The 71703-nt window shown below is 45.6% G+C and overlaps 1 protein-coding gene across 1 annotated transcript; it reads left to right on the top strand.

Moving 5' to 3' along the window:
* The first annotated feature begins 29052 nt into the window (after positions 1-29052).
* Positions 29053-57735, top strand: CTCFL (CCCTC-binding factor like). The gene is made up of 11 exons (XM_064382907.1): positions 29053-29586; positions 30274-30499; positions 37608-37778; positions 38089-38222; positions 41111-41231; positions 42181-42330; positions 44152-44312; positions 48066-48248; positions 52473-52593; positions 56840-56848; positions 57197-57735. The coding sequence occupies exons 1-11, from the start codon at positions 29053-29055 to the stop codon at positions 57343-57345; spliced, it is 1959 nt and encodes a 652-aa protein (XP_064238977.1). The 3' UTR covers positions 57346-57735.
* The last annotated feature ends 13968 nt before the right edge of the window (positions 57736-71703 follow it).

Genomic DNA, 71703 nt, shown 5'->3' with positions numbered 1-71703 from the left:
GGGATAATAGAATCGCAAGCCAACGCAGAGAGAGAGGACTTCTCAACACGTTGGTGTTTCAAACAGAAACCTGGGAAGCAGGGGTCAGGGGTACCTGCACGTTCTCATATATGGTAAGATCTGTAATTCTTAAACTTTCAATTCGATGGAATTCCATCCTCCAATTTTTTGCCAAATGCTGGCCCAGAAAACTTTTATACAAGTTTTCTTTACCTGGCTTGGCCCAAGGAAGTGATGATGCAGGAGGCCTCTTTCCAAATCCCTCGCTGGTTGGGAGCTGACTGGCAGGGCCAGCAGGGTGAGGACGTGGCTATCTGTTGCAAGGGCTGGCCTCAGCTCCCAAACATTTGGGGCTCTCTCTGTAAGTACCAGAGTCAAGTGCTCATATGTTGGAAGGCAATGGGGTCCCTGGGCTTTTATTCACTAACTTCTGTACAGTCTAATCAACCTCACTGAGCAGTCGATCCCACTTGGCCAGTGACAGCATCAGAAGTAAGGACTGGGCCAAGTGCAGTGCTTCATGCCTGTAATGCCAACACTTTGATAGGCTGAACTGGGAGGGTCGCTTGAGTCTAGGAGTTCAAGACTAGCCTGGGCAACAGAGCGAGATCCCATCTCTACATTTAAAAGAAAGTTTTTTTTAAGAAGGACAGATTAGCTAGATATTTTTCATCTGTAGGGCCCATGGGGTGGTTTGGGGAGGCAGTGTCCTGTAGAGGCCAGCAGTGTGGGTTCTGGAGGCAGGCCTTTCCTTTTAAATCGTGACCGTGTAGCCCAAGGCCAAGGCCTACCCTCTCTATGCTTCCTCAGTTTCCTCATCTGCAAAATGAGGATGATTATCGTACCTGTTTTATAGGGCAGTTACTTACAAGGATTAGATCTGGGAACCCAAATAAACACACTTAACATAGTACCAGGCACATCTGAGCAGACACTCCCAAATTCTAGAAGGGGGTAATAAAAACCACAGTTCTTTTGGGGTGCAAATTTTTTTATTTATTTGACAATTGGCTCTTATGGAGTGCTAAGCATGGAGGTGACAAGATCATCCAAGCAGAGTCGTCAACTCCTAGGAGTCTGTGTTCTCATTCCTCTTAGCATCCCCATTGCCCCAAACCATACCTGGCACATAGTAGGTGCTCAGCAAATGCCTGCTGCCCAGGCCCAGCCAGGAAGATCAACTCCACACCCATGGGAGCTGAGTTGCATAAGGCCACAAATGACGAAGCCATGTGCTGTATGGGCAGTGACACACACACTCCCCAATAAATCTCTAAACATGGAGTCACGGTGAGAGCAGCTCGGGTTTTTATTTAACTTTTTCCATATGCTTCCGTGTCGACTCTCCTCTCTCATTTCCTTGAATCAGATTTATGTTATTATAGGCATGGAATAAACGGCTCATTTTTCACTCCTGAGGCTGCCATGCCCCTCGTTTCTTCCTCTCCCCAGGGCACGTGCCACCTGGACTTACTCAGAGCCCCCACCCCCACCCCCACGGAGGCATTTTCCTGAACCTCGTTGTTAACTTTTCTGGAAGTCCCACCGTGCATTCTCATAAGTGCCAGGATCAAGAGTCGCAAGACTTATATGAATTCAATAAAACAGGTACGCTCAGTCACCCAAGTCGTTTTCCAAGTCCTCTGAGTTACAGTCGAACGAGCTCCCATTAGCAGAATTCGGAAGCTGATGGTGAATATCAGTAAACGCTGCTGGTGAGAGACTGGTCCTGACAGCTTTGATGAATAGCCGGATTCATTTTCCACCTGGCCCCACTCATTCCAATCGCAAGCTGCTGAAAACACCTTTTTTCATTTGCCCTTTGCTGAGTGCTGAGGCATGAACAAAAGTCCATTCCCTAGCTGGGTACCTAATTTTTATTAATAATATCTTCACTCTATCAATCATTGTTAACTAATGGGAACATTTGAAGAAATTAATTTAAGCCTGCCAAGAGGAAACGTGGCAGCCGGTATGCCCCCTCCCCAGTGGATTCTGAGGCACCGGCCACATCACCAATGTGCACAGCAATTCAGGCTGGCTGGACCCGATATTCCCCAACAGAGGACAGCTGTTCCTTCAGAGACAAGGTGCCCTGTGCAAGGGGCTGTGTCAGCAAAGCAATTTCTGAATTGCTTCTTACCCCACCTCGTTCCCCAGAAGCACGGGGTGGCTGCAACCCACTTGTGATGCAGAGGGCTCGCCCGAGCGAGAGAGTGGGCTACTCACTCAAGTCAGGTCTCCACATTTTAACCCAAAGATAGACAGTAATAGAAGAGGAAGACCTAGTCGAGGCTGAAGAGCTGATTGAATGACAGGCACAGGAACAGCTGTAAGGGAGCCCCTGACTCGCTCTTGTCCCTGAGTATCCATCCCCTCGACCTGCGACATCTATTCAACCTGAGACACTGCAAACCACAAAAAGCCCAGCATTTGTCCCCCCAGGTCTGGAACACCCTGGGAACAAGATGGGTGGCCACGAACTAATCTTTCAGGGGCCCATGTTCATTTCTGTTCAGCCAAATACAACGTCCAGGACCCAAGTTTGAGGAGGTGCAGAACCGCCCCTGCACGCTGAGTACTTCTTCAGACAAACGCGACGTGGGCAGGCACAAAACCGTCCAGGCTGGATTTTCAATGAGCTGCCTCATGGTGGTAAATAAAATGCTCAAATGGTTTGAGTCAAGCATGTTTTAAAAATACGTGTGTTTTTCTCTATGTGTCCAGCACTTCCGTGTTTAGACATTCCTGCACACATATTGAAGGTGCGAAGCCTACTTAAGCAGCCTTAATGCTCTGGGTTTTCATTTCAGGTGAAAATCCCAAGTGTCCTTTATGTTAAAATGGGTCTTCACAGTCTCCACTTGCAGAGAAAGAGGGGAGAGAAAGAGAGAGAGATAAATTAAATAATTGCATTTAGGAGACCATATGTGAAATAGCTCATGTGAATTATTAATGATAAATTCTTTGGAAGAAAAACTTCTTGACTTTTTTGTTGTACTTTTAACAATTGAATGCAATACTCATCAGATGGCTTCTTGTGAGCTGTCAAATTATTTAAATGAGAGCATATCTGACATTTCCAGAGGAATGTGCTGGGTGAGCACTGAGAAGACAGTGTTCTCTGTGCCACTTTGATGGACACCGTTCGGGCTTCTCAAAATAAAAGTTTTGAGCACTTTAATTTTGGAGTGACTTGCCATAGTTCAACACAGAGATTTAAAATGCTCTCAGCTACTTCAGGAAAGAATAGAGAAAAAGTTTTGTGCTTCACGACAAACAGAAGAACACTCCACAAGTGACATTTGAAAGGCACTGATGGTGGGTAATAACTGCTCAAAATACACTTGGAAAAGCGGAGCTCCTTCATTGTTCTTTATGTATCTAATTATTCCAGGTATTGTCATGTCAAAAAAAAAGTTTCATGTGACATGTGTTGTTCTTTAACAAAAAAAAGTCTAAGTCGGAGATGAAATCTAACTCTCCCCAGGAAGTCAAGGCCTGCACTGGCCATCTCGGTGAACGAAGAAAGCTGATCATCTCTGGCTACAGACACTTGTATTCTAACAAAAGCATTTAGCCACGGCAGGCCTGTCCACTCCACTCCGTTCTGCTCTCTGCACTGCTGTGACCATGTGTTAACACGTATCTGAGTACAGCTCGAGGAATACGGAGCATTCCAGTCTGTCGCTTTAGCAGCCTGTTCCATCCGCTGATTCTCTTCTCCATCTTAGACCGTGGTCAGGCCTGGGGAGCTACAAGGTCTCCTTCGAGCTTCACAGTCAGCTTCCCTTTCGTGAGTTGAACTAGATCGCATCTTTGAGCCACCCTCATCCCTACTTCAAGGCCTTCACACCTGCTGTGTTTCTGCATGGAGCACCCTTCCTGGCCTGTGCATGGAAGGGCCTTCGTGTCATCCGGGTCTCCCAATTTCCCAGCTCCTGCAACACGCCCCCCATTATGTTTCCTTTCTGACAGTTACTGTTTGACATTGCCTTCTTCACTTGTCTAGGGGTTCAATCCCAGAATCCATGACTAACTAGAACAAAAGCTCCGTTGTGGAAAAAGGCCTTGTCTGTCTTGGTCACAACGATGCTCCCAACCCTGAAAACAGTCGCTAGATCAGAGTAGGTGTTGAACAATATTTGTCAAAGGAATGAATAATTTCAGTTTCTCTAACCAGCGTGTTTGCTTGATTCTCTGGCCTTGAGCCCCTGGGATTGAGCGCTGGTTTCCGAAGGCCACGCAGATCCTGGAGACCAGAAGCTCTTGGAGCCAGCTCAGCTCTGGTTTCAGCACATCAACTTGTCGGTTTTCTTGTTCTAGACATTGCTTTCTTGAGTTTGGTTAAGATGAGCCTACCTTTGAGAGCGATCTCCTCCCAGGATGTGAAAAGCTGGAGGTGGTAACTCTGGGACTTGGACAGACCAGGCGGGCGTGAGTGTTCCCCCAACGCACCCCGGAGACCGGGGCCGAGGCTCAGCCTCTGTGCACTACTCCACCTGTTTAACCCTCTAAACACATCATTGAGAAGATTCTGGGTTTTATTTGCATGCATCACTTTACCTCTCTGTTTCCCTGAGACCCCCCTCAAGCCTCTTTCTGAAGTCATTCTTTATTTAGAAAACAAAATAGCATAAACAAATGTGTCTTGCCAGATTTAAAAACAGCACTAAATTAGATCGATTACAAGTTAATCCAAGAGAGACAGATGGGCACTTCACTGCCTGTGCACGCGGCATCTTTAGAACTTGGCAGAACCTGACTTTCTGAACACGTTCTCAGCCTGAGGCAGAGCCCTCACCACCACCTGCCGAGGGGCCGCCTTTGGAGATATGTGGGAGACTGAGGGGTTGTCTCAGAGTTAGGGGAACGCTACAGGTCGGTAGCGAATGCTACCCACGAAGTGCAGAATCCTGGACAGGCCATGTCACAGTCCTTCCCTGAACACCACAGCGCCCTGAAGGGCGTCTCTGCACCTTTAGTCTCGGTGGAGGGCACTGAAGGTGAATTCTGCCCACAGGAAGAAGCACTTTGCATCCTCCTGGCACCCGGGTCAACCTCCCTTGGGCAGGCAAACTTGCTCCAAGCTCCATCCCCTTTCAAGTGCAGTACCACGCGGTGAGTCACCTTAGACATCAAAGCGTGGAGCAAGAGCACACTGTGTATTCGTGATTCATTTGTGTTTTTGAAATTAAACAATAATTCCCCTCATGCTCTGCTCGTTTACATAACCATACCAGTAAAAACTCTATGAGTCAGAAAGGAGACAGCGCAGGGGACTTAGGTTCATCTTTCATCAGATGATAGTCAGCCCCATGCACCCAATGCCAGCCGAGACTCCCAAACACACGCTGTTTAATGAGACCCTTCTCTGGGCATTGTTAATTAATGTACTCATTTATTCATTAAACCTTTCAGGGCAATTTACCATCTGAAAAGAGAGACGACGGCAGAACTCTAGGCTTGGTGCAAAACGTCTACAGTGTAAGCCTGAATGAGCCAGTTTAGAAGATGCTGAAAAGTTTTTCAATATTGAAAATATAAAAATCAATTAAGAAAAGAAAAACAACATTTGTGGTGGTAAATCATAATATCCTAATATATAAGAAAGGCAATTACATATTCGTCACTTGCAGTAAAATGGTTATTATCGTAGTGTGGTATTATAAAAATGACATGGTTAATTTTAAATAATGGGAAATTTATCTTACCTTTTCTTGCATTAAGATATAATAAAATTATGCTCTGAAAACAAATTATGCCTTCTATTGTCCTCATGAAACATTAGCTAGGCCTGGACATGCTAGGAGCTTTCTTTGTTTTGCTTAGTTTTTTTTTTTGTTGTTTTTTTTTAACTTTTAGTGAAAACCTGTTCAGGAAGTGCCTGGACCTCAGGCAATCCCGAGGTCTTGCTGCAGGGCAGACAGGAAGAGCAAAGCAAGACCCTACATGGGGCGGGCGGGGGGCAAGAGGCCCGAACTCAGTGTGGTGGCTCTGAGGATGGCATCAATTTCAAAGGAAGTATTCCTTTCTTCATTTGGGTATGACATTTGAAATTAGAGAGAAACTTCTAGAAGGACAGAGAATCTCTCCTCAACGTGCAAGACCACTGTAGCCAAGCATGGTTACTGGCCTCAGTGTAGACTCAAGAATGTTTGTAGGAGGAACTCCCATCTCTCTAGACCCCACTCTTATCACAACCCCAGAGCTAAGTGGCTCCATCAGCTTAAAGCTCATGCAAACCTCAAGTCCGCCAGGGCTGGCGAGGAGGCACTGCCAGTGTTTGAGTATTCTGGAGTTCTCCGTGCAACGTGCTCCCATGATACACCGAGGGTCACGTTTGTGCTTGGGCAATGCGTTGTTTTGGCTGAGAACCTGATCGAACCATTGCCAATGGAGGAGAGAAAAAAGGCAACCAAATGCCAACAAAGATGAAATGTTCAGAGTGGCCATGCCAGTTTCCTTTTTGGTGTCAGGACAAAGGAGAGCGATGTCATCCAACCCCAGGTGGGCCCTAAAACCCCTCCCCATGGCCGTAAACCACACACCAGCCCTCATGGGAGATGTATATTCACAGGGATGCAGTGGCTTCAGGAGGCAGCCTGAACAGGCAGGTGGCAGGGAGGTCGGAAGTGAGAGTCCCTGCTGCTCACGTGATCTTGAGCAAGCTGCAGGCCTCAGTTTTCTCATCTGAACTAGAGGGATAAGACCAGTACCTATTGCATAGGGCCCTGGCGAGAATTCAATGAAAACACCCACATTGGCCCAGGGCCCTTAAGAATGTAAGCCTTCTTTGGGAGGCCGAGGCAGGCGGATCACAAGGTCAAGAGATCGAGACCATCCTGGCCAACATGGTGAAACCCGGTCTCTACTAAAAATACAAAAATTAGCTGGGCGTGGTGGCGCACACCTGTAGTCCCAGCTGCTCAGGAGGCTGAGGCAGGAGAATTGCTTGAACCAGCCTGGCACCTGGCGACGGAGTGAGACTCTGTCTCAAAAAAAAAAAAAAAAGAATGTAAGCCTTCTTTCTCTGTTCTTCTCTTTCTGAACAGAAGAATCAGAGATCCAACGAGTCCCCTCACATCCCCTCAGTCTTGCACTTCATTGCCACCTGCAAATATTGGCCAGTCCTGGCCTTTCCCATGCCAGGTCAGAGCCAGCCACTCACAGGCCCCTACAGCCATGATCACCCCACCCAGGAGCACCCACCTCAGACTGTCTGATCATGTTTCCAAATGAAAGTACACTTATAATTTGTCTGGCTTCTTAATTTCTCCTAAGACAAAGTGACAGACTCCTCTGCTCTCCCCCTCTGTGTTGGCTTTGATTATCCTCTCTTTATTTTTCCATCTCGCCCCCTCCTTTCTGTTGCTCAGCCTCCCTGCTGCAATTCCATTGTCACTTCAGTATTAGCCCACTGTCTGCCTGGCAACCCACTATTATGCACTTATTTTATTACTTGGTTTCCTACCCCGATCTTGTGATTCATTTCTAACCTTTACTGACTGCAACATGACTCTGTTGCCATTCTTTCTTTCCTCCTTCCCCCCCTCCTCAACCCTCAACTTTCCAGTGTCAATATCTAGTTACACTAGTGTCCTCATAGCACAGAGAAACAGACTTATCACAGCTCTAAGTGGACAGCCTTGTTTTTCACCCAGAGCTATCACTTCAATCAGATGAAGTGCCGTACTTGGTATTTTCGTGTTCCTTTGAACAGGAACAGGAGCGATAAACAAGAGTCAAGAAGGGAAATAAGGTGATGAATGGGTCCAAAGGGCGGATCCTGGACTCAAGACGAAAGTCGAGACACTCCTCTTTTTAACCTAAACTTCACTGCCTGATTGCATAACCAAATGATTATATAAAGGTGGGCTCATGTTCACAATTCAGGCAGTCCATACATGGAGTTTCAGGGTAGTTTTAGAATCGTACAGGACAGTTTAAGAATAATTAGGAACAGCTCGTGTTAAGAATGTCTCATTCAAAAGATTCCTAATACAGTAAACACCCGAGGTTATAGAACAAAATAAGTTCTTTTCATGTAAATACTGGAAAGTAGATGTCAGAATGGGATTTTCTGGATAGACGCTGGGAAGAAAAATGACCAGAAGAGAATCTTGGAATCACAGGGTACTGAGAGCTGGAAAGGCAGCTGAGAAGCTCCCCCATTGAACTCCCTTCTGTTTAGACAAGGAAACTGAGGCCCTGGGAGGTTGGGAGACTTGCCCGAGACTAGAGCTTCGTCTCTTGACTCCAACACCCAAACTCTTTCCAGCAGCCACATTTGTTTATAAGTGTGAAGTTCAGATTGAGAATTTAGATAAAAATTCAAATCTGGCTGCTGGTCCTATGAGCATTCCAGTAGAGCCAGCATAGGTGAAAATGAATTAAAATTTCCTTTTAAGATTATGTATTTGCCACTAAAAAATCAACAGATAAAACAGGACACAGTTAAAATGGGGTGCCTGTAATTAAATGATGTGACGCATCTATGAAAACTGTCGTCATGGGAACATGGTATATGTCAGAAATGTAGACTGTCCTGATGTTTCGAGTGAGTGCAACAGGGTGGAAGTGAGCTAAGTAAACCTTCTTAATTCTGAATAACTGTAATTCATAGTGATTCTGACAGAGGCTGGGTGAAAGTTTACCTTGTAAGATCTCAAAGAAAGTCTTTGCTAAGCAAATTAACAGTGTCAACAGGATTTCGGGTGACTGCTGGAGCTACTGTTTTTAAACACATTAAGCATGGCAGGAGTTATAAAGACACTCCTCTCAGTGGGTGTTGTAGATGGACAGAAAGTGAGTCATCAATACACAGCTTATGAAACAGAGCTCTGAATCATTCCTATCTGTTTACTTACTATTTCCCTAAAGAATTTTACTGTGAGAGTTTCCCAGCCCAGTTCTTGTTGGGTTGGAAAGCCATAAAATATCTTTTTTAATTGGAAAATAATTTGAGCTTTTACTCATGTAGGCCTTCTTAGACATTAGTCCAAATTACAACAGGATGGGCTATTTTGGTCATGATACAGAGATTTGCAAACCACTGAGTTCTGCTGGTGAATAACTTAACATTTTTAGATTGGATAGTAATGCAGAGAAATATAGGCAAAGGGAAAACAGGACCCAATAAAAACCTTAAGTCTAGACACATTACATTAACTTCTGTCCTTAAAAAGCTCTTATGGTAAATACCAAGAGGCCATGGTGAGGTGCCTCTGCAATTTAGAATAAAGTTATCGTTGGAAAGGAGAGAATGGGGGGAGCGCCTACAGAACCTCAGTGAATCCACTTGCAGCCACCACTGGAGGGAGCATGCCATTAGCCCCATTTTGCATAGGAACCTGAGGTCCAACACGGTTAATGCGTTCCCCCAAGGTTACCATGCTAGTAAATACCGTGGGCATTTGCACAAGGAAAAAGGCAAGCTCTTGGAAGAAGTATTAAATAATGCACTGCAGAGAAGATCTGCCTTCAGAGAAGGGCTGAGCAGTGGTTTCCCACAGACAGCCGTGTCGTTCATACAGCTGAGATCTAGTCAACAGCAGTGTGCGTCACATAAGGAAGGGCGGTGCTAGAGAAGGGGTGAAGGGAGAAGGTCTGTGTGGTGTCCTGGGGGCAGAGGCCAAGCTTGCTTCTCCCACAGATTATGGCCATGTGCTTGTACATAGTGGCCGCTCAGTCCTTGTCATCAAATGGATTAAATCTAGGAGAGAACTGAAACAAAGCATTGGGCGGGAAGGCATGTGTGCAGGTGCAGACACCAGGGCACGCTTTGGATGGCTGCAGGCTCCCACGACATCTGGCGATGTATTCCCCCAGACCGCTGGTTCTCAGCTGGGGTGCTTCTGCCCCCTGCCCAGGGACAATGGCAGTGTCTGGAGACATCTTTGGTTGTCACAACTGGGTGGTGCTATTGGCACCTGGTGAGTAGAGGCCAGAGACGCTGCTAAACCCCCTATAGTGACAGGAACAATCTCTCTAGCTCTAGACATCAGTAGGGCCACAGTCCACCTCTGTTCCGATTTTATACTCACCAAACGACCTGCGCCGCCTGGCTGCTTGTATTTGTTGCTGGTGGTGCCACAACAGCTGCTCCTATTCTACCACCAGAACCGTTCATCTTCCCAGTAACAATGAGAGCTCCCGTTCATCTGAGCCCTTGCTGTGTCTGGGTACCATGACCATCATGCTATGTGCTTTCTATAGAGTATCTTATCTGATACCACAACAGTGAAAAGCCTATGAAGTAGATAACATTCCTATCCCAATTTAGTTTATAGATCCCAAATCCTAGAAATATACAGCAGTTTATTTCAGGCCATGTGGTTGGAACAAGAATCCACACGCTGGCTCCAGTCTGTACTCTGCATCTGCCCGTCCCATTTAAATGATTCAGTACTTATTCTTGGACCCAGCAGTTTACATACGTGTTCTCCTTCAAGCTTTCCAACAACTCCCATCATAGGAGGCCTAATCTCTGTCTTACAAATGAGGAAACTGAGGCTCAGGAAGGTTGAGGCTTCTCCAAGTTCATTAGTGGGAATGGAACAAGTCTTCTATACCCTCTCTGCCTTTCTACCCCGTCATGACTGTAACCTGTCATGACCGCCTCTGACAGTAGCTGCAAGGAGGGGCGCAACTTGGGTGGCAGATTTGGGGTCCGTCTCCCTAGAAAAGTGGTGCTTTTGTTGTAAACTAAGACATTGCCCCCTGGTTTATATACCAGTGCTTCTGAGTCTGTCTGGCTCTGCCATAGGTCCTGACAGCACCAGGTTCCTGGCCTCCAAGGTTGCAAACCAGACCCCAAGCCCAAGTAACAGCTCTCAGGTGACCCTAGGCCTTCTGTGACATTGGTTGCCATGTGACATCAACCCATGACAGGATGCAACAATTAACCAAGCAAAATGTCACACAAACAATTGCAGAAGAAAACACAAAAGGCACCTAATAAATATTGCTGTGCATAAGTTTGACATTTTTGCAGATAACTGAAAGGAAAATTTTCACTTACAGATTCAAGTTCCTATGAAAAAATGTCCCGGTGATACCTTTAGGCATTATTATCTAGAATAGGCGTCAATAGCTATTACATCTTTAACGTTTGTACTGACAATTCAGACTCAGAAGTGTTCCATCAAATGAAGATGAACATTTTGATATTGCTAAGAACGCAGACGTCCTTGAAGCGTGTTCCTTTCATCAGTTCTGCTAGCTTAACTTCCACAGCTGGCCCTGTTTGAACTCCATTCTCAAGCAGCCAAACTCTTCCCAGCACTGTCCCCACGTTAGCAAAAGAAGCAGAAAGTTAATTGGTTTTTAAGCTGCTGTCTCCCTGCATTCATCACCAAGGCACATGACCAGCTCTTGCTGTAGTGAAGGCTCATTTATGCCCAGGCAAAGACTCAGCACTCTTTTGTCTCAGTTTATTTGACAACTGCTAGTAATTAGAAAATTACCTCTAAATTCATCTTTCAGAAACAACTAAAGTCCAGTCTAATTGCCAAAGGGGAGCTTAGTCTATAACTCCCTGACAGATTGCTGGAAAGAGGCCAGAGGGAAGTCTTAGGAAGAAAGCAGGCCTAGGGTGGCAAAGCCAGTAGACAAAAGGTGCATTGGTACACGTTAACCACGGAGCCCTGAGCCCTCCACCTCCTTCCTGTGCATGAGGTCCTGGAATGCCCGGTGTCATGGAGTCCATTTGCAAGAGCCGAATGCTCGCATGGGGCTGATGACGGAGCAGACTGAGGTTAGGGAGTTATGTGTGCTATGTCTGTGGTTGTCAAGATCAGAAACACCAGCAGTGCCCTGGCTCCAGTTCACAGCAAGAACTGAAAACTCAGATGTGCATTTGACATTTGGACTTTCTACGTCCATGCAGCAGGTGAGCGCTGGACACTGCTCAAAGCTCTAAGGAAAACGGAGAGCAAGACAGACAGGGCCCTGCTTTCCTGGGGTCTGCCTGCTAAGGGGAAACAAGCAACAAAGAGCCAACCCATCAAAAGAGCAGAGAGGAAAGATCTAGAACATGGGAGTGGGACAGACATTGTGTGTGGGGAAGGGGAATATTTTAGAAAGCAGTTGCTTTGGGAAAGTGCAGTTTGGATGAGAAGGAACGTGTGGGCCACGTTTATATCTCAGGGAAGATCCCCTCCCGAAGTGGGCCTGAGCTGGGTGTTCAAGAGGAAGGCTGAAGCTGGGGAGGCTGCAGCTCCAGGAGTAGTGTCGTGGGAAGGGAAGGAGGCACAGGCGGAAGGAGCCACTGGAGACCTGGCGCACGCGACCCATATGACAAGCGGCGGTAAAACGATGCTACCTTAGAAGAAGGAGCCAGCGCCTCATCCTCCTCCTAGATCAAATTTTCAAGGTCACCAAACCAAAGACTAATCCCCTTACACTTCAGCCCAGGCTATTCAAAACAATAAAGACTAAACAGGTCCCAAGTGGGCATCTCCATTAAGGATAACCTGATAAGGAAAATGTTTCGGTCGTAACAACGTTTGTGCCTTCAGGCCTAGAGACAGGGATCAGCTCAGTCATGGTTATGACCTTTATAGCTGTAAGAAAATAATTACAGCCTCCTGACGCAGATGGCGGCTGGCCTGCGCTGTACGGAGTCATTTGCCACTCACTGAGTGAAGCACCTGCCAGCCAGCACCCTCAGCACAAGGACACCTCGAGAGATCATCGTGTCCCCTGCCCGACATGGAGAAACCACAGACATTCCAGCTGCAAAGATCACAACAACAACGAGCCAAAAGCACCGTCCTAGGTAAACTGGAGACACGATAAGAAAGAACAAGAAAAGAACGTTCTAAAATATAAATGGTTTTGGCGGGGGGCGGTGGTTCATGCTTGTAATCTCAGCACTTTGGGAGGCCGAGGCAGGTGGATCACTTGAGGTCAGGAGTGCTAGACCAGCATGGCCAACATGGTGAAACCCTGTCTCTACTAAAAATACAAAAATTAGCTGGGTGTGGTGATTTGAGCCTGTAGTCCCAGCTACTTAGGAGGCTGAGGCAGGAGAATCACTTGAACCCAGGAGGTAGAGGTTGCAGTGAGGTGAGATTATGCCACTGCACCCCAGCTTGGATGACAGAGTAAGACTCCATCTCAAAAAAAAAAATACACACACACACACATATATAAATGGATTATGGTTTCATGTCATATGTCACTCCCTCACTTAAACTCATAAATGGTTTATGGTTTCATGTTACTCCCTCATTTAAACCCTCCAACGGCTTCCTGTGAAACATAAATAGAGTCAAACTCCTTACCAGGGTCTGTCTACACGGCTCTGCAGGAGTTGGGCTCTGTCTCTTCACCAACTTCATCAGGGCTTTGAACACAGGGAGGAGGGAAGAGAAGGGGCTCAGAAGCGGCTGGTGGGGCCCAGGCAGACACAGGGGAAGGGAGATTTGAAGGGGTCACAAAGGACGCTTGGATTAGACTCAGGTAAAGAGAGGGACAAGGGACAAAACAGCATGCGGAGGAAATGTGTGTCCGTGTGTGTGTTTCCCTGTCTGTGTCCGTGTGTGTGTTTATCTATCTGTGTGCATGTGTGTGTTGGGGCAGATGTCTACAGTAAGGTATCTTTGAAGGTGGTGAGATAAAATTTCCTATGAGGATTAGGTTCCGAACACAGTCAAAATTACATATGGTCTAAATTCTACAAGAAATTTCCTCAAAAAGCTGCAATAAACTCTCAGTTTCAACACAACAGGTCCAGCACAGCCAGCTGCTCCTCTCTGTTGGAAACGCACACTATTTCTCTGGCTGGCACCACTGAAGTATTGTCACATCGTTGGGAGCTCTGGCGAGAGCCCTGTAGTGCCCTCACACACTGATTTTGTGTGTACCTGTGGTGACAGCTCTGTGTGCTTTCCAGCTTCCCAGGCACTGGTGTGGAGCCCAGAGTATCCTTCTCTGCCTAAGGGCCTTCCTCAGAGTGGGGGTCCCCTTTAATCCATGTGCAAACACCCACTTCTTGGGAAGTGGGGGACACCCCAAGAGCGCCCCTTGACTGCAAGCGTGGGAGGAGATGGGTGAACTCCTTGCCCACAGTCCTTCTGGCGGACAATCTGGGAAGCATTCTGGAAGCCTTTCTGGCATTAAAGCATCCGTGGACTACTACAGCAGTGGCCTCATAATTCGCCCTTATGCTGGCTTTCCCTTCGTCCGCGTGTCATTCTCCTGCTCCCTCACTTCCTTCCGGAATCCTTTCCAAATAAACCACCTGCACCCAAGCCCTGGACTCTTGGTGCTGCTTCCAGGGGAGCCCAACTAAGACGGGGCTAAGACTTAAGGACAGTGCTGAACCCCTCAGATTGACTCACCTCAAGAAGAACATGGATCTGAAACTGACCAAGAGTGAGCTGCTGGTTCATGTCTTGACTCCACACATTCTGGGGAGTGGGCACAGTTGGTGGGGCGGTGGCAGCTGAATCCTCCAGCTTGAGGCCAATTGAGAAGGGTCAGAAATGCCTGGCAAAGAAAACTGAGCTGCTATAGGTAGGCACACTGGTTTGGGGAGAGGGAGCCAAAAGAAAAGAGGATTGGGTATGGGACTGAAATACAGCATAGGATCAGAAGTCGGTTTTGGGTTCAAGTCCTGATTACACCACCCACCTCCCTGCCTTGAGAACTTAGACATAATATCCATGTCCCCATCTCTCCAGGAGGAAAACTGAGGCAGTGTATTCCAACATGACTTTGTAAGCTTTAGAACATTATGCAAATATTAATTATTATTTCCAGAGCTCTCATTTTAGAAAAGCAATGACTTATCGGGTTAGTAACGTGCTTACAAGTACTTTTTGGATGATTTTTTCCTTCTTTGTTTTCTTGTTCTGTGACTTTTAAAAAAATGAAAGAAAGAGGGAGAGAAAAGAAAAAAGAAAGAAAGAAAGAAAGAGAAAGAAAGAAAGAAAAAAGAAAGAAAGAAGGAAAGAAAGATCCAGGATAAAGGTCACCAGCTGGTGGTGACCAAATCTAGTTCACGCGTATGTTTTGCCTGGTTGACTAGAGAATTTGAAATTTCTTTTAATTAGTTGCCACTGTTTAAAACTCAGGAGAACTTACTTACACACCTTCATCTGTCTTCTCTAGAAAAATAAGATGAGCATACAGCTCTTCATGGTTGTGGTTGGTGGAACCTGGGACAGAGGACACCTGTCCCTCTCCAGCTGCCAAAGTCATTGACTTGCCTGGTTCCTGCAGGCAAATCCCTCTGTAACCTTTGTCCTGGGTTTTAAAATATATCATTTATTCATAATGTAGGCATCTGTGATATCTCATTTATGCAATCACTGCCACTACACTGAGTAGGATTTGGGGCTGCCGAAAAAGATGAATTCCATAAAAGGGACACCCTCTCATGCTTCACCACCTCCCTGATGCCTTCTTTCCCCTAACCATGAATACCCCTTGTGCTCAAGGACCCAGCCTCAGGACAGCTCCTGTACACCATCTGCTCCTCACCAGAGACTGTCTGCCAATGCAGAAAGGGATTGGGCCCCACCGTTTTTGTGAAATGAGAGGACTTTGGAGTATGAGCTATTCAGGATTAAAATCAATATCCTTTTCAGTAGTATCAGCATAGTTCCAGCATTACACTACAGCAACCCAGATGGCCTTTCATTTCTAGATAAGATAGGCATGAACCTCCATATAAGCCTTGTGGAAAATTCCAATGTCCTTCCCAAGACTTCTGCTAGTTCCGGAAGGGGTTACATTCTTACAGTCATCTGCATGGGGTGAGGGAAGAGGGTGGATGTGGCTATAAATGGGTAGCTTGAGGGATCTGTGTGGTGATTGGCTGTTTTACATCCTGATTGTGGTGGTTTCACATGTGATAGTGCCACACAGCCACACACACACACACACACACACACACACACAAATGTGCACAGGGAGAACTGGTGAAAATCTAAACAAACTCTGGACTGTGCCAATGTCAGTTTCCTGGCTTTGATATTGTACAATAAAACATAAGAAGTGCCCATTAGGAGAAATTCAGGGAAGAATACATGGAACTTCCCCGTATACTTGGGTTTTTTTGTTTGTTTGTTTGTTTTGCAATATCCTGTGAAACTATAATTACTTTCAAAACAAAAAGGTTTTTTTGATTAAACACAAGCTAAAGTGGCAGACATTGTGCCCAAGCTCCCCGCTCCGGGTTCATCCCACGTGCTGATCACTCTCCCCTTCCCACGATGCTGTCCTGCCCTGCACGTGCTCACAGACGGGCAACTGTAAGAATTAAAGAAAGAGGAAAGAAACACAAAAGGTGGCTTGATGGTCAAGACAGGTTTGTTATAGAGAAAACAAACCTGAGAGGGGTGTCTGGCTGCGTTAGGTCAGAGGCACACTTTCCTACAGACTAAGAGGTTTTAAGGATTTAGGGTAGGAGAGTTTTTATAAGAGGCTTGGACTGCTTCTGTGTCTCTCTGTTGTGCTTATCTGGGAGGGAGAGTTGTGCATCTGTTCCCAAACATCTTTCTGCAGCTGCAGGCATACCTGCTGAGTCTGCTTTTAGCTTCTCTATCTTAGTGCACCTAAAGGGAAAGGAATGTGTTTATTAAGGCCCACTGTTTTACTGGGACCCATTATGAGGGTAAAGTTTGGCAGTTACCCAAGAGACTTTCCCCCCACCTCCCTCTGGACCCCAGCTGTCCTATCTGTGTTTTACTGTCTGCTCTTTCTGGCTGCTTGTAGTTAGAAGAGAAGTGATTTCCTCGAAATGTATGAGGCTAGAGAGGGATCTGGAACTTAAAGGGGTGGTGTCTGTCCAAGATGACAGTGCTCCTGCTCTGCCAGGAACTAGCCTCTCTGCTACACCACACCACAAGCACACACAAGAAACCACTCCCCAAGGCTTTTGTGAGTGCCGCAGAGCATGTTGACGGCTTGAAGGAGACACACACAACCGGTCCTTTAGTAAGATACATCTTCAAGCAATATTTCAGCCAGTTTGCAGGACTGTTGGTCATCCACTTTTCCCACTTCCTCTCTGCTCTTTTCATGTCCCACCCCTTTGAAATCAAACACTCAAACAGCAAAAAGCAAAAATGATCAGTTCCTCCTTTCTGATGCAGAGTCCTTTGGCTTTCTCCCTTAGTGTCTTCATCAGGGTCTTCCCTTCCACCCTCAGGTAAATTGTCAAGGTGATTTTCTGAATCAGGACAGTTCTGTTGTCAAGTGAAGAGTGAACAAGCTGCACCAAACAACGTCCCCTCCCCTGGTCCCGGGCTCTGAGAGCGTGTTTCCAGCTGGAGCCACAACTTCTGGGAGTCCCGGTTAATTTCCCTCCTGCAGCCTCCCTCTGACCCATGCCAGCCTGCTCTGTTCTTCTTTCCTTCCTTCCCTTTGCAGGTACTTGGTCAGCCTTTCCCCAGGGCAGCCCTAAAGACCCAGACCTGAACAGGAGCCCCTCAAGATATGGAAGGCAAAGCAGTCTCCTCCCCATGAGTCCTCTTATTGACCTAAATATAGGTCGATATTTCACTTGTTCCAAATGAAAATTGTCCCTTCCCTGTCCAGGGCAATGATTTTGAATTCTAATTCTGGAGAACATATAATTTGGAACATGTATCAGTAAGAAGCCAGAGGTATTTTGAGCAGGAAAGGTAAATCGTGAATATATTTTCAGCTTGGGGATTCTGTTTTATATTGTTTTATTACAGTAAACAGCCTTTATAATTTCTACAAATAGAGATATTAAAGAAGTGCTAAAGTGAATATCATGTTAAACTTAATATAGACAACTAATCTATCTAAACCAATCTAGATTAAACCAAACCCACTGCAAATTTATTTTGAACACTCAGCTCTTAGAACCAGGTAAACTCATTGCACAATTCAGGTTCATTCATTCAGCAGACATCTGTTGATTGATTGGCATGTGTCGTGCACCAATCTGGTACTGGGGAGAAAACCACAGCAGAAAGAACCCTCACCTTGCCCTAGGGGAGGCACATTGGACATTTCCATTACATTTATCTTAGCAGATCATGAGCACCCAATTTTTGGAGGCGATACCAGCAACATTTTTTTTTTTTTTTCTGACACAGTGTCTTACTCTTTCACCCAGGTTGGAATGCAGTGGTGTGATCACCGCTCACTGCAGCCTCTGCCTCCCGGGCTCAAGCCATCCTCCCACATCAGCCTCCCATGTAGCTGGAACACAGGCATGTGCTACAACACTCAGCTAATTTTTGCATTTTTTTTTTTTGGTAGAGATGAAGTTTTGTTATGTTGCCCAGGATGGTCAACTCCTGGGCTCAAGTGATCCGCCCACCTCAGCCTCCCAGAGTGCTGGGATTACAGGTGTGAGCCGCTGCGCCTGGCCCCAGCAACTTTTAATCCTGGGGGAAATAAAGGAGACAATGAAAACCGGGGTCGCAATTTTTGATTTTTTTTTTTTTGAGATAGAGTCTCACTCTGTTGCCCAGACCAGAATTCAGTGGCATGATTACAGCTCACTATAGCCTCAACCTCCTGGGCTCAAGCAATCCTCCTGCAGTTGTAATTTTTAATAGGGAGGCCTGGGAAGGCTTCAGAGAGAAAGTAGTTGAACAAAGTCTTGCAGAAAGTGAAAGAACAAGTATTGGTACTCAGGGGCAAGAGCATCCCCGCAGAAGAAGTATCAAATGCCAAGCCCCTGGGGTGACAGACAGCGTGGGGTGTCTGAGCAACAGCAAGAGGCCACGAGGTGGGAGCGGGTGGAAGACAGCGTGGCCTGCTGTGATGTCTGAGAGGAGGAGGGAGCCGTGGAAGGGTCCTGCCTGGGCGTGGTGGTGTTTGGAGTGGTGGCGTGATAGATGGTTCAGGGTAGGGGCCGGAGGTAAGGAGAGGTGGCCAGGCCCTGAAGACACTTTCGAGGTAGATACATTTGCTGGTGGACTGGATTCAGCTGTGAGAGAAAGAGGACCCTCTAAGGTGTTCAGCCAGAGTGTCTAGAAGGATCCCCATTAACTGTGATGGGAAGACTAGATAAAACAGCATTCAGGTGGAAGGGAGCAAGTGTTCTGCGTTAGGCAAGCTATGTTTGCCCATTAGGCAGCTCGACAGGGATGATGGGGGGCAGGTGGGTCCCAGGATCTGGAGTCAGGGAAGCAGTCCCCAATGGAGAGGGACATTTGGAAGCCATCATGCACACATGGTTCACTGAGAGCATCAAAACTGAATGAGATTCCCAGTGGAGAGAGTGCAGAGAGAGGAAAGATCCAAGGGCTATGCTGGGGTTCCCCCGTCACTTCTTGAGAGGCCAGGAGGAGAAACGGAAGCAGCACTGAGATGAGGATGTAGCCGTGAGGAGGGAGAAGCAGAGGTGCGGGGCATCCCGGACGCAGGAAACTACTATACAAGTTTCCCCCAGCTGCTGTAATAAACAACCACAGACTTTAAGAGTGGCTTAGAGAGACACACATGTATACTCTCACAGTTCTGGAGGTCAGGAGTCTAAAATGGGTCAGCAGAGCTGTGTCCCTTTTGGAGGCTCTAGGGGAAAATATCTTTCTTTGCCTTTTCCAGCTTCTAGAGGCCACCACCATTCCTTGGCTTGTGGCCCCGTCCTCCATCTCAAAGCCAGCAACCTCTGATCTAATCTCCATCTCTCTGCTTCCTTTTCACATCTCCTTATAACTCGGATTCTCCTGCCTCCCTTTTATTAACCCTTTGGATGACATTAGGCCCAGCTGAAGCATCTAGCATAATCTTTCCACCTCAAGATTCTTACCTTCCTCTTTGCACTATTAATGTGTACTCTTTAAAGCAATTATGTGAAGGAGAAAAAGTAGTCCTTCACATCAGCCCCTTCATCATCTGCCTCCCAAATGACCATTCATGGGTTACAATGCACTTTCCAGATCCTTCTCCCCCAAGATGCTTGCTTTCAGAGCCCATTTAATGGGGGCAGGAAGGGGGCCTCCAGCTGAGTATGCTAAGCATGAGACATGAATTATCTCTCAAATCTTCCAGAAAGCTCTATGAGGGGGCAGCGTCATAATCCCCTTTTCACAGAGAGAGAAATAGAAAGGTTAAGAAACTTGCCCCAGGCCAGGCACGGTGCCTTGCACGTGCAATCCAAGGAGGGAATGCAGGAAGGTAATAAAGCTTTTATTTGCTTATTTCTAAAGGTTTCTTCATGGATAAGTAGAAGAAGGTAGAGGTTTTAATGATAAAGTTCTGGAGAGTTCCAGAACACTTGACACACTTTTACATAACAGTCGAATTCCCCATTCTTTTACTCCACCTCTTCCCCTTTACAAACATTACAAATAGTCTTAAGAATTCTCTCTTGGGCCTCATGTGTCCCAGAACTCCTCACATCTGTGGCCAAGTCCATGAGCAAAGCTGAACTGCTCGTTCAATAAGGGTACACCCTCTCTGTGTTCATATCAAAGTTCAAAGTGTAATGCTCTGTATATAAACAATGTTTGCCCAATAGGTTAACTGACATGTTCTGAAATGGACACTCCTTTGTAATTCATTGGTTGAAATCAGGTGAAAGAGAGCGAAACTGTTTATGTACTTTTATGGTACAAATTATCTTTATAACACTTACAGGAGCAGACACCATGTAAGCGTGGATGAAATCATAGTTTACATTCCAGTTGCTGGTCAGGCTTCAGAGTGATGATAAATAAATACAGAAGAACCAGCCGTACAGAAGAAACACTTGGTGTCTACCCTCTAGTTCTGCTGTTTGACAAGGTAGCAACCCACTCCCCAGCTGTTTTTCCTGAGAATTCAACTGATTATAGTAATGCATGCAGTTGAGGCAGTGCTAATAAATCTTAACACTAAGACCTACTTCCTGGCCTGTTGTGTATTAAATTCTCTTTGCCTTAATGCAGGTTCATAGTATATCTAGGGAAACTGACACATAAAGTGTCAAAGCTGGAAATTCTGGGCACCAGATTACATTTCAGAAAAGACTTCTGAGCCAGGTGCGGTGGCTCATACCTATAACCCCAACACTTCAGGACGCTGAGGCGGATGGATCACTTGAGGTCAGGAGTTCCAGAGCAGCCTGGCCAACATGATGAGAACCCACGTCTCCACTAAAAATACAAAAATTAGCCAGGCGTGGTGGCATGCACCTGTAATCCCAGCTACTTGGGAGGCTGAGGCAGGAGAATCACTTGAAACCAGGAGGTGGAGGTTGCAGTAAGCCAAGATCATGCCACTGCACTCCAGCCTGGGCAACAGAGCGAGGCTCCATCTCAAAGAAAAGAAAAGAAAAGCCTTCTGAGTTCCCCATTTCTCCACAATATAGATATCACAGTTCATTATAAATGCCTATGGCATGAATAGACAACTGTCAAATGGAGTAAAAAGTTCTTGAAGGTTTCTTAAAATGAAGAGGTCAACGACATGATTAAATTGTCCAGGTAAATATCACAGCAGTTAAACTCACCATGACATTTATTTGTGTAGGGCTGTGGCTGTGGGATATAAAACACAGATTCAGCCATCATATATGCCAGAGAGGCTGTAAAAAAGAGTGGCCGAGGGCCAATGGACTCCAACACTCAGTTATTCCACAAATTGTTGTCAAGGGTCCTGTCCCAGGCACTTTGGATACAACAGTGAACAAAACTCACAAAGATCCCTGCCTGTGTTGAGCTTTCTTACCACATATATTACATAGCACATATATGGGGAACATATGTAGAAATATGTATTTAATGTATATCTAATATATAGTTTTTAAATATAAGCATATATATAATTTGCCATGTGGAAATTAACAAGAAGCATAATAAGTATCAAATTATAAAGCATTTAAGACAAAGTTCCCTGAATCACTGTTTCCACCACTTGAGCAAGTTCTTATTTTTTTACTTTTTTGGTTTTTTGTTTTTGTAGAGATGGGGTCTAGCTATGTTGCCCAGGCTGGTCTCAAACTCCTGTCCTCGAGTGACCCTCTGGCCACAGCCTCCCAAAGCACTGGGATTGCAGGTATGAGCCACCGTGCCTGGCCTTGAGCAAGTTTCTTAACCTTTCTATTTCTTTCTCTGTGAAAAGGGGATTATGATACTGCCCCCTCATAGGGCTTTCTGGAAGTTTTGAGAGATAACTCATGCTTAGCATACTCAGCTGGAGCTCTCCTTCCTACACAGACTGTAGAGCAATTCCAGCCTTCACTCACCACTTCATTATCGAGCTCTTTTATCCCCTGGGTACTTCAAATACTGATGCGCTTACCAAGTACCTCGTAAAGATTTTACAGTCAACTTAGGGGAGCCGGGAACAACTGTGTAGTAAACCTCATGAACTTACTTTGCAAGCAGTGAACACGGTATTTTTTAAAGATAACGACAGCACTCAATGGCCTGTCTCATCCACTGCTGCGCCATAGAATGTTTTTTCAAAATATGTTTCTAATTCTGACTTGTCCATCTTTATTTGCATCTATGCCCTTTCCAAATAATGCTCTGCAGCTCATGTCTCCCCATGCCCACCCAGTCAGACACACATGCTGGGGATAAATCTCAGCCCAAAGGGCTAAGTAGAACGTTCCAACATTTGCTTTCAGCAGCCACGCAGTAGCACAGCCTCCCACATCAGTCCCATTTGTATGGTGTAAGTCTGCATTGGTGTGACCCTTCACTGGCATGAGCCTGCACTAGTGTGAGCCTGCACTGGTATGAGCCTGTATTGGTGCATGCCTGCCCTACCTAGTGTGAACCTGTCCTGGTGTGAGCCTGTCCTGGTGTGAGCCTGTACTGGTGTGAGCCTAAACTGGTGTGAGCCTACACTGATGTGAGCCTGTCCTGGTGTGAGCCTGCACTGATATGTGCCTGTAGTGATGTGAGCCTGTCCTGGTGTGAGCCTGTCCTGGGGTGCGCCTGCACTGGTGTGAGCCTGTCCTGGTGTGCGCCTGCACTGGTGTGAGCCTGTCCTGGTGTGAGCCTGTCCTGGTGTGTGCCTGCACTGATGTGAGCCTGTCCTGGTGTGAGCCTGTACTGGTGTGAGCCTGCACTGGTGTGCGCCTGTCCTGGTGTGAGCCTGTCCTGGTGTGTGCCTGCACTGGTGTGAGCCTGCACTGGTGTGAGCCTGCACTGGTGTGAGCCTGTCCTGGTGTGTGCCTGCACTGGTGTGTGCCTGCACTGGTGTGAGCCTGTCCTGGTGTGTGCCTGCACTGGTGTGTGCCTGCACTGGTGTGAGCCCGTCCTGGTGTGAGCCCGTACTGGTGTGTGCCTGCACTGGTGTGAGCCTGTCCTGGTGTGCGCCTGCATTGGTGTGCGCCTGCACTGGTGTGAGCCCATCCTGGTGTGAGCCCATACTGGTGTGAGCCTGCACTGGTGTGTGCCTGCACTGGTGTGAGCCTGTCCTGGTGTGTGCCTGTACTGGTGTGAGCCTGTCCTGGTGTGTGCCTGTACTGGTGTGAGCCTGTCCTGGTGTGTGCCTGCACTGGTGTGCGCCTGCACTGGTGTGAGCCTGCACTGGTGTGAGCCTGTCCTGGTGTGCGCCTGCACTGGTGTGAGCCTGTCCTGTTGTGCGCCTGCACTGGTGTGAGCCTGCACTGGTGTGCGCCTGCACTGGTGTGAGCCTGTCCTGGTGTGCGCCTGCACTGGTGTGAGCCTGTCCTGGTGTGTGCCTGCACTGGTGTGCTAGAGCTGCCGTATCAAAAGACCACAGACCAAGTGGCTAAGAAAACAGACATTTTTTTCTCATAGTTCTGGAGGCTGGAAGTCCAAGAGCAGGGTGTTGATGAGTTTGGTTCTCCCGAAGCCCCCTTCTCTGCACAAGGCCATCCTCTTGCTGCTCTCGCAAGGCCTTTCCTCTGAGCATTTCCCTGGCATCTTTTCCCTTCTTCTAAGGACCTTAGCCAGGTAGGATTAGAGCCCCTCCTCTCACTGTCATTTTAATAATTGCCTCTTTGGAGGCCCTAATTCAGTCAGGTGGCTTAGTTCTCCCCCACCCCTACTGCCCCCAAAGGCCTTCGTTTAAACTTAATTACCTTTTTAAAGGTCCTACCTCCAAATATGGTGACATTCGTAGCCCCTGGTACTGGGGGTTGGGACTTCGACATATGAATTTTAGGGGACACAGTAACATGTATATAGCCCCTAACTGTGCCACACATGTTGCAACACCTTCCTTTGCTTTGAGCACATTGCCTGATAAGCTGATAGTGTGGACCCACCACAAAGCAACACCACCTGCAAAACACACGCGTTACAGCCAGCTGGCAGCTGGGAGAGCAAAGCTCGCCTGTCCACCATGTGGAAGTCCCCAAACATCAACTACAAAAGGCATAATAAATATCACCGTCAGCTGGAGCAGGCACTGGGGGAATCCACGGCTGGCCCGTCACCACACCTGGGCATCTGTGAGAGACCAAATGGCATTTACAACGAGGAGGGCCTGGGTCTCAGCAGGGTTTGGATGCAAGCAATAAGACACACTTGGTCCCCTGACATCCACTTCCGGCACAGCCCCTGGGGATAAGGAGGACGTGGGTCTGGATGGAGCGGGGACAGAACTCTATAGATGAAAAGGCTGGACAGGTGCATAGCACTGGTTAAAGGGGAAACTGAAGCCCCTCTGAGGAACTGAGACTTGACAAGGAGGGTGAGAGCCCAGGAGTCCACTGTTCTTTCACCCGAGACTAAATACAAGCACCTTGCCTTGCAGCCTATCTTAATCCCCCCAAAAAAACAGAGATGTAAAGTTTACCTGGCAGAAACTGCTCCGTGCACTCAGGATACAAATAGGATCCCACATCCTACTTTTCTAAACAGTTTCCTGGGCCGCACAGGCCTATGAGAGGAAATCCAGCAGGTCTGGCTTGGAGCACCTCCCCGCAAATATTATCCAAGAACGCGGGGAAGGAGCAAAGTTTAGCAACTGCAGGCCTGTCTCCCCTGCCTGCTTGGTCCTCGCTCCCCCGCCTCAGCCCTCCCCTGCCATCTCTTTCTCTTTTGAAGCCCCTTTGTCCCCTTCAAGTCTAACTCAGTTTCCCCTTTCTCTATCCCTCCTCCCACTGGCTTTAGATCACCTTTTTAAAAAACACCTTTTAAATTGGTATTTGAAATTTTCTAAACATGATTCTATAATATAAACTCTGAAAAACTATCTAGCTGCATGAGTGTCACAGCTATCATGCAAAATTACCCAAAAATGCACTAAATATGTGCTGACTGTTCAAGCAGAAAGACTCATTTAAATGATTTAAAATAAGTCATTGTCGCACACTACTTTCCCAGTGACCTTTGAATATGTATTTTCTCCATATGGTACACATGCTGTGACAGAAACCCCAGACACCACCCAGAAACTAGGGAGCCAAGAATATCACTGCCAAACGCACTACCACTGGTACCTGCGTGTCTTTCAAAACTGAATTTCGTTCTATCTTTAATACTACTGAAAATGAAAATAATCTTTGAGTATATACTATTTGCAGATGACACACAAAGAGGGAGCTGTGGAGAGCGGGCAAATGTAGAGAAAGCACTTTGATGGATACAGAAAGTTCTCTGGCTATGGATGGGAGGGAAATCCATCCCTGGGACTGGTAGATATGTTTAAACAAAAGAAGGTTTCACGCACAAGTGAAACCATTTCTTCATCCAGGTCAATTTTCGTCACTCCAGGGGTTTTGGGGATTAACCTCCAACCACCTGTTTGCCACACTTTCTCCTTTGAGCTGTTGTTTTTGGATCTGTTTTTCGCAGCATACAAATATTGACTCACAATCAGCAAATAAAATGCCATTAAAATTTTGAAACAAAAGTGAAAACAACAGTTCCTGGAATGTTGTAAGCTGTACCTTAAAAGAAATCAGCGAGGTACAAATTATTTCAATCACTCGTTGGCTCCAGATTTGCATTTTTAAAAATCTGGTTGGAGGTATCAACCCAACTTCTTCTAGAGACCATCAATACGATTAATTTCCATTAAAAGTAATTGACCAAAGTTAAAACACATATAACAAAATGAACCACTTTAGAGTGAACAGTTTAGTGTGCTTCAGCCCGTTCAGAGTGTTGCGGCCCCATCGTGTTTAACTTCTTCCTGGTACACGCCTGTCCTCCATGCCCCCACCCTCCCACCTGCCCTAAATGAGCTCCCGGGAAGAATGCATGAAGTCCAAAGCACCCCGGCTCCACCCGCTGCCTTCTCTCCCTTTCCAACCGCCACATTCCTGCCCTTTCTCTGCTCGACTCCCCTTCTTCTCCCTCGGAGGCTCATCCTCCTCCACACCCGCCTACAGAACTTCTCTCTTTTCTGCCCTCGTCTGTCTGCCTCGTCGTCCCCTCTTCCTCGTTCCTTGAGCTCCCTCTGCTCCCTCGAGGTTACTCAGGACCCTACAACTCTGCACACCTCAGTGCCCCGGGGCCCTCGGAGTTCCTCCCCTTTCCCACCACAAACCCTCTTTCTTTCCGTTTATTTCCATCCCCATCCCCTGACCCCCACATCTGGGGTCCCTGTCAGTTTCCATCACCCCTGTCGCCCTATCTCCTCCACCTTCCACATCTCCTTCCCTGCACATTCCCAGCGCCCACCTGGCTCCTGCTCAGGTCTCCATAGCTCCTAGGGGGCCCTCCTCGCCCTCCACTCCTGCCCTGACCAGCCCACCCCACCCCATCTCCCAGAATCCTTGTAAGGTCTCTCCCGCCCCAGTCTCCGCTGTGTCCATTTCCCACCCAAGTCTCTTGGTGCCCCTTCCCCGGCCTCTCCCACTTCCCCTCCTTATCCTTCCACTGGCCCCCACCCCTGCCTAGGTCTCCCAGCGCTCCCTGCAGGGCCCTCCTCCTCCCCCTAATCCATTCCTTTCCCTCCCAAGTCTCCCAGCTCCCCCTGCAGACCCTCCTCCCCTCCTTATCCATTCCTCACCCCCCACCCCCACTCAGATCTCCCAGCGCCCCCTGCAGACCCTCCTCCCCTCCTTATCCATTCCTCACCTCCCCACCCCCATTCAGATCTCCCAGCGCCCCCTGCAGGCCCCCCTCCCCTCCTTATCCATTCCTCACCCCCCCACCCCCACCCAGATCTACCAGCGCCCCCTGCAGACCCTCCTCCCCTCCTTACCCATTCCTCACCCCCCCACCCCCGCCCAGAACTCCCATCGCCCCCTGCAGGGCCCTCCTCCTCCCCCTAATCCATTCCTTTCCCTCCCAAGTCTCCCAGCTCCCCCTGCAGACCCTCCTCCCCTCCTTATCCATTCCTCACCTCCCCACCCCCACTCAGATCTCCCGGCGCCCCCTGCAGGCCCTCCCCCCTCCTTATCCATTCCTCACCCCCCACCCCCACCAGATCTCCCAGCGCCCCCTGCAGGTACCCCTCCCCTCCTTATCCATTCCTCACCGCCCTCACCCCCCCAGGTCTCTCAATGTCCCCTGCAGACCCTCCTCCCTTTCTTTTCCATTCCTCACCCCCCCCAGGTCTCCCAGGGCCCCCTGCAGACCCTCCTCCCCTCCTTATCCACCCCCCTCAGGTCTCCCAGGACCCCTGCAGACCCTCCTCTCCTCCTTATCCTCCCCCAGCGCCCCTGTAGGGCTCTCCTCTTCTTATCCATTCCTCATCCCCCCACCCAGCCCCCCAGGTCTCCCAGCGCCCCCTGCAGGCCCTCCTCCCCACTTATCTCCTCCCCAGGGTATCTCAGTGCCTTTTGCGGGCCCTCTTTTCCTCCTTATCCACCACCCCCAACAGGTCTCCCTGGCCCCCTGCAGGCCCTCGTGCCCTCCTTGGCTTACCCCTGAGATCTCCCAGCGCCCCCTGCAGGGCCCTCCTCGCTTCCTCACCCACCTCAACACAGAGGTATTTCAGTGCCCCCTGCAGGACTCTCCTCCCTCGTTAGGCACCCACCTACCCAGGTCTTCCAGCAACCCCTGCAGACCCTCCTCCCCTCGTTATCCACCCCCTCCAGGTCTCCCAGTGCCCCGTGTGGGACCCTCCCCCGCTCTTCACGCACAACCCCATGTCCACCAGTGCCCCCTGCGGAGCCCTCCCCCTTCCCCTCCCACCTCCCCCCTCCCCCTCCTCCTCCCCCCTCCCCCTCCCCCTTCCCCTTCCCCCCTCCCCCCGCCACAGTACATCACCCCTCCCCCTCCCCCGCCACAGTACATCACCCCTCCCCCTCCCCCCGCCACAGTACATCACCCCTCCCCCAACCCCGCCTGGCTCCGCCCCCTCGCGCCCCCTCTTTCCGCCCCGCGCCTGCGCACTGCCACCCTCCACTCTCGCGCCAGCCTGGCGGCGGCGGGCTGCCTCCTGCAGCACCTGGCGCACGAGGTGGAGCCCACAAGTGACCGACGCAGTGGGCAGGGCACACCGGCCACGCCTCCGGCGGTGAGGGGCCGCCCTGGGCAGGGTCAAGCCCTGCAGCCCTCCTCCAAGAGCAAGGGCTGTTCTGGACGTGGGCGGAGGGGTTGGCCGGAAAGGCCCGAGGGCGGGCGGCAGAGGCTGAGGGGCTGTCCGGGAGGGTGGGGCGGGTGTAGGGGGCAGCGTAAAGCAGGGGCACTGCCAGACCTCCAGCGGGGTGTGGTTGGCCTGGCTGAGGCCTGCTTGGCCAAGTTTGGGTGGGGTCGAGGCCACTAGGCCCAAAGCCTGCCTGGCTCTGAGGGTGCTAGGTATAGAACCGTGCACGAGGGGAACATCCGCCCGAACCTCACTTGGCCCAGGATGGGCACTGGCCCAGAGCCTGCTAGGGCTCAAACCTTGCTACGCTCGGGATATGCATATGCACTGACCCGGAGCCCGAACCTCGCTAGGCCCAGGATAGGCACGGGCCCGGAGCCTGCTAGGCAGAACCCTGATAGACTCAGGATGTGCCCCAAGCCTGCAGAGGCCCAAACCTGTTCCTCCTAGAGTTTTGTGCAAAATCCTGCTTCAGCCTAAATCCCACTTAGCCTCCACCCCCTCCTAGACCTAGGCCAGATCAGCATTGTCCTGACGCTATTAGGTCCAAAGCCTTTTGAGGCCAGACCTTGTTTCAACTCCAAAGCCGACTAGGCCCCGGCACCCCCTCTTCTCTGCCTGTGAAAACCGCTTGCTTCTTGCTCATACAGGCTCCAAGTCATCATGGCAGCCACTGAGATCTCTGTCCTTTCTGAGCAATTCACCAAAATCAAAGAACTCGAGTTGATGCCAGAAAAAGGCCTGAAGGAGGAGGAGGAAGACGGAGTGTACAGAGAGAAAGACCACCGGAGTCCTAGTGAGTTGGAGGCCGAGTGTACCGCTGGGGCCCTCCAGGACCTGGAGGAAGAGCTGGAGCTGGTGCCCGTTTCCTCGGAGGAGACTGAGAAGCACATCCTGACCCTGCAGATGGCGCCCTTCACTTCTGAAGCTTTCGAGTTGCAGGATTTGAGCTCGCTGAGCCTACAGCAGCAAGAAGGGGGGCAGGTGATGGGGCAGCAGGCTGGCCCTGGGTTGCTGTGGCTTGAGGAGGGGCCCCAGCAGAGCTTGCAGCAGTCTTTGGCCATTAGTGACCAGGAAGAGCTGTACTCTCTGCAAGAGATGGAGGTGTTGCAGCTCCACCTTTTAGAGGATAATGTGATGGCCGGTGAAGAGAGTAAGTTAGCGGCGAGCCTGGCTGAAAGTGCTGGACTGACTAAGGTACAGCTGGTTTTAATAAACCAACCCCTTACATGAAAAGAAAAAAAATTCAAGTCAGCTTTTATGTAGTATTATGTCTGGACAAGGTATTTTTCGAATTAAAGACAGTAAAAATACTTCCCAGGAAAATCCTGAGAGATCTTACGTTCTTTTTTTAAAAGATTTTAGAAGTTGTGCAATTGGAATACTGTAAGGTACATTATGGTTTTTTGTTTGTTTGTTTGTTTGTTTGTTTTTGAGACGGAGTTTCGCTCTTGTTACCCAGGCTGGAGTGCAATGGCGCGATCTCGGCTCACCGCAACCTCCGCCTCCTGGGTTCAGGCAATTCTCCTGCCTCAGCCTCCCGAGTAGCTGGGCCTACAGGCACGCGCCACCACGCCCAGCTAATTTTTGTATTTTTAGTAGAGACAGGGTTTCACTTTGTTGACCAGGATGGTCTCGATCTCTGTACCTCGTGATCCACCTGCCTCAGCCTCCCAAAGTGCTGGGATTACAGGCGTGAGCCACACATTATGTTTTTTAAAAAGTGTTAAGTTTCACTGCCACAGCCCTGGTGCTAAATAACATTGTGATGCATAATCTTCAAGTTTCGCTTTGCTTTTTGTATTCTGTGGTTTATCCAGGCAAAAATTTAATCATATTGAAATTAATAGTGTATTTGTTTGAATATTTATTGTTGTTATCTAGCTCCAGGAAAGGCAGGAGAAGGAGCAGTTATTGCCTGAAAGAAGATTGGCTGAAAGAACAAAGGAGCAATTCTTACATTTGGAAGCGATGCCAGGAGACAAAGGAAGTGACGAAATCTTTCTGAAAATTTCAGATTTAAACATGGAAGAACAAAAAGATCAACCTATAGCTGTTCCAGCAAATGTTGAAAAGGCCAAATCTGCAAAAAATCAAAGGCAGACAAAGGGTAGGCTAACTCATCTCATAGAAGACACTCCGTAAAACTGGGCTGCTGTTTTTCTTTATGGGAAGGTGATGGTAATTGAAGTTTTAAGTAGTTGACTTTTAGTTGCTTTCAAAATGTCAGGAAATGGGAAAAATTTTAAACTAATGTTTTGCATTTTGCACACAAACGTTTTTAAAAGCACAGTAAAAATGTTCCCGCAAAGCCTTGTGCACATAAGCATGGAAGGCCAAGCCCTGGTCTTTGCTGTCTGATTTGCAGCTCCAGAGGGATATGGGAGACAAGTCGTTACAGGACAGGTGGTGAGGCCTTGTGTGCTTCAGGGCCAGGAGAAGGAATAATTCCTTCTTCAGGAAGCAGTGGAGGGTGCCTTCTAAGGGAGGTGATATTTAGGTGAGTCCAGGACAAAGAAGCCATTAAGACAGGGATCATGATTCCAGGCACTAGGAAGTGGTCTGGGCGTGTAGCTCTGAAACTATCTGCTTTGTATGTGAAGGTGGAGAGCTCTACTGTGTCTGTAGGGCTGGGTGGGTGGGTGCTGGGTGCTCAGAGAGGTGGAGATTAGGGAGACCCTGAAGCAATATAAAAGCCATGTTAAACTGAGATTGCATTCCAGCAGCCCACAGGATGAATCTGTCCTATGAAAATGATTTGTTTAGCTTATGTTTTAAAAAATATTAGTTTCTCGCTTATTTAAATCAACAGATTTCACCCAAAAAAATTTCCGTTTCTAGCTCTTTTAAAAAATTATATCTTGCAACATTTGGCACAGTTTCCTTCCTTCTGGCAACAGGTGCCTGGGATTGGAAGATGACTTGGTGCAGAAAAGGAGAATGCTGCCCAAACACACTGCCACCACCACCTCGTTCTTCTTCCATGTGGTCAGGGCCCTTCACTTAGGTTTCTTGCCTCTGCCTTCCATAGGTGATTGAGTTTGCAGCCTCTTGGTATATAGTAGTTTCTCATGTGTTTAAATCAAGAGCTTTGTACCCCACATTTTATCATTTCTTGCTCATTTTTAGGTTTTTGATGTAGTCACAAATTTGTAGAACCATCACCAACCACTGTCTAAATTCCAGAATATTTTTATTACCCCAATAAGAGGCCTGTACCTGTTAGGCAGTTGCTTCCTACTCCCTTCCCCTGCCAGCCCCTGGCTACCACTCATCTATTTTTTGTTTCTATAGATTTTCCTGTTCTATACGTTTTCCAGAAGTTGAATCATATATGTATACCATGTGGCCTTTTGTGTCTAGATTCTTTAGCTTAGCATAATGTTTTCAGGGTTCATTGGTATTGTAGCACATGTCAGTGCTTCATTCATTTTTAACGGCTAAGTAATAATCCCTGTATGGGTACACCACATTTTATTTATCCATTCATTCATAGATACACACTGCAGTTGTGTCTACCTTTCAGCTAGTGTGAGTGGTGCTGTTATGACCGTCTGCGTACAAGTTTTTTGTTTGAGCACCTGTTTGCAATCCTTTTGGGTATATACTTACAAGTGGAATTGTTGGATCATGTGGTTACTCTATATTTAACTTCTTGAGGAGCTACCACACTATTTTCCATGGCAGCTGCACCAGTTTGAATTTCCACCAGCAGTGTGTGTGGCTTCCAGTTTCTCCACACCCTCACAATGCTTACTTTCTGTTTGTTGTTATTGTTAATTACAGCCATTCCAGCAGACATGAAGAGGCATTTCGTTGTACTTTTGGTTTCCATTTATCTAATGACTAAGGGTATTGAGTATCTCTTCGTGTGCTCATTGGCCACTTATGTATCTTCTTTGGAAAAAATGGCTATTCAAATCTTCAGCCCATTTTTAACTGGCACTTTGTTAGCTTCCCAGGGATGCCAAGACAAAGCACCACAAACTGTGTGACTTCAAACAACAGAAACATACCTCTCACAGTTCTTAAAGCTGCAAGTGTGAAATCGAGGTGTTGGCAAAGCCATGCTCTCTTGGAAGGCTGTAGGGGAGAATATATTTCGTGCCTTTCTCTTAGCTTTTCGTGTTGCCAGTAGTCATGCCATTCATTGGCTTGCAGATGCATTGCTCCAGTCTCTGCCTCTGTTATCACATGTAATTATTCCTATGTGTCTCTGTTTGTGTCTTTTTATATTTTGGGACTGTTATTAGGTGCATATATATATTTGTTTGTTTGGTTGGTTGGTTGGGTTATTTTGAGATGGAGTCTCACTTTGTCTCCAGGCTTGAAGTGCAATGGCACAGTCTCGGCTCACTGCAACCTCTGTCTCCCAGATTCAAGCAATTCTCCTGCCTCAGTCTCCTGAGTAGCTGAGATTGCAGGCATGTGCCACCACACCCAGCTAATTTTTGTATTTTTAGTAGAGATGGGGTTTCATCATGTTGGCCAGGGTGGTCTCAAACTCCTGACCTCAAATGATCTGCCTGCCTCTGCCTTCCAAGTGCCGGGATTACAGGTATGAGCTACATATGTGCCTGGCCACATACATGTTTATAATTGTATCCTTATGATAGATGGACCCTTTCATTATTATATAATGCCCTTTTGTCTTGTATAACAATTTTGTCTTAAAGTTAATATAATCTGATATTTGTATAGCCACCCTGACTCTCTTTGAGTTACTATTTGTGTGGAATATCTTTCTCCATCTTTTTACTTTCAGCCTATTTGTCTTTGAATCTAAAATGAGTCTTTTGTAGAAGATAAATAATTGCATCTTGTTTAGTGTCCTTTCAGCCAATCCCTACCTTTTCACTGGAGAGTTTAATCTCTTTACTGATGAAAAAAAAAGGGGGTGCTTATCTCATTATTTCTGTATTTGTTTTTTAAATGTCACATCTTTTATTCTTCAGTTCTTTCATTACTCCTTTCTTTTGTGTTGAATAGCCACTGCCCAGGGTATCATTTTAATTCTTTTATTTTTTATTTTACTTACATTTTTGAGTTATTTTCTTTAGTTGTCCTTGGTATTACATTTAACATCTCAATTTATAATAATCTGGTTAAGTTAATGCCAATTTAATTTCAATAGTATATAAAAAAACTTTGCTCCTATATAATTCCATTCCCTGCTCCACTTCCTGTTGTTATTGTCACGGAGTGTATCTTTATAAATTATATACCATCAACATAGATTTATAATTATTGCTTTACGCTTTCTTTGAATCAGATAGGAAAAAAGAGGATTACACATTAAAAATGCATAGTCTTTTATATTTGCATATGTTGTTACTTCTACCACTGTCTTTATTTTTTCATATGGATTTGAGTTATTGTTTGGTGTCTTTTCATTTCAGCCTGTTGGAGTCTCTTTAGCATTTTTTTTATAGGATAGATATGCCAATGACAGGCTTGCTCAGTTTTAATTTTTCTGGGAATGTCTTAATTTTGCCTTCATTTTTGAAAGGAGGTTTTGTCAGACGTAGAATTCTTGTTTGATGTTTTTTTTTCTTACAGCACTTTGAATGTCATTCCACTACTTTCTGGCCTCCATGATTTCTGATGACAAATCAGCCATTAATCTCATTGATAATCCCATGTATGTGACAAGGCATGTCTGTCTTGCTGCTTTCAAGATTCATTCTTTGTCTTTCAGCAATCTGATTATGATGTGTCTTTATGTGGATCTTTTTTACTTTATCCTGCTTGAAATTTATTAAGCTTTTCGATGTATAGATTTTTCGTCAAATTTTGGGAGTTTTGGCATTATTTCTTCAAGTATTCTCTTCTCCTTCACTTTGGGCCTCCCATTGTGTGTATGTTGTTGTGCTTGGTCATGTCCCACAGATCTCTTAGGCTCTGCTAATTTTTCTTTGTTTTTTTTTTTCTTTCTTTCCCTCAAACTGAATAATCTCAATTGACCTGACTTCAGGTTCACTGACTCTCCTCTTTTTGCTCAGCTCTGCTGTTGAGTCCCTCTGTTGAATTTTTCATTTCACTTATTATATTTTTCAATTCCAGAAGTTCTAATTTTTTTTTTTTTTTTTTTTTTTGAGAAAGGGTCTCACTCTGTCACTAAGCTGAAGTGCAGTGGAACAATCATAGCTCACTGCAGCTTCAAACTCCTGGGCTCAAGCGAGCCTCCTGCCTCGGCCTCCTAAGTAGCTGGGACTACAGGCATACCCCACAACACCTGCCAGATTTGTAAATTTTTGATAGAGACAGGGTCTCACTATGTTGCCTAGGCTGGTGTCAAGCTCCTGGCCTCAAGCAGTCCTCCCACCTCGGCCTCACAAAGCTTTAGAATTATAGATGTGAGCCACCATGCCTGGCCTTTCTTTTAGTCCTTTAGACTCAGTTTTCTTTAGGGCTTTGAACATATTTTTAGATAAAATATGTTTTAGATAAAATATGATTTAGGGGCCAGGCATGGTGGCTCACGCCTGTAATCTCAACACTTTGGGAGGCCAAGGCAGGCGGATCACAAGGTCAGGAGTTCAAAACTAGCCTGGCCAACATGGTGAAACCCCATCTCAACTAAAAATACAAAAATTAGCCTGGCGTGGTGGCGGGCACCTGTAGTCCTGGCTACTCGGGAGGCTGAGGCAGGAGAATTGCTTAAATCTGGGAGGTGGAGGTTGCAGTGAGCCAAGATCGCACCACTGCACTCCAATCTGGGTGACAGAGTGAAACTCTGTCTCAAAAAAAAAAAAAAAAAAAGGTGAAGGGAAGATGGTTTGAGCCCAAGAGAGTTCAAGACCAGCTTGCACAACATAGCAAGACCTGGTCTCCAAAAAATATATATACATGATTTAAAGTCGTTTTCTAGTATGTCCAAAATCTGGACTTCCTCAAGGACAGTTTCTGTTAATTATTTTTTTTCTCTGAATGAGCTGTCATATTTTTTTGTTTCTTTGCATGCCTTATAATTTTTTACTGAAAACTGGCCATTTGGAATGTTTTAATGTGGCAACTTTGTAAATCAGATTCTTTCCTCCCCAGGGTTAGCTGTTGCTGCTGGTTGTATTCATTGTTTGTTTGGTAATCTTTTTGAACTAACTTTATAAAGTCTGTATTCTTTGCTTTGTGTGGCTGCTGAAGTCTCTGTTAATGACTAGACAAATATTTTCTTAGATACCTGAAACCCCAAAAAAAAAAAATTTCTTAAATCTCTCAGTCTTTGCTGAAGAGCTCTTTGTGTTTACTAGAGCTGGCCTTCCCAACATTCATCCAGCGCTGTCTTAGCCTTAACTTCCTGCTTCCTGAGAGCATTGAGGTCAGCCAGTGATGAGAGCTTGGAGCCTTCTCAGCCTTCTCAGCTTGTTCCTGAGCCAGGAGCGTGCTCATGGACTTCTCTATTCCAAGGAATATGTTAGAGCTTGTCTGTGCCCTTCTTCCCCAAAGCATCGCATTCCTCAGCCTTTCCTCTCAAGGTTTTTGTTAGTTCATTATTTGCCCTCACTGATATCTATTGCCTGTGAATGCTTTCAGCAAACATCCCTCCACTCGCCTCACTCCAGGTAGCCTCTTTAGCACTGGGCAGTTTCCATGTTAGGCAAGATAAAGGCAAACCTTTTAACATGGTCTTTTCTAGGAAGCCACTAGACGGGTGAAAGCAAAAGTTTTAATTTTTTGTGAATGAAGTCTATTCTGCTCTGTCTGGTACTGATACTGTGCATTTAGGCTATTAGTTTCTTTTTAGTATTATTGTATTTTGTGTTTGAAAAAAATAGAGATGAGGTCTTGCTATGTCACCCAGGCTGGTCTCAAACTCCTGGCCTCAAGTGATCACCCCTACCTCATCCCCTCAAAGTGCTAGGATTGCAGGCCTGAGCCACCACACCTAGTTTGGACTGTTATTTTCAAGGCTACCCCTGAGCTAGGGAGCAGAGAATAAGTTAGAATTCTTCCAAGCATAAGTTAGAATTCCATCAAGCTCTCTTTTTTACTGAGAATGAGGTAGATTTTTAAAATTAAGTGTTTCCCCTGGTTTCTGGAAGCTTCCAATTAGTTTCCAGTGTCCTGAAAAAGTTGCTTGTGACATTTTTTGCCAATTATTTTCATTGGTTTTATGGGGGGTTGGATTTTTGGAATAATAACTCAGCCATCTTCTGCATTTGATGATTCCAACCCCTGAAGTCTTCATAGGTCTGGGCCTTCTGTTTGTCTTCCACTGCCCTCACACTGACATCTTGTTGATCACTGTGAGCTCATAGGTTCTTTTTAGTGTTGTCTATGGGAATCCCTTGAAGCCTGGGGTGAAAGTGGGTTCTTTGAGGGGATGGTATATATTAATTTCTGCCAGGCAGTGATGGTCAGAAACTGTCTTAAACCAGATCCCACAAGGGTCACTGTTAGAACCACTCAGGATGTGCTCACTGGGGCCACCTTCCCTCTTTGGAGCCATCTTCTTGGGGGGGATTTCTTCACCTTTCAGTCAGTGCTATACCAGCATCATCCAAGAAAGCTGCCTTTGCTAATGGAAATGGTCTTTATCTGCCCTGTTCAGTATGGTAGCCACTATCTCCATGCAGCCTTTGGGCAGCTGAAATGTAGCTTACAACAGAGGAACTAAAGGTTGAATTCTATTTAAATTTAATTAGTTTAAATCCAAATTTAAGAGTCACATGTGGCTCATGGCTATGGTTTTGGATGGCACAATTCTAGCTGGTTTTTCTCTCAGTCCCCTGGCTGGAGAGAAGGATGCAGGGATGGGGCAGGTTATCTTCAGTTCACCCTACAGAGAACGCATCCCTTCAGAGAACGCATCCCTTCAGGGACACATTTTTATAGGAGAATCTCTTCGCAGGTGCCCCACTTTAGGCAGGTGTTGTGTCTTTTCTCGTGTCTCCTTAGGTCTACAAGACATTCTGAAATGTTCAGGCGTCTTCCCCTTAGCATTTTTTTTTCTCAGCCAGAAGGATAAGCAGAGTACCTAGGCCACTGTGTGCCCAGAAACAGCCATCAGTCCATCTCAAAACAGAAAATGCACTGCTCGTTATCCAGGAACATGGTGTCCTGAATTGCTTCAATCAGCTTATGAATTAATAGCATGTTCTACTGTTCAGTTCCCATATTAGTTGAAAAGAGAATGTGCTTATTTACTTTCAAATATTTAAATGGAATTTGAACCTTGAAATAAATGAATACATAAACTGTCTATTTCCTGCCTATAGGAGCAAAACGAACCTTCTGCTGTGATGTCTGCATGTTCACCTCTTCTAGAATGTCAAGTTTTCATCATCACATGAAAACTCACACCAATGAGAAGACTCACCTGTGTCACCTCTGCCTGAAAACCTTCCGCACAGTCACTCTGCTACGGAACCATGTCAATACCCACACAGGTAAAACCTCAGGGCGGGCCATTTTTCTGGAATAGTGTGTGTTCAGGCTTATGTTAGAATGTGAATCCCGTTTCTACAGTAGCATTGTGTAGCATTTTATACTTTAGTTTACTCTTTTTTTTTTCTTGAATTTCCATTAAAAATACTGAGTGTTACAAAGATTTTTCTCACATGCATCTATGGTATTTATAAAGAGCCTCTTCTTAATTTTTAAAGCATATTTGAGACTGAGTGTAATTTAAAAGCTATGAATTCCTTGGAGTTTTTGGTTAAGTCTTGTTTTAAAAGAATGAACTATGTGATTTTACAGGAACCAGGCCCTATAAGTGTAGCGACTGCAGCATGGCATTTGTCACCAGTGGAGAACTTGTCCGACACAGACGCTATAAACATACTCATGAGAAACCCTTTAAATGCTCCATGTGCAAGTATGCAAGCGTAGAGGTGAGGCCATTCTTGGACTTGAAACTTCATGATGTCTTAGTAGAGGCTGCTATACAAGTTATGCCAAGTGTAACTAACAGTAGAATCTGTTACAAACAGGCTTTGCTAAAGATACTATTCATATAAAATGTATGCAGGAAGTAATGTGTATTCGCTTTTATGAAGTTAAAATAGAAAATTGGATCTCTTTGTTTCTTTGATTAGTAATTAGTGAAAATAATATGTAAAGGTGTACAAATTACAGATAAATTACTTGTGGTGAAGAAATAAGTCCCAGATTTATCTAAAAGTTCCGCATTTTATCTAGTACTTGGGGCCACGAAATCAAAATATGTTTGCTCTAACATAGAATGCAGATCCAGTCTGAATGTTGGCTGAAATTTTTGAGCTTAGTTAGATATACAGCAGCTTGCTTGAAGATTTAAGCATAGCCATTGCTGTTCTTAATTATAGAGAGACCGCCCTTTCCAAACTTAAGGTGTGTCATGGTCATTTTAATTAATTTTAGTTAATTTGCTTTATTTGTACCTTCTAACAGGTCTAGCGGTACTCACATGAAACATCACTGACTCGTCACTGCCAGTTTTCCACCAGTTAATTTTCAGAGTCCCACTGAGTGTTGGGAAACAGGCTGAGGCCGGTACTGAGCCCAGTCAGGACTGAGTAAACAGTACACTCAGATGGAACTAAGTTAAAGGGAACGGCTAAAGATTAAATATAGTAACAATGCAGCTGGGTTTCACAAATTAGGAAATTTCATGGATAGGATCAGAATTTGATGCCGATAACTTTTTTCTGCTGTTACTATTTTTAAAAAATTATTTCTCATCTGAGTTAAAGGTTGTGATTGTAGTATGAGAATGTAGAATGAGGGGTTCAGGGAAGAGAGTCAGCTGGGGATCCTAGGCCTGGAGTGGACTTTGTGTTGGTGTCCTGCCAGTGCTCGGGGCACGCTTCCCAGGTCCACAAGACCCTCCCCTAGTGCCAGTGGTCTGCACACAGCCTGTGAGAGGTGTCCTCAGCACAGGGGTCTCTGCTGCTGCCATAGCCCCCCATTTTTGCAGTCTCCAAGTCTTGCCATGCTTGTTTGTTCCCTCATCCCATCCCGTGACACAAATCCCAGCAGGAACGTATCAGAGCTATGGTACAGATGCACACGTTTTTTTAAAAAAGCTTTTGAACCGGCCAGGTACAGTGGCTGACATCTGTAATCCCAGCACTAGGTGGATTTCTTGAGGTCAGGAGTTCGAGACTAGCCTGACCAACATGGTGAAAACCTGTCTCTACTAAAAATACAAAAAATTAGCCACACACGGTGGCACATACCTGTAATCCTACCTACTCAGGAGGCTAAGGCAAGAAAATCGCTTGAACCTGGGAGGCAGAGGTTGCAGTGAGCCAAGATGGCGTACTCCAGCCTGGGCGACAGAGCAAGACACTGTCTAAAAAAAAAAAAAAGCTTTTGAACTCAACTCGTCCTCCCATCCCACCGTTAGGAGTCATCCAGAGTTTTTTATAGTGGCCTTCTTTGCTCATTTACACCACTTATCCTCCTCAGACCTTTCATGCAATATAGTTTTAAAGATTCTTTTCATTTTGTGAATATGTTTGAAGGCATTCACTTTTCTTCTAAAAATCTAAGCAAAATTTTTTGACTTGGCTATTGTTTTCCATTGTAAGCCGTTTGTTCTTGAGTGTTCCTTAGGCTTCTGTGCACTCATCACTTACTGGGGAGGTAGGTGGAGTGTGGCGTCCCTGGGTCACCAGCAGGACTGATGTGGCTTCCTAACTTCTGTAGTCCACATATAGTTGACAGTCCAATTTCCTGCTGGGGTAGATAGGGGCCTGCCATACACAAATACAGAATAAGAATAGTTCTAGAAGGCAATAAACCAGTCAGGCAGTGAATGCTCAAATGGGAGATGTTGTGTTGTTTGCTATTTAACTGATTGCCTGGGATACATAATTATTCAAATTAGAATTTAATTTCTTCTACTTAAAACTTAATTCTTCTTAGGAACCCACTGTCACATGGTACCGATGCTGAGTAGCCAGGGACGCCTTCCTCCACTCACAGTTACCCTGGGACCAGCCAGGGTGGAGTCTGCAGGACTTGTGACCATGAGGCGACACATACAGATGTCCCTCCATTAAAGAGCTAGGGTTTCATTTTTATTCTATTTTTTGAGACATGGTCTCACTCTGTTACCCTGGTTGGAGTGCAGAGGCATGATCTCGGCTCACTGCAGCCTCAGCCTCCCAGGCTCAAACAATCCTCCCAACCTCAGCCTCCCAGGTAGCTGGGACCACAGGCGTGCGCCACCATGCCCAGCTAATTTTTTATTTTTGATAGAGACAGGGTCTTGCCATGTTGCCCAGGCTGGTCTCAAACTCCTAAGCTCAGGCAATCCACCCACCTCAGCCTCCCAAAGTACTGGGATTACAAGTGTGAGCCACCATGCCCGGCAAGAGCTAGAGTTTCAAAATTTTCACTTTATGCAAGAAATAAAAATGTTTGCTGTTGTGCTTTTACAGTGTAATGTAAATTTTGTAACTATTGAGAATGTGTTGCCCTAGAAATGAAAGTAAAGTCTGGTTTGGCATTCGGCAGGTGGGCTTGAAGTGAAGCTGAATGTGAAAGCCTCTCAGAAGTGCTGTTCATTTTCCCTAAAGGAGCTTATACACACACACATCAAATGAAATAAAATCGCCCATAACAGATGATTAAAAGTAATGACTTTTTCATGTTTTTTCAGTGAGTGAAATATGCTCTCATGCTCTGATGTTAAAATCTGATTCATTGAAATCTCTTTTATAATGCTGATTAATGGAAGACACTGCAATTTTTGAGTTTCCATTGCAATGAACATCTTTTATGTATTTATTAGGCAAGTAAACTGAAGCGCCATGTCCGATCCCACACGGGGGAGCGCCCCTTCCAGTGTTGCGAGTGCAGCTACGCCAGCAGAGACACCTACAAACTGAAACGCCACATGAGAACACACTCAGGTAAGGGCTCTGGTGCTGAAGGCCTGATACGTACAGTGTTAGCTCTTAAAGCAAGCTTTAAAAAATTACTTTTTATTGGCACAGTTAAAGTTCAAAGGTAAAAGTGGATTTTTGCATGCCTTTAGGATACGAGGATTTTGATCTGTGCCTTTGTGTTTATTTAGCAGTAAGACAGCCTGCATAGATACTGTGCTGCAACCCCACTGCACAGAATAAAACACGAAGTATTTCCCTCCGTAGATTTTTCAGGTATTTAAAACTCAACTCCCAGCCAGGCACGGTGGCTCAAACCTGTAATCCCAGCACTCTGGGAGGCCAAGGCAGGAGGATCACTTGAGTCCAGGAGTTTGAGACAAGCCTGGGCAACATAGGGAGACCCTGTCTCTACAAGTAATTTAAAAATTAGCCGGGCCTGGTGGTGCACACCTGTGGTCCCAGCTACTCAGAAAGCTGAAGCAGGAGAATCACTTGAACCTGGGAGGTTGAGGCTGCAGTGAGCTGGGATCGCTCCACTACACTCCAGCCTGGGTGACAGAGCGAGAACCCATCTCAAAAAAAAGAAAAAAAGTAAATAAAAACACAATAAAAGTCAACTCCTTAATTCATTCTTCAACTTTAAGGCAAAACATAAAACAACACAGGTACTTGATGTCTGGTTGCGTAAAGAATACATCGATGGGTACTTCATGGTTCTTCATACAGCCCCATGGATGTGAACCACCTTGAACTTTTGCATTGCTACCAGATGCAGAGAAGTCACGTCTCTGGTCGGTCCTGGACACAGCTGTACTTGACGTAACTTGTCTGGGCTTGACTGGGGAGTCTCATACTAACTGGGGGTTGTCCTGTGAGAAGGGGCAGCTTGGGGCAAAAGAAACGCTTTCAGCACAGGTGTCCTTTGGCAAGGATCAGGCCTGGAGGGGGAATCACTTTGTTGTCTACATCTCAGGTGAGAAGCCTTACGAATGCCACGTCTGCCACGCCCGCTTCAGCCAGAGTGGGACCATGAAAACACATACTCAGCAGAAACACAGCGAAGACCTCCCCAAACACCAGTGTCCCCATTGTGCCACCATCATTACACGGAAAAGCGACCTACGTGAGTGTCTGTTCTAGTGCTCATTCTTTTACTACAGTATTCGCTAGCTCTTTGGAGTGAGGCCCTGTAAACCTGCAAAGTACTGGCCCTGACACTGGGATGCCCGGTCTTCGGGAACTTCACCCTGGGACGAATTTTCTTCCAGAGGTCCTGTTGCACCATCTGGTGGCCGGATCTCATAAGTGCATTTTATAGCATGTTTTTAGAATCTGGGCCCAGGCCTGTTCCCTATGTACATGCTAAGACCTTTCACAGATGGGTATTATTTCATTCCACATTCAGCCCGTTTTTCAGATTAGGACCTGAGGCTCAGAAACATAGAGAAAACTGTCTGGGAGTCACATGACCAAGGATGCTAGGAGGTGGCTGGATTCTGGGTTCCTAATATATCAGTGCTCTCTCCGTGACACCCAGCCACCTTTTCTTAAACCCTGGCTATGGGCCTAAAAAGTTTTGGGAGCAGAAGGTACAAAACACACAGTTTCCCTTTAGGACAATCACTTGGGGAAAGGAGGCGAGTCCATAATGCGTAATCCGCATCTAACGTGGTGAACCTTTTAACTGTCAGACCCCACAGAGTGGGAGTGGGAGTCCAGAGGGACTTGGAGCACCAGGCCCAGGAGAGCTGGGATTTGATGCTGCCTGCGGGGAAGCCAGCCAGAGTTGAGCAATGGAAGGGAAGGTGTGAGTAAGCGTGAGTGAATGAGCCTCTTGGTTTCAGGATTCTTGGGCCTCCCTTTTTCCATGAACTTATTTCTCTTTCCACAATATATGACACTGATAGGCAAAATATGTTAGCAAAACAAAATATTTACCCTTTTGGCCAAAGAAATTCTGGAGATAAGATGAACTTTTTGAAAACTTTTCTGAAAGGCTGTTTTGCAAAGTCTTAACTTTTATTTTTCATCTGGACCATTTTGTTATTGTTGCCATAGATATTAGCACATCACAAAACACAGCCCAGTGGGGCGTAAGTCTACCCAGTTGCTAGACTTTTTTGACACTATGGCAAAGTAACACAGTTTATATCTATCTCATGCCAGTGGGTAATACACTTTGAATAGCCTGTAAGATGCTTTATAAACACATTAGTTCTTCCTTCCCATAACTATATGAGAATTCAAGCTCTCTAAATGTGCGAGTCACTGTGGGTAAAGTGGAATACCTCTATCATACAGCTATCAATTGTCATTTGGTTTCTTACACAACTATCACAAAGCCATCATTCTTTAGACTTAGATGAGCAAAACTTACCCTAGAGCATACCCAGCCAGACCTTACTGGGTCTCTCAGGTTAATTTTAACATAGGAAATAACAGGGCACTGACTTCTAACAATGTATGGATTTTTTAAGGTAAAATAAAGATGTTATATCTTTTTATATAAATCCACCTTAACATCATCCTAAAATCCACCTACCCCATAATACGGTAGTTCTCAAAGTGCTTTGGTAAATGAACATTTTAGGTCCAGTATGACATGCCTTATATAACATTTAACTCCATTTGAAAGAGTATTAAAATGATATTTCAGCATTCTGTTCGTTTAGAGCAGTGGTTCTCAACTGGGAATGTTTTACCCCCCAGAGGACATGTGGTGATATCTAGAGGTATTTTAGCTTTCACAACTGGGGAGGAAGAGGTGCTGCTGGCGTCTGGTAGATGAAGACCAGGAATGATCCTTAACATCCCACCCCGCCCTGCCCAGGAAGGAACCAGCACGTTCCGGTGCCAAGGCTGAGAAACCCCCATGTAGAAGAGAGGGGATGCAGGCTAACAGAAAGCAACACTCTTGAAGTAGATAACGTTCTGTCTGTTTCAGGTGTCCATATCCGCAACTTGCATACTTACAGCGCTGCAGAGCTGAAATGCCGCTACTGTTCTGCTGTCTTCCATGAACGCTATGCCCTCATTCAGCACCAGAAAACGCATAAAAATGAGAAGAGGTTCAAGTGTGAACACTGCAGTTACGCCTGCAAGCAGGTATTGTACTTTACTTAATTTGGAGAGGCAGTGGTGCGTGGAAGAATGGAGTGAGAAAAGTCAGAATAACTAGAAAGCAACTGTGAGCCAGTCATTCGAAATAGCAGTTCTTAAAGTATATTCACATTCCCCCAGGGTCCCTGCAATCAACTAGGGGCCCGCAAGAGCCAAGCCCTTGTTAGGATAATGGAAAGGTGTCATTTGCCCTTTTGAGACATTGACATTTGTGCTTTCAGTGTCAAAGTAGCGGTGGTCCTTAGCCCAGATCAAGGCAGTGACACCCAGCGGAACAGGTCGTTGCGGTATTCTTCACCTTCACACACTGGCAGCAAAAATAAAGGGCAGTGTCCTTGAAGAAGCAGCAGAAGTTAACTTTATTCAATCTTGACCTGAAATACTCTGTTTTAAATATTCTTTGTGATGAGATGAGAAGCTGGCATATGCACCTCCATCATTCAAAGCCTGGAGGGAAAGCACTTGGGGCTTGTTTGAGTTTCCAGCTCAATTAGCCACTTTCTCCGTGAATGTCATTTTCACTGAGAAAGGAACAAGATAAACGAACTTTATTTACTCAGTCATTGGGTGTTGGTGGACTTTTTTTTGAAAATGAATAACATAGGCCAGGCACAGTGGCTCACGCCTGTAATCCCAGCATTTTGGGAGACCAGGGCAGGTAGATCACAAGATCAGGAGTTCGAGACCAGCCTGGCCAATATGGTGAAACCCCATCTCTACTAAAAAATACAAAAATTAGCTGGGTGTGTGGTACACACCTGTAATCTGAGCTACTTGGGAGGCTAAGGCAGGAGAACCGCTTGAACCTGGGGGGAGGAGGTTGCAGTGAGCTGAGATCACACCACTGCACTCCAGCCTGTGTGACAGAGTGAGACTCCGTCTCAAAAAAAAGAAAAGAAAAGGAAAAAGAAAATGAAGAACGTAAGCCTGTCCTTGCAAGGGAAACACATATGACCAATGATGCCATTTCACTTTTCAAGAGAAAAATCAGAATTCAAATTTTGGAAAATGTATATTCACCATTACAAGCTTTACAGCTTTCTAATACTTAAAATTTTTCTGATAAGATTGGAGTGATTTTTAAAAGCAATTTTTATATTGTGTAATGAAATATGTCAGCATTTAGAAGATGTGTGTAACTCGGTAAACCAGTATTTTCCAAATGACCAGTCCATGATGTTACAGACTCACACATAGGTAAAATATCCATTCAAAGTAAAAGATAAAGCAAGAGATTTTAACATCATAGAGGAGAACAAGTTTATTGACAGGGTTTCAGATTCCACACTGCAACCCATGGTTATGAAATTACCATGGCCAGACATACTGGCTCACACTTATAGTCCCAACACTTTGGGAGATCTAGGAGGACAGATCTCTTGAGCTCAGGAGTTCAAGACCAACCTGGGCAACATAATGAGACCCCGTAGCTACAAAAAAAAAATACAAAAATTAGCTGGGTTGATGGTGCCTGTCTGTATAGTCCTACCAGCCACTCAGGAGGCTGAGGTTGGAGGATCACTTAAGCCCAGGAGGTTGAGGCTGCAGTAAGCTGTGTTCCTACCACTGCACTCCAGCCTGGGCAACTGAGTGAGACTCTAAAAACAGAAATCACGACTAACTGAGTTTTGGTGTAATAGTGGAGAAAGAATGCCCACAGTTATTTGGAAGAGCTAGGAAAATGTTGCTCTCTTTTCAAACTACGTGTCTATGAGAGCAGATTTTCTTTATCACTTAACATACTCAGTGGACTGAGGGAAGAACAGAGATAGGAATCCATCTGAATGCTTTGAATGGAGTTGTCAGACTTAGAAAATAAAAATACAGTACACCCAGTGACATTTGAATTTGAGACAATGAATAGTTGTTTTTTTTTTTAATTTTTTTTTTTTTTTAAAGATGGGATTTGACCATGTTGGTCAGGCTGGTCTTGAACTCCCAACCTCAGGTGATCCGCCCGCCTTGGCCTCCAAAGTGCTTGGATTACAGGTGTGAGCCACCACTCCCGGCCATGAATAGTTTTATATACAAGTGTGTTGCAGCCTGTATTGTAACTGGCAACCTTATCTATTAAGACAGACATTAGGTTAGTTTTGTTTTGAAAAATAGGTAATATAATTTTACAGAAATAATATGTAGCTGGTTTGTTGTTATTTTTAAATGAGTTGATAAAGTGTTTTATTTTATAAAATCCTTTAGAATTCCTCAGTTTTGCTAAGAAAGTAAATACTAATACATGCCATCTGTATAAATAAAAGCTCTTCAGAGGCCACAGTAATTTTTTAAAATATAAAAGGTCCTAAGACTCGAAGTTTGAAAACCAAATCACTGCTTTGAAGCACTGCAAGCTATTGGTTACCAAAGGTGAAAATCAGTGCTTACTGTGTTTTGAAATGTGGGCTATAAACTGTAAATGCTTTGAATAAAGGAAAAAGAGTTTTTCTGGTAGATTTTGAACAAAGAATTTTCTGAGGGCCCAGGCTCAGATTTGTTCAAATGAAGTAGGAGGGCTTCCTGAAAGTTGGATAAGACTTAAAGAGGATGAGGGGCCTGGAGCAGGCATACAGCCGGTATGTAGGAGCAGAGAGCAGCTAGGCATGCTGTGGCTGCAGGCAGAGGCTCGGAGCACTGCTGGGCACTCCTGGCTGCTGTGGTCCTGAAGAGCCAGGCTCCCCGCAGGCAGACCAGAGATTCTGTCCCAAAGGAGGGTGATGAAATGAAAGCTGTGTGTAGAAGAGGGCGTTCAGTGAATTGGTTGAAAGAAAAATTAGAAGAAAGACCGTCAATTAGGTTATTGACAGTAATGCAGAAAAGACCAAATATACATTTAATCCAAATAATCATTGCATTTTAAATAAAATAAAATGTATACTTTTGCATGACTTCATACGTATTTTTGTCCTGATTTCTCAAATTATTTTCTCATGTCTAAGCTAAAATCTCTATTTAGGCCAGTTACAGTGGCCCACACCTAAATCCTGGCACTTTGGGAGGCTGAGGCAGGAGAATTGCTTGAGGCTAGGAGTTTGAGACCAACCTGGGCATCATAGTGAGAACCTGTCTCTACAAAAATAAAAAGTGAGCTGAGCATACTGGCACACACCCACAGTCCCAGCTACTCAGGCGGCTGAGGTGGGAGGATCATTTTGGCTCTGGAGTTTGAGATTGCAGGGAGCTGATTGTGCCACTGTACTCCAGCCTGGGTGACAGAGCGATACCCTGTCTCAGAAAAAAAATTGGTATTAAGATCTGTTATGATACTATTGGGAAGTAACTGGAAAAATGTTTACATACTTAACATACTTGCAACCCCAAATGCCCGCTGAATTTAAACTCTGACATTTGATTTTTAAGTTTGCAGGTTCTATTTGCCTTTTGTAAACTCAGGTAATTGCAAATAATTGTATAGAAGGATGACTCCCAGTACATGAGGGGACAAGGAACCATCCTTTCACGCCCTGAGGTGTGTACTCCCACATCCCCAGTTGGATTGGAGAGCCAGCAAGGAATTCACTGCAAGACCTTTATCACTTGCTGGTGCCACATACAAGTTTGTTTCCTAGATGGCACATCCTGAGAGTGAATGCCGCCCTGTTGAGAATGTGTTTGCAGTAATTCTGCTTAATAATGGACTCGTCTTTGGGGAGGGAAATAAAAGGTATTGTACAATAAATAATGTCTAATGTGGAAAAAGACACTTTGAACTAGACAAGCTGCTTTCTTCCCCTTCTCTCTTAGGCACGTTATATGACTTCTCACATTCGTATCCACACTGGAGAGAAACCATTCACCTGCCTTTCGTGCAATAAGTGTTTCCGACAGAAGCAACTTCTAAAGGTTCACTTCAGGAAATATCATGATGCCAGTTTCATCCCAGCTGTTTACAAATGCACCAAGTGTGACAAAGGCTTTTCCCGCTGGGTAAGCTTACTTAAGTCACCGTAAATCCCCCATGGAAAGATCCCTCTATCTCAGGAGGACAGTGGCAGACCAGGAGAGTTTAAACCTGGTTATAGAAACCTGCCAGGACTTCAGGAGCATCTGTCATGCCTTAGGAAAGTGGTTATTAGTTTTTTAAAATCACAAAATTCTTGAAGAATCCTATGAAAGTGTGGTCTCCTCATCCCCTAAAACAAAAGGACAATCCAACAACCGAAATCTTACAAATAGTTTTAGAGAGTTATCAGACTCCCCAGAGATCCCAAGCTTTTAGAGTAATATTTTCAAATTGTTCCAGTGAACTAGATTTAGGCTACTTGACAGAGAGAATGCAATTTTCACACATTTCTCAGATGTCCCTAGAATAATGTTACTGGTATCTATAATCCCAGCTATTTGGGAGGCCAAGGTGGGAGGATCACTTGAGGCCAGGAGTTTGAGATCAGCCTGGGCAACATAAGGAGGCCCCCCATCCCTCCAAAAAAATCAGTTGGGTGTAGTGGTATACCCCTGTAGGCCTAGCTGCTGAGGAGGCTGAGACAGGAGGACCACTTGAGCCCAGGAGTTGGAGGCTGCAGTGAGTCACGAATGCACCACTGCATTCTGGCCTTGAAGACAGAGTGAGATCCTGTCTCTAAAATAATTTTTTAAATTAAAAAAAAAAGAATAGTGCTGTTGGTACTGGGCTAAGCAATACATTTATGGTGTTATTCTTTTAGGTGTTGTATTAGTTACCTGTTTCTGCATGACAGATTACCTCAAAATGGAGTGGCTTAAAACCACAAACATTTGTCATCTGATAGTTTTCTGTGGGTTGGGAACTTGGGAGCGGCTTAACTGGGTGGTCCTGGCTCAGGGTCACTCCTGAGGTTGCAGTCAGGGTGTCCGCTGGGCTGCATCATCCGAAGGCTGGACTGGGGCCAGAGGCTCTGCTTCCAGCATAGCTGCACCCGCCACAAGCTACTGGCCCAGGCCTCTCAGTTCCTTGCCACAGGGACTTCTCTGCAGGGCTGCTTGAGTATCCTCCTGACTCAGAGCAAGTGAGAGAGTGCAAGCAGGAAGCCACGGTGCCTTTTGCAATCTAATCTTTTAAATGGCACAACAGCCAGGTATGGAGGCTCACACCTGTAATCGCAGTACTTTGAGAGGCCAAGACAGGCAGATAATTTGAGGCCAGGAGATTGAGACCAGCCAGGCCAAAATGGTGAAACCCTGTCTCTACTAAAAAAAAAAAAAAAAAGTAGCCAGGCATGGTGGTACATGCTTGTAATCTCGGCTACTTGGGAGGCTGAGACAGGAGGATCACTTGAACCTGGAAGATGGAGGTTGCGGTGAGCTGAGATGGCACCAGTGGCCTCCAGCCTGGGTGACAGAGCAAGACTCTGTCTCAGAAAAAAAAAAAAGTGGCACATTACTTCTAGTCACAAGAAATGAATCATGGAGTCCCACCCACACTCAAGGAGTGGGGAATGAAGTTTCTTTTGAAATGAAGAGCATCAAAGAATTTCAGGGCATTTAAAAACCACTGCACATGGCTAACTAGATCCCCAGACCGTGCAGGCTTCAGCCTAACTTTATAAAAGTTTTATAAAAGTTGAATTTTCTGAAGTTGACCATTTTAAAAAAATCTTTCTTCTTAAAAGAAAACAGTAGTGTAGTTGTGTTTTTCTGAGTGGCACAGTGGGATAGTTCTGAAATGTCAACCCTATTAGTTTAAAATTTCAAATAAAAGCAGTGGCAGTGCTCCCAAAACAGTGTCGCTCATGCTAAAATTGTAAAGAGTTAAAATTAACGAGTAGAATTATAAAGAGAAGAAACTGCCCTTTGGTGCCAGAAATAAGAATGTAGAGAAAAGAACAAGTCTGCTTCATGCTGTCCCTCAGAACATAAAATCAGAAGTTTTGAAACTCCTATTCAGGAAAGCATGTTTGGACTTATGTCTAGAATATAAAAAGAAGTCTCGTAACTCAGTAAATAGATACCCAATGAAAAACAGGTAAAGCGTCTAAATAGACCTTTCTCCAAAGAAGGCATACAGCTGGCCAATAAGCACAGCGTCATAATCACCAGGGCAACGCAAATCAGTTTCTGCCATGATTTCTTGAGTCTGCCCTTGTATCACAGAAGCAGCTGTGGGTGCAGTTTGTAAATGAATAGACCTGGCTGTGCCCCAGTAAAACTTGCTTTCTTTCAGAAACAGTTGGCAGCCAGATTTGACACATTGGTCATCATTTGCCAACCCCAGTGTCTAAGCATAAAATGGAAGAAGTTTAAACAACCTGTTACATCGCCCCCACTTAGGCACAAATTCTTCCACCTTCCATCACAAACGCAGACCGTCCTGTTAAGCACAGTAGGAAGTCAAAATGGGAACCAGGCGAGATGTTTTGTATGATTTCAAATTTAAATGCCCATTACCAGTTTTTTACTTTTGCCTGAGATCCTTTCAAAAAGTGAAAATTTTCTAACTTAAATTATCCTAAGTGTTAATTAGATGAGACGATGTCACGAATAGGTTTGACTAGGAAGTGTTTGACTTTTATTCCTGAATGTTGTATACAGTTTCATAACTGCTGCCCATGACCTCTGCCCAGTAGCTTTGAGAGAGAAGCTAACAGAATAGTAAAATCTTTATGGTATGTGGTTGATGGTTATAAAATTGACTGATGTATTGAATTTTTGGTTCAACATCAGTCTTCACTTTAAAGAGTAGAAGCATTCTAGAAAAATAAATTTTGTCTTCTCATTGATTTCTATTATTTAAAAAATACTTAAAGCAAGCTAGCATTTGACTAGACCTAAACACGACAGAAAGGGTCACCTTTAAAAGTCATCATTTTTGTACAAGATTATCAAAGGTCCATGCCACCCACAGTTTTCCCAAAGTCTGTGCGTTTTTCAGTGAATTTGGTGAAGCCAACTCTTGTCATAGAACCAAACTGGGATGTGCTTTCCTGGTGCGGTAAGACCAGATATCCACACCGCAGTTTGCAGCAGAAGAAAGGAAGGTGTTTATTCACAGGGTGCCAAGCAAGCAGAAACTACAGACGAAATCATAAATCAGTGCATGCAGGATACGTTGCCCTGAAAGGGTCAGATACCTTGCAGCAGGGGCTTACAGGTTGTAGGTAGATTCAGAGACTCTGGTTTGCAATTGGTTAAGGAGGAGAAGTTTTGTTTAAAATTTTGGGGTCAACAGAAAAGAATGTTAGCTCTGGTTCGTGGGCATGACCTCCTCCAGGCCTCTCAGGAGGAAATTAAGAACAAAATTAGAACAGATTTAGCAATGGTCAGATTTCAGCCCCCAGTTCCCCCTTATCTTAGGTCTACCTGCCAGGGGATCTGTTTGGTAAAGATCCAGGTTTCTAAAAAACAACTCAGGGACAGATGTTAAGATACTATCTTGGCTGGTGCAGTGGCTCACACCTGTAATCTCAGCACTTTGGGACACCAAGGCAGGTGGATCACTTGAGGTCAGGAGCTTGAGTCTAGCCTGGCCAACATAGTGAAACCCTGTCTCTACTAAAAATACAAAAATTAGCTGGGTATGGTGGCACTCACCTGTAGTCCCAGCTACTTGGAAGGCTGAGGCAAGAGAATTGCTTGAAGCCAGGACGTAGAGGTTGCAGTGAGCCAAGATCGTGCCACCACGCTCCAGCCTGGGGGACAGAGCGAGACTCCATCTCGAAAAGAAGCTGTTACCTTAGGTTTCTGTAAGGGCACCAAACACCCTGAGTTTAGCTTCCCTGGCTATTGTTTTAGGTTCCTATTACCTTTTCCTTTCTTTTTTTTTCTGCAGCCTCGACCTCCCAGGCTGAAGCAATCCTCCCACCTCAGCCTCATGAGTAGTTGGGATCTCAGGGTACATGCTACCACAGCTGGCTGATTTTTTTCATGTTTTATCTTTTGTAGAGATGGGGTCTCTCTGTGTTGCCCAGGTTGGTCTCAAACTCCTGGGCTCAAGCAGCCCTCCCTCCTTGGCCTCCTAAAGCACTAGGATCACATATGTGAGTCACCACGCCCAGCCTCCTTCTTGCGAATCAGGTTTCTCATTCACTCCTTAGGGCTAGCAAAGTACCTGGAGTTTCCTTCAAAAGAACTCAGGATTTTCCTTTATTTCCATGTTTGGGGGTCCCCCCAGGCCTCTGAAGGGGGTCCCTGCTCCATCTCACTCGCCTTGTGTGTTCTGTGTCAATTCTCCGGCAGAGTAACATGCGTAGACACTTGGAGAAGTGTGGCTCAGGGCAAGCAAAGGCAGCTGCTTCAGGACAAGGAAGGACAAGAAGGAGGAAGCAGACTGTCCCGAAGGAGGCCGCGAGGAGAGACGGTACTGATTTTATGCGGGTTTGTTTTTAATGTGACAGTGATTTTCTGGTTGTAGATGTCCTGGGTGCCGAGTGTTACTGTGCAGGGGACGTGTCCAGAGCCCCTGTTTGTCCCCCAGTTGGTCCTACCAGGTCGCTTGTGCCAGGCCTCTCAGAATGGCAGTGAGCATAGCGTGAGAAAGTCAGTGTGAGAGCCCCATGCAGGTCCACATGCAACCCCCACCCCCGGGAGCCCTCTTCCATCGCATTGGACTGTCGCCTGCAGCTACGGGGACTGTCCTGGGCTGTTGCAGTAGGTGACCACAAGCTGGGTGGCTTGGGACAACAGAAATTGATTTTCAAATAACTCTAGAGGCCAGAAATCCTCAATCCAGGTGTGGACAGGGCTGCCCTCCCTCTGGGGACCTAGGGGAAGGTCCTTCCTGGCCTCTTGCAGCTCTGGTGCCTCCGGTGTTCCTCAGTTTATGGCCACATCCTCCAGTCTGTGCGTTTGTCTTTTTGTAGCTCTCTCCTCTCTTCTATGTCTGGGCCTTCTCTCCTGCCTCTTACAAAGACATTTGTCACTTAGGATTTAGGAATTTAGGACTTCTTTTGAAAAAAGGAGGTCAGCTATGGGGCTTAGGATATGGACACATCCTTTTAGGGACCACCATCCAGCCCCCACAGCCATCACAGTCTTCACCCTCTGGCCTCAGGGAGCTGAAGTGAGTTTCCAGGTTGGCGTGAAGCTGGGCCCTGTCCTCTGTGTCCTGTGCGTGGCTCTGCTGTAAGAGGGGCAGACCCGGCACCTGCACGGGTGACCACCTGCTCTCTTTAGCTTCTCCGCTTCTTTCCTGTGAGGACCTTAGAACCCGAGATGACAGCACGAGCACGCGCCCCACGTTCTGATTCCAGCCTCAGTCCCTGCCTTGAGAATTTACCACACACGACGGCTGCCCTCCACCTGCCTTCCCTCAAGAGTTGCCAGATCAGATAGAGGATGCCCAGCTCAATCTGAATTTCAGATAAACAGTGATCATTGTTTAAATGTGTCCACACATTATTTGGGATATACTTATACTAAAAAAAAGTGTCCATCATGTATCTGAAACTCAGGTAGAAGCAGGCATCCTGCGCTTCCTGCTGCCTCTGTGCGGAGTCAGTTCTGGGTCCCCGGTTCCAGCCCACTCTTTCTGTGCGTCTCACCATCTGGCAAATCCCTAAGCCTCAGTGTGCCCCAGGCCTGCCTTTCCCATGCCTGTGTCACACAGCCAGGCCCTGTCTGGCAGGGCAATGGCAAGACTGAGGGGTCCCAGGCAGTGCCCCGTTGCTCAGCTCAGCTGGAACTCTCCAGAATCAGCACCCTCCTTTCTCCTCCAGGGGTCAGCAGTTACCACTGACAGCGCATATGAGTCCCTTCTTATCCTGACCACAGCCCTCTGCAGGGGGCACTGTCATCTGTCTGGCAGGGAGAGAGCTATACCGCAGGGTGGGGACGAGCCTGCCTGGGCACCCAGGTCCTGGAGGGTGAGGCTGTGACCAGACCCCAGAGCCTCATTCCGGACCTCAGCATCAAAAATTTTCTACTGATTTCCAATGAGCTCCTTCATCCCTAACTCCCAGCCCCTGCCTCCCTCCCACTGGGTGGAGGCCTTGCTGACTCTGCACCAGCAGATGGGCTCTGCTGCCCGCTGCCCCTGGCACTCCTGTTTCCTCTCACTCCCAGCCTGAGTTCCCGCCATCCTCTGCCAGCTCCTGGGGCTTCTCCATCCGGCCCCATGGGCACAGGGCTGTCCACAGGGCTCATAGGGTCAGATCAGAAGAAAAATCAGTGTCACACTGATGGGTATCAAGTAACGGATGCAGCCTGGATTCCATTTGTCTTTATACCAATGATGTAAAATATCAATTTTCATATTTTCTTAATGGAGGAGGGCACTGGAGGAGCCACCCCTCCCATCTGAGGCCACTTCTGCCTCTGAGTCTGGAACCCATCCCTCAGATCGGCAGCTTTATGACCCCCATTCACCCTCCTCTGCCAGCTCATCCCTCCTGGCCTGCCCTTTGCCATCAGCCTTAAACATGCTCCGTGTCTTCAGAAAAATAAAAGCACTCGGCGCGACCGCCCACCTGGTCCCCTGCTGCCCCTCCTGTGCACTTCACGCTCATTTGGTTATTTAATAAGCACCAGACTCCCACCTGCAGCACACTGCAGGCTCCTCCCAGGTGGGCCTGGCCCATTCGGTCTGTCCCCAGCTCCTGGTGCCAGGCCTGGCCTTAGTCCTCGTGAAGCCACCACTTACTGAATAAACAAGCGAATAATACGCACAGTCCTTTATTGGAGAAGACAGACCAGTGAAATGTGACTCACAGTTGGTCCGCTCGCATCGTGGAGATCCGAGACCAGGTTACTGGCTGCCTGCGCCCTAAGTTAGGTCAGATCCTAAAATGTCCATGGGGAAATGTGACTTCTGCACTCATCAGACACCTAAAGGCACCTCTGCAGATCTCCCCACCTTCACACCTTGATGTAGTGGGTTTTTTATTATCTCCTAAATGAAACCTCTAGAAGACTGAATGATTGTGAATTTTGAAAATGTCACCCTCAGTCGGTGACATTTTTGCTGTGGAGAAGAGTTGAGAAGGCTCTCGTAGGCTTAAAAACTGCTGATAGGGATGGTATCGTTCAATATGCAGACTTTTTTCATATGTTTTATGGTCACTGGTGATATCCAAAGCAAGTGTGAATTAAGGCAAATAACCTGGCAAAAAATATGACTGAATTTGCATTTCAGGGTTTTTACAGCCTGTGTTATCCAGATAATTGTCTCACTTCTGCGTCTGCTCTGCGGGTACACCAGCGTGCAGCGCCTTTCCAGTTCATTGATGGATCTCGACACGTTACTGTCTGATGGCACGTGTGTGTGTGTGTGTGTGTGTGTGTGTGTGTGTGTGTGCAGGTGTGATCTTGGCTCACTGCAACGTCTGCCTCCTGGGTTCAGGTGATTCTCATGCCTCTGTCTTCCAGGGAGCTGGGATTACAGGTGTCTGCCACCACGTCTGGTTAATTTTTGTATTTTTTTTAGTAGAGATGGGGTTTTACCATGTTGCACAGGCTGGTCTCAAACTCCTGACCTCAAGTGCTCTGCCACCTCAACCTCCCAGAGTGATGGGATTACAGGTGTGAGCCACTGTGCCTGGCCTGATGGCCTGTTTTGTGAATCTCAGTGTTTCTTTTCATATCTAAGAACTGGGTCTTCTTGTCCCCTGCCATCCCCCACCCAGAAATGCTTCAAGGAAGCACAGGCAAAAATATCTTTAGACAACTTAAAACTGACATGAGGCAATAGCGTTCTTCAGTGTGGCGCTCTATGGGTGTTTGGGGAAGTAATTTGGAAGATAAATAGAGCATAGGTTCCCAACCCCCAGGCCATGGACCTGTGGCCTATTAGGAACGGGGCCTCACAGCAGGAGGTGAGTGGTGGGTGAGCGAGCGGCGCTTCATCTGTATTGAGAGCCGCTCCCCATCGCTCGCATGACCCCCCGAGCTCCACCTCCTGCCAGATCAGTGGCAGTGTTAGATTCTCGTAGGAGTGCACACCCTGTTGTGAACTGCGCATGCAAGGGATCTAGGTTGCGTGCTCCTTATGAGAATCTAATGCCTGATGATCTGTCACTGGCTCCCATCACCCCCAGAGGGGACCATCTAGTTGCAGGAAACAAGCTCAGGGCTCCCACTGATTCCACAATATGGTGAGTTGTGTAATGATTTCATTACTATAATAATGATAGAAATAAAGTGCACAGTAAGTGTAATGTGTTTCACCCATCCTGAAACCAGCCCCTCAACCAGTCCGTGGAAAAACTGCCTTCCATGAAACTGGTCCCTGTAATGAAAAGGTTGGGGACAGCTGGAGTAGAGGGTTGACTGTGGGTCGGCTCACAGTAGTCTGTTTTAAACTCTCTAAGTTGTGCAGACTGGCTCCTGAGCTGCTGGAGGGGGAACAGGTTCTAGGTACACACCTGGCCTTGGCCCCAGCATCCCTAGCAGGATACGTGACCCAGAATCAGTACTCAGTATATGTTGATTGGCCAAAGGGACCAAAGTCCTGTGAGCAGCTGGCTTGCTTCATGTAGGCAGCGTCATTCCACGGGCACCGGGATGAGACTTAGGTGAGCAGCTCATCTCGATAGAAATCTGTAAGTTCGTCGTTCACCTGCAGTAGCTGTTGCCAGCTGGGAGTGACTGTGCCCCCCTGTCACATGCAGGGGACACTGGTAATGTCTGGAGACATTTTTATGGTTTCTGCAGCTGGGAAGGAGGGTGCTACTGGCATCTAGTGTTAGAGGCCGGGGTCTGCTAACATCCTACACTGCCCAGAACAGCACCCCGCCCCCAGCAGACAGCTCTCTGGCCCCAAACATCTGTAGTGCTGAGGTGAGAAACCCCGACTGAAGGCAGTAGTTAGATGAGACTAGTGCTGTCTTTTCGGTTAGATTGCTTTCTAACATGCTTGCTGCCGTGTTTAAATTTAAATGATAGTTTCCAAAATGTGTTTGCACAGTTTATTAATTCCAATTCCTTGGCTTTCTGATAAATTTGCTCATCCTGGGCTTTTTCTCAAGAAGCTGCTGCTGAGGAAGCTTCCACCACGAAGGGAGAACAGTTCCCAGGGGAGACGCTGCCTGTCGCCTGTGGAGAAACCACAGCCAGAGTGAAAGAGGACGTGGATGAAGTGACCTGTGAAATGCTCCTCAACATGATGGATAAGTGAGAGAGATTCAGGCTGCCTGTTCACTGCCCCTAATTTCTAAAGCAATTTAGAAATGTTTAGCATTTGCTTTGAAACAGTTAAGTTCATGACAATGAATGAATGCAAGTTTGAGGTAGTGCCTAGAATTGTTTTCCTGTTTTTAGCTGGATATTTCAAAGAAACATTGCAGGTATTTTATCAAATCTTAAACCTTGAACGAGAGGGTAACACCTCAAACCTATGAACTTATTCCTTGGTGTTGGCAAGGTGGTCCACAATGAACGAGTAATGATTTTTGGATAATAGTCACTGCAAAGTAGTCAAGACCAGCTGGTGCTTCAACAGCCAAAGCTGGACATTTTTATGTTGCACTGTGTACACCCATGATATTTCTAATAGTATGATTTTAAACGTTAAAGACGCAGTTTATATTTTTTATACAAATGGACTTTCTACAAAATTTAAAGCTACCATAATGCTTTTAATTAGTTCTAAATTCAATCAAAAAAGTGTTTTAGTGTTATAAAAAGGAAAACTGAGTAGGGAATGAAAAACTAGACTAGACTAAAAAATAAGGAATAAATCTATTTTACTTTGGTATCGGTAGCAAGGTTCACCTTTATATTTTTGTAGTCTCTTTTAATTATGTTCCTTGGCAGGTATGAAATTGCCCTGGTTACATTCCATTATTGCTTATTTGTATTTCACTTCATAATGCTTTTTTCTGCTAAAACTACTTTTTTTATATTTTAAAAATAATTGGCAGTTGGCAGAGTGAGAAGAAACATAAAAATCAGATAATGAAAACGTGAACCTGTAAGGAATTTGCACTTTTCCATAATGCCCAATGATTAGTGAGTATTTCTCTTTTGCCAGTTGACAAGATTTTTCCCACCCTCAAGCAGCATGAGAAATGCCCCTTTAGCACTTGAAATTAGTATCTATCTTTATATGGAGCCAGATTTTTATTCTTTGCTTAGTTCAGCAGTTTCTTTTGCTGCAAACGTCTCTCTACCCCTGTATTTTAAGATCATTGATAGGTCCCAAATTCAAATTCTTAAGATATGGATCTGTTACTGAAAATATCACAAATTCAGAAGCTCTATACGATGTGAATATGTGGAAATAATTTTCCAGCAGGAAGAGCAATATATTATCTTTGTACCAGCAAATAATTCAACTCAACTCACGTAAGATTTAAATTCTGTGGGCTGTAGTATGCCATCATTGTAACTGTTTGAATTTTTGCAATGGTTTGTTTTTTTTTACTGTTATTTAAAGATGTTTTACATAATTCAATAAAATGAAATGACTTAGAATTGCTATCTTTGTTATATATCAGTACTGGTCCTTAAAAATGTCTTCTTTGTCTGGAGAGAATGTGGAGAAATTGGAACCTCTGTGCACTGTTGGTGGGAATGTGAAATGGCACAGCCACTGTAGAAAGTAGTATGGCAGTTTCTCAAAAAAGAAAATAGAATTAGTATATGACCCACCAATCCCACTTCCAGATAGACTGGATACCCAAAAGAACTAAAAGCAGGGCCTCCAAGAGGTGTCTGCACACCCATGTTCATAGCAGCGTTATAAAGGTGGAAACAACCCAAATTCTAGTGACAGGTGAATGAACAAATGTGGTATATACATGCAGTGGAATATTATGCAGCCTTAAAAAGGAAGGAAGCCCTGAAACATGCTGCAACATGGGTGAACCTGGAGGACATTATGCTGAGTGAAATCAGCTAGTCACAAAAGGACAAATACCTTATAGGAGGTATCTAGTGTAGTCAGATTCATAGAGACAGACGGTAAAGTGACGGTTGCCAAGCACTGAGCGGTGAGGGGAGAATGCAGAGTTAGTATTTAATGGATACAGAGTTTATCTGGGATGAAGAAAGAGTTCTGGAGATCAGCACTGGTGATGGCCACACAACAATGGGAATCTACCTAATTATTCTGCTGAACCATACATTTAAAAATAGCTAAAATGATAAATTTTATGTTGTATTAGTCCTTTCTCACATTGCTGTAAAGAAATACCTGAAACTGGGTAATTTATAAAGAAAAGAGTTTTAGTTGACTTGCAGTTCCACAGGCTGTACAGGAGCCATGATGTTGGCATCTGCCCAGCTTCTGGGGAGGCCTCAGGAAACTTACAGTCAAGGCGGAGGGGGAGTAGGCGTGTCATATGGTGAAAGCAGGAGTGAGAGGGGGAGGTGCCACACACTTCTTAATGACCAGATCCCATGAGGACTGCCACTGTCATGAGGACAGCACCAAGCACATGGTACTAAACTGTTCAGAAGAAATGGCCCCCATGATCCAGCCACCTCCCACCAGGCCCTGCCTCCAACATTGCGGATTACAATTCAACATGAGCTTTGAGCAGGGACAAATATCCAAACTACATCATGTGTATTTTACTACGACCAACTGTATTTTAATTTCAAGAACAGATAACATAAGAAACATGTTTGAAAATGCAAGACCAGTTGGTATCTAAACACAGTTTAAATAAATAAATAAAGCTCCTAGACCAGGTGCAGTGGCTCACTCCTGTAATCCCAGCACTTTGGGAGGCTGAGGCAGGTGGATGACCTGAGGTCAGGAGTTCGAGACCAGCCTGGCCAACATGCTGAAATTTCACCCCATCTCTACTAAAAATTAGCCGGGCATGGTGGTGGGCACCTGTAATCTCAGTTACCCTGGGGTGGGGGCTGAGGCAGGAGAAACACTTGAACCAGGAGGCGGAGGTTGCAGTAAGCTGAGATTGCGCCACTGCACTCCAGCCAGAGCAACAGAGCGAGACTCTGTCTCAAAAAAAAAAAGCTCCTTATAAACACACTTTTATAAATAGTTGCAGTGTTTCATGTATGTAACACCTGCTGAGATGGAGAACAAAATTCAGAGGAGACAGGCAATACCTACTCAGTTACGTGCGTGACTCTCACCCACACCCGGCAAGAAGGTGAAAAGCCTGCCCTTCAAGTACAGTTAGTGCATTTGATTCCAAAATAGAAGCAGTGACAACAGTGCCCACAAGAGGGCAGTCGCTTCTGTCTTTTCCAATATTGAGACAGGTTTATTATTCGAGGCTAATAAGAACGCAAAGTTACAGCAAAGTCTTGGCAATTTTATTAATTCTATGATACGGAAAGAGAAAATTTTTTCCTTGCCAAGGAAGAGAAGGGATCTTTGCCAAACCTAGGAGTGAGGACACTAGTTGGCTCTGAGTTCGTGAATGTTTGGTGAGTGACATGCTTTTGCTTAAAATAGTTTTGAGACCCAGCAGGAAATAATTCCAGAATGTACAGCCCTTGCACAGCTTAACATTTCTGCTTTGCAGGGAGGGGGTGTTTAAATTACAACAGTGTTTGACAACAGTTTTACTATATAAAGGGTGGCTTTTAAACAAACCTGAGACCTGGCCGATGCATGTTAACAGCCTCTATTGTTTGAGATCAGTCACTGGAAAGGCTGGATAGGCGCGATGAAACTGAAGTAGTTTTATATGATAAAGTTTGACAGCCTGCCTTTCGAAAATGGCAAGATAGTTTCCAGATATTATTTCCAGAGTAAATGTTTAATTTTTTCTGATAACCATTGAATAGTCCTCGTAAATGCATTCCTTATGACTATTAGTCATTAATGGGTTAGTGGGCGTTGTAATTTCCGCTGAAATCTGTTCCATTCATGCCTTGGGACATTTGGCTTATCAAATCGACTTTCCGCATCTCCTCACGCTTCCATTGCAGTTTATTTGTATTTAAGAGTATCAGATGAATGCAGGTTTTAAGGGGCAGCCTAGTTTATGCTGTGTTTAGCAACTTTTGTATCATGTATAAGGCATGGGTGTGATTATGAACCTGGTTACTTTAAATCATTATCTTTTAAAGTATGTACAATTTAGCAATTTAAGATGCATATGTTTATTTTTCCATGCATGGCAGATAGAGTACTATATGGGATGCTCAATGCGCTTTTTCAGGACAAAAAGTGCTATCAATAAATTTAATTAGCCTGGGCCTAGTGGCTGCTGTGATCCCAGCACTTTGGAAGACCAAGGCAGGCAGGGTTGCTTGAGCCCCGGAGTTCAAGACCAGCCTGGGCAGCATGGTGAAACCTTAACAACAATAACAACAACAAAAAATACAAAACTTAGCTGAACGTGGTGGTGTGCACCTGTAGTCACAGCTACTCAGGAGGCTGAGGTGGGAGGATCACCTGAGCCAGGGAGGCCGAGGCTGCAGTGAGCCTTAATGAGCCCGCTGCACTTCAGCCTGGGCAGCAGATTGAGACCCTGTCTCAAAAAAATAAAAAATCTTAATTGAGACCAGGTGCCAGCACTTTGGGAGGCAGAAGCAGGAGGATAGCTTGAGCCCAGGAGTTCAAGACCAATGTGGGCAACATAGGCAGACCCCATTGCTACAGAAAATAAAAATTTTAAAACTTAGCTGGGTGCAGTGGCATGTGACTGTGGTCCCAGTACTCAGGAGGCTGAGGTGGGAGGATGACTTGATCCTGGGAGGTTGAGGCCACAGTGCTTGAGGCTGCTTGAATCACTGCACTCCAGCCTGAGTGACAGAGCAAAACCCTGTCTCAAACAAAAAACTCTTAATTGCACCACACTGGACGAAAGCTGGCTGCAGAGTTCATATAGAAAAGCTGTGAAAAGCTCCTCTCAGGAGCACCTGGGAGCCTAAACACACGCTGCTATTGTTCCTCTTAATGAAGTATGACCGTGTGTACAGGAGTCCAAAGGTTGCTGATTAAAAGACTCATTCTGGTAATTGCTATAATCATACCCTAAGGCCTGAACTATCAGAAGCAGTAAAATGGCAGAAAATAACATACTAGGCAATGAATTAATTACTTTTTTTTTTTTTTTGAGACAGAGTCTTGCTTTGTTACCCAGGCTGAAGTACAGTGGTGCAGTCTTGACTCACTGCAACCTCTGACTCCTGGGCCCAGGCGATCCTCCCACCTCAGCCTCCCGAGTAGCTGGGACTACAGGTGTGTGCCACCATGCCTGACTAATTATTGTATTTTTTGTAGAGATGGGGTCCTGCCATGTTACTCAGGCTGGTCTTGAACTCCTGGACTCAAGCCGTTGGCCTGCCGCGGCCCAAAGTGATAGGATTACAGGAGTGAGGCATGGTGCCCAGCAACAATGAATGACTTTAACTCAGCCCCCGTGGGTCACTAGATTCCACAGAAAAAGATACGTTTTCTCTTGCTTTTCCAGGGCAGCCCCTTCACCTAATGGCTGCGAGACAGTTTAAACACATACTTGTGTGTGGGAAGAAGCTCATCTGGCATTGTCACAGCATGAGAACCTCTTCGCCACAACAGGGATAGCGACAGGCTTGTGGTGCTAAAATTATCTGTGAATACAGACACAATTTTAACAGTGATCCAAGGATTTTTCTATTAGATAAAAACAACCATTGTGTCAGTTAAATAATCCTCTTGTTACACAGGCATGCCCAGATTTACCGATTGTATAGAAGGAGTTAGATTCAGCTGCCCTGGAGTTCAAAGCGTGATTTAAAGTGGATACAGGAACAAATATGCCTGTTCTGTCTCTGCAGCAGAGCACCAGCGAGTAGTCTGCAGCTTCCTGCCTGCAACCCGTGTAAAGAATCTGGTATTCGAAAGTCTTCCGAGGAGGTAGAAGGAGTCAGAGAGTTTCATCGATGGATGTACCCGATTGAGCCGCCAGCTCCCCGGCACACTCAACCGCAGGACAAACACCGGAGTCCCCAGAGTCAGCCCCACGTGACTTCGGAGCTCCACAGCCTCCCTGAAACATGGCCATGATTGCTGACCTCACTCTGTTTTGACTTCAGGTGCCGGCATCCTTTAGAATGTGATCCCAAGGATGTGGATATACAATATCCTAGATACAGCCCCATGTTACAGCTGATTACTAGCATCCGATTGCCTCTGAGACAATCGAAGTGAAATGCAAGTCATTTTTAAGGAAAGGGTGAGAAGCACAGTAGGGTGTAGCGGTACTTTCACTGAGAGGCACAAGGAGGGGGTGGGAGGGAGGGGAGATGCCCTCGGGATAGAACGCAGTTGCTGCAGCTGCCGTCAGGCAGCTGTGGACGGAGGGAGAGCCAGGCTTTTGACTGAACACGTGGCGATTGACCTCTGTGCGCCTACAGCTGGCACCCAGTCCCTGTGGGGCTGCTTCCCGCTAGAGGCAGGCTGGGCGGAGTCCATGGACCCTCTCACTTGCATATGTGCTTCTCGCTGGGTCACCAGTGGCTGCATCTGCCTGGGCCAAGGTGTTCCCTCCTCCTGCCATGTGGCCCTGCTCAAGTCTTGACATGTGACACCCTGGCCTTCCTCTGATCCCACCATCTGGAGGTGTAAGCCCAGCTCTCTCACCAGACATTCAAGGCCCTCAACCACAGTGACTCATAAATCTCTTTGGGCCTAGAGATCTTCTAGGGAGCTTGTAAAAAGAACAGATTCAGGAACACCCCCTCCCCCACTCGCAGACCCTCAGAAACAGAATCTCGGGAGTGGCACAGGAGCATCGGCCCCAGAGGCCACCTGCTCTCCAGCCTGCGTGTCTTTCCTGCTTCCACGGAGGTTCAACAAACCGAAGAGTCTCTCAGTAGCCTGACCCTCAGCATTTTATTCTGGGTGGTTCAACCCCAAAGAGCAATTCAGCATCTCTCTGCTGGCCTGTCACCCGGTCTTTGTTCCAGAGGCTCTGGAAGCAACACGTGACCCAAGCTGTGGAATTTGCCAGGCCTCCTCCACAGAGTGACCAGCACGATTGCATGCCCAGGTGACGTGGGAGCAGGACCAACAAGACCCCAGTTTTGCAGTGGCCAAGCAAGGCCCGGGGGACGGGAGGGAGGCCGCAAGGAGTCTCGGGCCGACTACACCGGGTTTCCTTCCACCTGGACAGCAGATGGGGTCACGTGGAGTGCGGTAGGACTCAGCCACTGTGGAACTCGTCTGTCTGACTCTCGAGTTTGTTTGGGGCTTGTTTGGTCTTATATCTGGGTGACATGCCACCCTTGGTGATATGGACCCATTTCAAAATAAGAGCGGCAGTTGCTTTTTAAACATTATCCTTATCATTTATTGCAACGAGTAGGGTGACTTCAGATGTTTGGACGGATGGATGCAGACAGGTAGATAGTTCCTGATAGATGTATATTTTTTAATGCCATAGAGGTCAGAAATCAGTCATGAGAAGGTGAGGCATCACCTGGCCAGATGGAAATGTTTACCTACACAGCTTTTTATCTAAGTGAAGTGGAAACAGAATTCTTAATGCAATTTTCCAACAATGCATTGTTTTACATATTTTTAAGTCTTTAAGTTAAAAACTTTTTTTGAGGAATAACTTACATACAGTAAAATTCCACCTTTTAAGTATCTATGAGTTTTGACAAATGAATGGTCATGTCATCACCCCTTCAACCAAAACACAGAGCACCTCCATCATCCAGGCATCCCACTGTGCCCCCCAGATAAGAACAGGGACCCCCTTTTTAGGGGCCTGTGGACCCCACACATAAAAACCCTGAGTTCCTTCAAAATGAAATCCAGACACCGAGCTAGCCCAAAAGTATATAAATAAATAACTTACTAAAACAAAATAATAACCTATGACAATAACTTAAAAAGTTAAAGTCCGCAAAATGTTTCCTCTTCCTGTAAAACTCAAAGACAGCATCTTAACATAAGCTACTGAGTTGTCTTTCAAAATCTCAGAACCGCTCTAAGGACTTCCATCAGACAGATCCAGACACACCTCAAATTTAAGAAAAGTAAAAACTCAACTTTAATCATCATCCTTTGTTCTAAGTTTTATCCTGAGGGGCTTAAAAAAGTCACTGCCCCCAGCCAGTTAACACTTTTCTACTGACCAAAGATTTGTATTTTTTTTGACAAGGAGTTTCGCTCTTGTTGTCCAGGCTGGAGTGCAATGGCACAGTCTCAGCTCACCACAACCTCCACCTCCCGAGTTCAAGCTATTCTCCTGCCTCAGCCTCCCGAGGAGCTGGGATTACAAGCACGTGCCACCACGCCTGGCTAAATTTGTGTTTTTAGTAGAGAAGGGTTTCTCCATGTTGGTCAGGCTGGTCTCGAACTCCTGACCTCAGATGATCCGCCCACCTCAGCCTCCCAAAGTGCTGGGATTACAGGCATGAGCCACCGCAACCAGCCCTGACCCCAGATTTTTAAACAAAGCTTGTCTTCCTTAACCAATGGCAAATTAGAAGCTCTCTGAATCTACCTACAACCTACAAGCCCCACTTGAAGACATCCCTCCCTGTTATGTCTCAACCAATATAGAACCTTCATATATTAATTTTTAATTTTGCGGTAACTGTTACTTTCCAATAATTTACCCCCACCTTCAAAAACCCTTACCTGCAAGTCATCAGGGAGGTCAGAACTGAAACATTCAGCTACCTAGTTCTCCATACTTGACACCCTACAAGAAAAACCTTTCTTTCTCTGCCTAGAAAGCCTGGTGTGGACATCATTTTACTATGCCAAACAGACCCCAGTTTGGTTCTGTAACACTCCTTTGTAGTCAATCACTAACTCTACCCCCGGCGCCCAGCACTGAATCTTGTTTCAATTGTCCTATAGAGTTTTGTCTTTGCCGGAATGTCACAGAGCTGGAATCCTACATTATGTATTTGAATGTGGCTTCTTTCACTGAGCAAATGACTTTGAGATTCACCCTGCTGTTTGGCGCCTGGTTGCTCCTTTCTTTTGATTGTTGAGGGATATTCCATTGTGTGATCATTCCACAATCATTTCATCTATTCACCAGTTAAAGGACATTGACTTTCTTTCCAATTTGAGAGGCTTGCGAATCAGGCGACTCTAAACATTTGCATACAGGTTTTGGGTAAACAGATATTTTTCTTTCCCTTGGGCAAGACCTAGGGGTGAGATTTCTGAGTCGCTAAGTAGATAGATGTTTATAAGAAATTGCCAAACCGTTTTCTGACATGAATGCACCACTCTGCATTCCTACAGGCAAGGTCTGAGCATGCCCATTGCCCCATTGGAAATATTCACCACCACTTGCATTGTCAGGCTTTTTTTTTGAGACTCCAGGCCGGAGTGCAGTGGTGCCATCTCTGCTCCCTGCAACCTCTGCCTCCTGGGTTCAAGCGATTCTCCTACCTTGGCCTCCTGAGTAGCTGGGACTACAGGTGCATGCCACCACACACGGCTAATTTTTGTATTTTTAGTAGAGATGGGGTTTCACCATGTTGACCAGGCTGGTCTCGAACTCCTAACCTCAAGTAATCCACCTGCCTCGGCCTCCCAAAGTGCTGGGATTACAGGCGTGAGCCACTGTGCCCGGCCAGGCTTTTGTTTTTGTTTTTAATTTTAGCCATTCTACCACGCATGTAGTGACATCTCACTGCAGTTTTAATTTGCATTTCACTAATAGCCAGTGATTTGGAAAATCTTTTCATATGCTTACTTGCTATCTGCAGATGGTTTCTGGTGAGGTGCCTGTTCATATCTTTTGACATTTTATACTCTGGGTTGTTTGAGAGTTGCTTATGTGTTCTGGACCAAGTTATTTATCAGACACACGTTTTGCAAATATTTTCTCCCGGTCCCTGTCTTGTCTTTTCATTTACTTAATGGTGTCTTTCAGAGAGCAGATTTTTTTTTTTTTTCAATTTTGATGAAGTCTAATTTATCTATTTTTCTTTGATGATTTATTCTTTTGATGTCATATCTAAGAAATCTTTTGCATAACTCAAGGTCATGAAGGTTTTTTCCTAGGTTTACTTCTAGAAGTTTTATAATGTTAGGTTTTGCATTTAAGTCTGTGATCCATTTTGAGCCAAATATTGATTATGGCACAAGGTGTGGATCAAGGATCGCTTTTTCGCACATGGTTGCTCCATTGTTTTGGCACCATTTCTTTTAAAAACTATCCCTTGTCCATTGACTTCTCTTGGCAGCTGTGTTAAAATGTATTGACTGGCATGGTGGCTCATGCCTAAAATCCCAGCACTTTGGGAGGCTGAGCAGGGCAGATCGCCTGAGCTCAGAAGTTCGAGACCATCCTGGGTAACATGGTGAAACCCCGTCTCTATTAAAATACAAAAAGTTAGATGGGTGTGGGGCACACACCTGTAGTCCCCGCTACTCAGGAGACTGAGGCATGAGATTTGCTTGAGCCTTGGAGGCGGAAGTTGCAGTGAGCCAAGATCATGTCACTGCACTCCAGCTTGGGCTACAGAGTGAGACTCCATCTCAAAAAAAAAAGGGGGGTTGGGGCCAGGCGCAGTGGCTCACGCCTGTAATCCCAGCACTTTGGGAGGCCAAGGTGGATGGATCACAAGGTCAGGAGTTCAAGACCAGCCTGGTCCACATAGTAAAACCCCGTCTCTACTAAAAATACAAAAAGATTAGCCGAATGTGGTGGCACACCTGTAGTCCCAGCTACTCAGGAGGCTGAGGCGGGAGAATCACTTGAACCTGGGAGGTGGAGGTTGCAGTGAGCTAAGATTGTGCCATTGCACTCCAACCTGAGTGACAGAGCAAGACTCCATCTCAAGAAAAAAAAAGTATTGGCCACATGTGTGGGTGTCTTGGCTCCATTCTTTCCCGAGCCAGTCCTTCATCAGAGCCAGGCTGTCTTGATGGGGACAGCTTTACAGGCAGCATCAAATGCAGGTAGTGCAAGTCCTCCGACATTGCTCTTTTTCTCGAAAGTTGTTTTTGGTGATTCTGAATCCTTTTGTCTTTCCACGTAAATTTTCAAATTCAGTCGTCAATTTATGCATAAAGAACATGTTGCTGAGATCTTTGGGGGAATGAACTTAAAGATCAATCTGGGAAGAATTTTACACTTTGACAATACTGAGTTTCCCAATCCACGAACACAAGAGTGTATCTCCCCAGTCATTTATGTCTTCTTTGAGTTCTCTCGTCATTGTTTTGTATCGATCATAGACATCTTGCACAGATGCTGGACGTGTAGCAAAGTTTATCATGGATCTTCCTTCGGGGAGAGTGCTATTATAAATTGTACTGTTTTTGCAATTTCAATTTCCAATTTTTTGGTGCCAGTATGGAGAAATACAGTTAGTTTTTGTTCATAGACCTTGTAACCTGCAATCTGGCTAAACTCACAGGTGAGTTGAAATTGTTTATCTGTAGATTCCTTGGGGTTTTCTATATAGATAATCATGCCATCCACAAATAGAGACGATTTTATTTTCCTGTTTCCAAACCTGTATGTCTCTGTTTTAATTTTCTTGCCATATGGCGCTTGTTACAACGTCTGATTAATGTTGAAAGGAGTGCTACAAGTGGACATATTTGCCTTGTTTCCAGTTTAGAGAAAGATCATTGAGTCTTTTGCCATTAAGGTATGATGCTAACTGTAGGTTTCTGTAAGTACTCTTTTTTACATTTTATTTCAGTAGTTTTTGGGGAACAGGTGATTTCTGGTTTCATAGATAAGTTTTTTAGTGGTGATTTCTGAGATTTTGGTGCACTCATAACCTGAGCGGTATACATTGTACCCAACATGAAGTCCTTTATCCCTCACCACCTTACCTTCCCCACACCAAGTTCCTAAGGTGTTTGGTTTTCCATCCCTGAGTTACTTCACTTAGAATAATGGTCTCCAATTCCATCCAGGTGGCTGCAAATGCCATCATTTCATTCCTTTCAATGGCTGAGTAGTATTCCATGATATGCGTATACATACATACGCCACATTTTTTTAACTCACTCATTGGTTGATGAGCATTTAGGCCAGTTTTATATTTTTGCAGTTGCAAATTGTGCTACTAAAAACATGCATGTTCAAGTGTCTTTTTCCTATAATGACTTCTTTTCCTTTAGGTAGATACCCGGTAGTGGGATTGCTGGGTCAAATGGTAGCTCTACTCTTAGTTCTTTAAGGATTCTCCATACTGCTTTTCATAGTGATTGTACTATTTTACATTCCCACCAGCAATAAAAATGTCCCTGTGTTTACCACATCTACACCAATATCTATTTTTTTAATTTTTTAATTATGACCATTCTTGTGGAGTAAGGTGGAATCTCATTGTGGTTTTATTTGCATTTCCCTGATAATTAGTGATGTTGAGCATTTTGTCATCTGTTTGTTGGCCATTTGTATTTTTTTTTTTTGAGAATTGCCCATTCATGTCCTTTCCCCACTTTTTGATGGGATCATCTGCTTTCTTCTTGCTGATTTGTTTGAGTTCCTTGTAGATTCTGGATATTAATCGTCTGTCACGTGCATAGTTTACAAATATTTTCTCCTACTCTCTGGGTTGCCTGTTTACTCTGCTGATTATTTTTCTGTACAGAAACTTCTTAGTTAAATTAGGTCCCATCCATTTAATTTTGTTTTTGTTGCATTTGCTTTTGGGTTCTTGGTTATGAACTCTTTGCCTAAGTCAGTGCCTAGAAGAGTTTTTCTGATGTCATTTTCTAAAATTTTTATGGTTTCAGGTCTTAGATTTAGGTCTTCGATCCATCTTGAGTTGATTTTTCTATAAGGTGAGAGATGAGGATCCAGTTTCATTCTCCTGCATGTGGCTTGCCAATTATCCCGGCACCATTTGCTGAACAGGGTGTCCTTTCCCAGCTTTATGTCTTTGTTTGCTTTGTCAAAGATCAATTGGCTGTAAGTATTTAACTTTATTTCTGGATTCTCTATTATATTACATCGGTCTACATACCTGTTTTCCTACCAGAATCATGCTGTTTTGGTGAGGATGGCTTTGTAGTATACTTTGAAGACTATGTAATGTGTGCCTCCAGAGTTGTTCTTTTTGCCTACTATTGCTTTGGGTATGCAGGCTCTTTTTGTATATAAATGACCTAAATGTTCCACTTAAAAGATACGGAATGGCTAAAAACTACCAACCAAGTATCTACCGTCTTCAAGAGACTCATCTAGGTGAAGGGTGGGAAAGATATTCCATGCAAATGGAAACCAAAAGCAAGCAGGAGTAGCTATTCTTACATCAGACAAAACAGGCTTTAAAGCAACAGCAGCAGGGGAAAAAAAGACAAAGAGGGACATTACATAACGATAAAAGGATGAGTCCAACAGGAAAATATCACAATTCTAAATATATATGCACCTAACACTGGAGATCCCAAATTCATAAAACAATTACTGCTAGACCTAAGAAATGAGATCGACGGCAACACAATATTAGTGGGGGCTTCAGCACTCCACTGACAGCACTAGATAGGTCAGCAAGAAAGAGTCAGCACAAACAGTGGACTTAACTATACCCTAGAACAAGGGGACGTAGCAGATAATTACAGGACATTCAGCAACTGCAGAATATACATTCTCTTCATCAGCACATGGAACATTCTCCACGACAGACCATGTGATAGGCCATGAAACAAGTCTTCATAAATTGAAGAAAATCAAAATCATATCAAGTACCCTTGCAGGTGCTCTTTATCAGATTGAGGACATGTTTTGAAATTTCTATTTCTTTATTCCATTTTTGTTTTCTATTTACTTTCTATATATTTATATTTACTTATTTCTATTTGATTTAAATGACTTATGTCTTTATATTTAAATGGGTGTTTACCATTGATATAGTTCTTTTTTATCCAGTCCAACCATCTTTGTGTTTCAATTGGTATATGTGGACCACTTACATGTAATGTTATTATTTGTGTAGTTGAATTATTTTCTTTTTCCTTACCTCTTTTTGGATGATTTTTTATGGCCTGTCTGAGCCTCGGCTGTCTGCTGTTCCCCGGGGTGACCACGGGCTGCCCTCTGAGGCCGTGGAGGGAATGGGAGTGTGTGCTTCCCACAGCCTGGCGCCGCGGCCAGCAGAGGTGAGTTGCTGACTCAACAACCCGCTCTCAGTGGACTTTCAGTTACTCTGTCGGGGAAGCAACTCCAAGCCATTATGAACATCAGAACCAGAGCAGGCTCCGGTGAGCAAACTGGGCAGGCCTGAAGTCAGCGGAGTCTTCTGTTAGAACCCAGCACGCTGCAAACAGGCTTCCACTGCTCTCGACGCTATCCTTTTTGTAAGTGGTAGGGAAGATACACATAAAAATTGGCCATCTTAGCCGTGCTAAGCACAGTTCAGGGGTGTCAGGCACATTCCCATTGCTGTACTCCCCATCTCCACAACTCTTTTCATCTTGCCAAACAGAAACTCTGTCCCCACTAACTCCCTGTCCCCCTCCACCCAGCCCCTGGGGCCTCCATTCTCCTTTCTATCCCTTATGAATCTGACTACTCTATGTGGCTGTGTTATTTCACTGGGCATAATTTGTTGAGGTTCATCCATGCTGTAGGCTGTGTCAGAATGTTTTACCTTTTTAAGGGTGAATCATTTTCCTTTG

This window comes from Aotus nancymaae, unplaced genomic scaffold (genome assembly GCF_030222135.1).
Source record: "Aotus nancymaae isolate 86718 unplaced genomic scaffold, 86718_ANA_hifiasm-v0.15.2.pri h1tg000029l, whole genome shotgun sequence".
Classification (NCBI taxonomy): Eukaryota; Metazoa; Chordata; class Mammalia; order Primates; family Aotidae; genus Aotus; species Aotus nancymaae.
Note: the sequence above shows the minus strand (reverse complement) of the source record. Positions and strands in the feature narration are given on the sequence as shown.

Bases quoted from the DNA above. Each gene is read 5' to 3' on its own strand.
- CTCFL (XM_064382907.1), top strand. From the start codon at position 29,053: ATGGCAGCCACTGAGATCTCTGTCCTTTCTGAGCAATTCACCAAAATC. The intron at 42,331-44,151 runs GTGAGTGTCTGT...TGTCTGTTTCAG, and splicing joins TACACGGAAAAGCGACCTAC to GTGTCCATATCCGCAACTTG. The intron at 44,313-48,065 runs GTATTGTACTTT...CTTCTCTCTTAG, and splicing joins GCAGTTACGCCTGCAAGCAG to GCACGTTATATGACTTCTCA.